Source organism: Lissotriton helveticus (assembly GCF_964261635.1).
Source record: "Lissotriton helveticus chromosome 1_1 unlocalized genomic scaffold, aLisHel1.1 SUPER_1_unloc_85, whole genome shotgun sequence".
In the NCBI taxonomy this organism is placed as follows: Eukaryota; Metazoa; Chordata; class Amphibia; order Caudata; family Salamandridae; genus Lissotriton; species Lissotriton helveticus.
This window is the reverse complement of record NW_027611731.1, coordinates 811,968-884,056: the sequence shown is the minus strand read 5'-3', so window position 1 is coordinate 884,056 and position 72,089 is coordinate 811,968. Positions and strand designations below refer to the sequence as shown.

General features: G+C 48.0%; 1 long non-coding RNA gene across 1 annotated transcript; it reads left to right on the top strand.

Moving 5' to 3' along the window:
• The first annotated feature begins 37,119 nt into the window (after positions 1-37,119).
• LOC144806553 (uncharacterized) lies at positions 37,120-61,562 on the top strand. Its single transcript, XR_013605831.1, has 3 exons — positions 37,120-37,267; positions 53,631-53,695; positions 61,498-61,562. It is a non-coding gene; the product is annotated as an uncharacterized LOC144806553 (long non-coding RNA).
• Positions 61,563-72,089: the final 10,527 nt, after the last annotated feature.

Sequence of the window (72,089 nt, the reverse complement as noted above, 5' to 3'; positions counted from 1 at the left end):
CCCATGCACCATACAGGTTCCGCGTAGGACCCTGTGGAGCATCAAAGACTACGGAAGTATCTCCCTTGGAGTGAAGGAGTCACTCCCATGCACCATACAGGTTCAGTGTAGGACCCTGTGGAGCATCAAAGACTACAGAAGTATCTCCCTTGGAGTGAAGGACTCACTCCCATACACCATACAGGTTCCGTGTAGGACCCTGTGGAGCATCAAAGACTACGGAAGTATCTCCCTTGGAGTGAAGGAGTCACTCCCCGGCACCATACAGGTTCCGTGTAGGACCCTGTGGAGCATCAAAGACTACAGAAGTATCTGCCTTGGAGTGAAGGAGTCACTCCCATGCACCATACAGGTTCCGTGTAGGACCCTGTGGAGCATCAAAGACTACGGAAGTATCTCCCTTGGAGTGAAGGAGTCACTCCCCTGCACCATACAGGTTCCGCGTAGGACCCTGTGGAGCATCAAAGACTACGGAAGTATCTCCCTTGGAGTGAAGGACTCACTCCCATGCACCATACAGGATCAGTGTAGGACCCTGTGGAGCATCAAAGACTACGGAAGTATCTCCCTTGGAGTGAAGGAGTCACTCCCATGCACCATACAGGTTCCGTGTAGGACCCTGTGGAGCATCAACGACTACAGAAGTATCTCCCTTGGAGTGAAGGAGTCACTCCCCGGCACCATACAGGTTCAGTGTAGGACCCTGTGGAGCATCAAAGACTACGGAAGTATCTCCCTTGGAGTGAAGGAGTCACTCCCCGGCACCATACAGGTTCAGTGTAGGACCCTGTGGAGCATCAAAGACTACGGAAGTATCTCCCTTGGAGTGAAGGAGTCACTACCATGCACCATACAGCTTCCGTGTAGGACCCTGTGGAGCATCAAAGACTACAGAAGTATCTCCCTTTGGAGTGTAGGAGTCACTCCCCGGCACCATACAGGTTCAGTGTAGGACCCTGTGGAGCATCAAAGACTACGGAAGTATCTCCCTTGGAGTTAAGGAGTCACTCCCATGCACCATACAGGTTCAGTGTAGGACCCTGTGGAGCGTCAAAGACTACGGAAGTATCTCCCTTGGAGTGAAGGAGTCACTCCCATGCACCATACAGGTTCCGTGTAGGACCCTGTGGAGCATCAAAGACTACGGAAGTATCTCTCTTGGAGTGAAGGAGTCACTCCCATGCACCATACAGGTTCCGTGTAGGACCCTGTGGAGCATCAAATACTACGGAAGTATCTCCCTTGGAGTGTAGGAGTCACTCCCATGCACCATACAGGTTCAGTGTAGGACCCTGTGGAGCATCAAAGACTACGGAAGTATCTCCCTTGGAGTGAAGGAGTCACTCCCCGGCACCATACAGGTTCAGTGTAGGACCCTGTGGAGCATCAAAGACTACGGAAGTATCTCCCTTGGAGTGAAGGAGTCACTCCCATGCACCATACAGGTTCCGTGTAGGAACCTGTGGAGCATCAAAGACTACGGAAGTATCTCCCTTGGAGTGAAGGAGTCACTCCCCTGCACCATACAGGTTCCGTGTAGGACCCTGTGGAGCATCAAAGACTACGGAGGTATCTCCCTTGGAGTGAAGGAGTCACTCCCATGCACCATACAGGTTCCGTGTAGGACCCTGTGGAGCATCAAATACTACGGAAGTATCTCCCTTGGAGTGTAGGAGTCCCTCCCATGCACCATACAGGTTCTGTGTAGGACCCTGTGGAGCATCAAATACTACGGAAATATCTCCCTTGGAGTGAAGGAGTCACTCCCATGCACCATACAGGTTCCGTGTAGGACCCTGTGGAGCATCAAATACTACGGAAGTATCTCCCTTGGAGTGTAGGAGTCACTCCCATGCACCATACAGGTTCAGTGTAGGACCCTGTGGAGCATCAAAGACTACGGAAGTATCTCCCTTGGAGTGAAGGAGTCACTCCCCGGCACCATACAGGATCAGTGTAGGACCCTGTGGAGCATCAAAGACTACGGAAGTATCTGCCTTGGAGTGAAGGAGTCACTCCCATGCACCATACAGGATAAGTGTAGGACCCTGTGGAGCATCAAAGACTACAGAAGTATCTCCCTTGGAGTGAAGGAGTCACTCCCATGCACCATACAGGGTCCGTGTAGGACCCTGTGGAGCATCAAAGACTACGGAAGTATCTCCCTTGGAGTGAAGGAGTCACTCCCATGCACCATACAGGTTCCGTGTAGGACCCTGTGGAGCATCAAAGACTTCGGAAGTATCTCCCTTGGAGTGAAGGAGTCACTCCCATGCACCATACAGGTTCCGTGTAGGACCCTGTGGAGCATCAAAGACTACGGAAGTATCTCCCTTGGAATGAAGGAGTCACTCCCCGGCACCATACAGGATCAGTGTAGGACCCTGTGGAGCATCAAAGACTACGGAAGTATCTCCCTTGGAGTGAAGGAGTCACTCCCATGCACCATACCGGTTCAGTGTAGGACCCTGTGGAGCATCAAAGACTACGGAAGTATCTCCCTTGGAGTGAAGGAGTCACTCCCGTGCACCATACAGGTTCAGTGTAGGACCCTGTGGAGCATCAAAGACTACGGAAGTATCTCCCTTGGAGTGAAGGAGTCACTCCCATGCACCATACAGGTTCCGTGTAGGACCCTGTGGAGCATCAAAGACTTCGGAAGTATCTCCCTTGGAGTGAAGGAGTCACTCCTATGCACCATACAGGTTCAGTGTAGGACCCTGTGGAGCATCAAAGACTACGGAAGTATCTCCCTTGGAGTGAAGGAGTCACTCCCATGCACCATACAGGTTCCATGTAGGACCCTGTGGAGCATCAAAGACTACGGAAGTATCTCCCTTGGAGTGAAGGAGTCACTCCCCGGCACCATACAGGTTCCGTGTAGGACACTGTGGAGCATCAAAGACTACAGAAGTATCTCCCTTGGAGTGAAGGAGTCACTCCCATGCACCATACATGTTCCGTGTAGGACCCTGTGGAGCATGAAAGACTACGGAAGTATCTCCCTTGGAGTGAAGGAGTCACACCCATGCACCATACAGGTTCCGTGTAGGACCCTGTGGAGCATCAAAGACTACGGAAGTATCTCCCTTGGAGTGAAGGAGTCACTCCCATGCACCATACAGGTTCCGTGTAGGACCCTGTGGAGCATCAAAGACTACGGAAGTATCTCCCTTGGAGTGAAGGAGTCACTTCCCTGCACCATACAGGATCAGTGTAGGACCCTGTGGAGCATCAAAGACTACGGAAGTATCTCCCTTGGAGTGAAGGAGTCACTCCCATGCACCATACAGGTTCAGTGTAGGACCCTGTGGAGCATCAAAGACTACAGAAGTATCTCCCTTGGAGTGAAGGAGTCACTCCCATGCACCATACAGGATCAGTGTAGGACCCTGTGGAGCATCAAAGACTACAGAAGTATCTCCCTTGGAGTGAAGGAGTCACTCCCATGCACCATACAGGTTCCGTGTAGGACCCTGTGGAGCATCAAAGACTACGGAAGTATCTCCCTTGGAATGAAGGAGTCACTCCCCGGCACCATACAGGATCAGTGTAGGACCCTGTGGAGCATCAAAGACTACGGAAGTATCTCCCTTGGAGTGAAGGAGTCACTCCCATGCACCATACCGGTTCAGTGTAGGACCCTGTGGAGCATCAAAGACTACGGAAGTATCTCCCTTGGAGTGAAGGAGTCACTCCCGTGCACCATACAGGTTCAGTGTAGGACCCTGTGGAGCATCAAAGACTACGGAAGTATCTCCCTTGGAGTGAAGGAGTCACTCCCATGCACCATACAGGTTCCGTGTAGGACCCTGTGGAGCATCAAAGACTTCGGAAGTATCTCCCTTGGAGTGAAGGAGTCACTCCTATGCACCATACAGGTTCAGTGTAGGACCCTGTGGAGCATCAAAGACTACGGAAGTATCTCCCTTGGAGTGAAGGAGTCACTCCCATGCACCATACAGGTTCCATGTAGGACCCTGTGGAGCATCAAAGACTACGGAAGTATCTCCCTTGGAGTGAAGGAGTCACTCCCCGGCACCATACAGGTTCCGTGTAGGACACTGTGGAGCATCAAAGACTACAGAAGTATCTCCCTTGGAGTGAAGGAGTCACTCCCATGCACCATACAGGTTCCGTGTAGGACCCTGTGGAGCATGAAAGACTACGGAAGTATCTCCCTTGGAGTGAAGGAGTCACACCCATGCACCATACAGGTTCCGTGTAGGACCCTGTGGAGCATCAAAGACTACGGAAGTATCTCCCTTGGAGTGAAGGAGTCACTCCCATGCACCATACAGGTTCCGTGTAGGACCCTGTGGAGCATCAAAGACTACGGAAGTATCTCCCTTGGAGTGAAGGAGTCACTTCCCTGCACCATACAGGATCAGTGTAGGACCCTGTGGAGCATCAAAGACTACGGAAGTATCTCCCTTGGAGTGAAGGAGTCACTCCCATGCACCATACAGGTTCAGTGTAGGACCCTGTGGAGCATCAAAGACTACAGAAGTATCTCCCTTGGAGTGAAGGAGTCACTCCCATGCACCATACAGGATCAGTGTAGGACCCTGTGGAGCATCAAAGACTACAGAAGTATCTCCCTTGGAGTGAAGGAGTCACTCCCATGCACCATACAGGATCAGTGTAGGACCCTGTGGAGCATCAAAGACTACGGAAGTATCTCCCTTGGAGTGAAGGAGTCACTCCCATGCACCATAAGGTTCCGTGTAGGGCCCTGTGGAGCATCAAAGACTACGGAAGTATCTCCCTTGGAGTGAAGGAGTCACTCCCATGCACCATACAGGTTCCGTGTAGGACCCTGTGGAGCATCAAAGACTACAGAAGTATCTCCCTTGGAGTGAATGAGTCACTCCCATGCACCATACAGGATCAGTGTAGGACCCTGTGGAGCATCAAAGACTACAGAAGTATCTCCCTTGGAGTGTAGGAGTCACTCCCATGCACCATACAGGTTCCGTGTAGGACCCTGTGGAGCATCAAAGACTACGGAAGTATCTCCCTTGGAGTGAAGGAGTCACTCCCATGCACCATACAGGATCAGTGTAGGACCCTGTGGAGCATCAAAGACTACGGAAGTATCTCCCTTGGAGTGAAGGAGTCACTCCCATGCACCATACAGGTTCAGTTTAGGACCCTGTGGAGCATCAAAGACTACAGAAGTATCTCCCTTGGAGTGTAGGAGTCACTCCCATGCACCATACAGGTTCCGTGTAGGACACTGTGGAGCATCAAAGACTACGGAAGTATCTCCCTTGGAGTGAAGGAGTCACTCCCATGCACCATACAGGTTCCGTGTAGGACCCTGTGGAGCATGAAAGACTACGGAAGTATCTCCCTTGGAGTGAAGGAGTCACTCCCATGCACCATACAGGTTCCGCGTAGGACCCTGTGGAGCATCAAAGACTACGGAAGTATCTCCCTTGGAGTGAAGGAGTCACTCCCATGCACCATACAGGTTCAGTGTAGGACCCTGTGGAGCATCAAAGACTACGGAAGTATCTCCCTTGGAGTGAAGGAGTCACTCCCATGCACCATACAGGTTCCGTGTAGGACCCTGTGGAGCATCAAAGTCTACGGAAGTATCTCCCTTGGAGTGAAGGAGTCACTCCCCTGCACCATACAGGTTCAGTGTAGGACCCTGTGGAGCATCAAAGACTACGGAAGTATCTCCCTTGGAGTGAAGGAGTCACTCCCATGCACCATACAGGATCAGTGTAGGACCCTGTGGAGCATCAAAGACTACGGAAGTATCTCCCTTGGAGTGAAGGAGTCACTCCCATGCACCATACAGGTTCCGTGTAGGACCCTGTGGAGCATCAAAGACTACGGAAGTATCTCCCATGGAGTGAAGGAGTCACTCCCATGCACCATACAGGATCAGTGTAGGACCCTGTGGAGCATCAAAGACTACAGAAGTATCTCCCTTGGAGTGTAGGAGTCACTCCCATGCACCATACAGGTTCCGTGAAGGACCCTGTGGAGCATCAAAGACTACGGAAGTATCTCCCTTGGAGTGAAGGAGTCACTCCCTTGCACCATACAGGTTCAGTGTAGGACCCTGTGGAGCATCAAAGACTACAGAAGTATCTCCCTTGGAGTGTAGGAGTCACTCCCATGCACCATACAGGTTCCGTGTAGGACACTGTGGAGCATCAAAGACTACGGAAGTATCTCCCTTGGAGTGAAGGAGTCACTCCCCGGCACCATACAGGTTCCGTGTAGGACCCTGTGGAGCATCAAAGACTACAGAAGTATCTGCCTTGGAGTGAAGGAGTCACTCCCATGCACCATACAGGTTCCGTGTAGGACCCTGTGGAGCATCAAAGACTACGGAAGTATCTCCCTTGGAGTGAAGGAGTCACTCCCCTGCACCATACATGTTCCGCGTAGGACCCTGTGGAGCATCAAAGACTACGGAAGTATCTCCCTTGGAGTGAAGGACTCACTCCCATGCACCATACAGGTTCCGTGTAGGACCCTGTGGAGCATCAAAGACTACGGAAGTATCTCCCTTGGAGTGTAGGAGTCACTCCCATGCACCATACAGGATCAGTGTAGGACCCTGTGGAGCATCAAAGACTACGGAAGTATCTCCCTTGGAGTGAAGGACTCACTCCCATGCACCATACAGGATCAGTGTAGGACCCTGTGGAGCATCAAAGACTACGGAAGTATCTCCCTTGGAGTGAAGGAGTCACTCCCATGCACCATACAGGTTCCGTGTAGGACCCTGTGGAGCATCAAAGACTACGGAAGTATCTCCCTTGGAGTGAAGGAGTCACTCCCATGCACCATACAGGTTCCGTGTAGGACCCTGTGGAGCATCAAAGACTACAGAAGTATCTCCCTTGGAGTGTAGGAGTCACTCCCATGCACCATACAGGTTCCGTGTAGGACCCTGTGGAGCATCAAAGACTACGGAAGTATCTCCCTTGGAGTGAAGGAGTCACTCCCATGCACCATACAGGTTCCGTGTAGGACCCTGTGGAGCATCAAAGACTACGGAAGTATCTCCCTTGGAGTGAAGGAGTCACTCCCATGCACCATACAGGTTCCGTGTAGGACCCTGTGGAGCATCAAAGACTACAGAAGTATCTCCCTTGGAGTGAAGGAGTCTCTCCCATGCACCATACAGGATCAGTGTAGGACCCTGTGGAGCATCAAAGACTACGGAAGTATCTCCCTTGGAGTGAAGGAGTCACTCCCATGCACCATACAGGTTCCGTGTAGGACCCTGTGGAGCATCAAAGACTACGGAAGTATCTCCCTTGGAGTGATGGAGTCACTCCCATGCACCATACAGGTTCAGTGTAGGACCCTGTGGAGCATCAAAGACTACGGAAGTATCTCCCTTGGAGTGTAGGAGTCACTCCCATGCACCATACAGGATCAGTGTAGGACCCTGTGGAGCATCAAAGACTACAGAAGTATCTCCCTTGGAGTGAAGGAGTCACTCCCCGGCACCATACAGGTTCAGTGTAGGACCCTGTGGAGCATCAAAGACTACGGAAGTATCTCCCTTGGAGTGAAGGAGTCACTCCCATGCACCATACAGGTTCCGTGTAGGACCCTGTGGAGCATCAAAGACTACAGAAGTATCTCTTTTGGAGTGAAGGAGTCACTCCCCTGCACCATACAGGTTTAGTGTAGGACCCTGTGGAGCATCAAAGACTACAGAAGTATCTCCCTTGGAGTGTAGGAGTCACTCCCATGCACCATACAGGTTCCGTGTAGGACCCTCTGGAGCATCAAAGACTACAGAAGTATCTCCCTTGGAGTGAATGAGTCACTCCCCTGCACCATACAGGTTCAGTGTAGGACCCTGTGGAGCATCAAAGACTAGGGAAGTATCTCCCTTGGAGTGAAGGAGTCACTCCCATGCACCATACAGGTTCCGTGTAGGACCCTGTGGAGCATCAAAGACTACGGAAGTATCTCCCTTGGAGTGAAGGAGTCACTCCCTGGCACCATACAGGTTCCGTGTAGGACCCTGTGGAGCATCAAAGACTACAGAAGTATCTCCCTTGGAGTGAAGGAGTCACTCCCATGCACCATACAGGTTCCGTGTAGGACCCTGTGGAGCATCAAAGACTACAGAAGTATCTCCCTTGGAGTGAAGGAGTCACTCCCATGCACCATACAGGATCCGTGTAGGACCCTGTGGAGCATCAAAGACTACGGAAGTATCTCCCTTGGAGTGAAGGAGTCACTCCCATGCACCATACAGTTTCAGTGTAGGACCCTGTGGAGCATCAAAGACTACAGAAGTTTCTCCCTTGGAGTGAAGGACTCACTCCCATGCACCATACAGGTTCCGTGTAGGACCCTGTGGAGCATCAAAGACTACAGAAGTATCTCCCTTGGAGTGTAGGAGTCACTCCCATGCACCATACAGGTTCAGTGTAGGACCCTGTGGAGCATCAAAGACTACGGAAGTATCTCCCTTGGAGTGAAGGAGTCACTCCCATGCACCATACAGGATCAGTGTAGGACCCTGTGGAGCATCAAAGACTACGGAAGTATCTCCCTTGGAGTGAAGGAGTCACTCCCTTGCACCATACAGGTTCAGTGTAGGACCCTGTGGAGCATCAAAGACTACAGAAGTATCTCCCTTGGAGTGTAGGAGTCGCTCCCATGCACCATACAGGTTCCGTGTAGGACACTGTGGAGCATCAAAGACTACGGAAGTATCTCCCTTGGAGTGAAGGAGTCACTCCCCGGCACCATACAGGTTCCGTGTAGGACCCTGTGGAGCATCAAAGACTACGGAAGTATCTCCCTTGGAGTGAAGGAGTCACTCCCCTGCACCATACAGGTTTAGTGTAGGACCCTGTGGAGCATCAAAGACTACAGAAGTATCTCCCTTGGAGTGTAGGAGTCACTCCCATGCACCATACAGGTTCCGTGTAGGACCCTCTGGAGCATCAAAGACTACAGAAGTATCTCCCTTGGAGTGAATGAGTCACTCCCCTGCACCATACAGGTTCAGTGTAGGACCCTGTGGAGCATCAAAGACTAGGGAAGTATCTCCCTTGGAGTGAAGGAGTCACTCCCATGCACCATACAGGTTCCGTGTAGGACCCTGTGGAGCATCAAAGACTACGGAAGTATCTCCCTTGGAGTGAAGGAGTCACTCCCCGGCACCATACAGGTTCCGTGTAGGACCCTGTGGAGCATCAAAGACTACAGAAGTATCTCCCTTGGAGTGAAGGAGTCACTCCCATGCACCATACAGGTTCCGTGTAGGACCCTGTGGAGCATCAAAGACTACAGAAGTATCTCCCTTGGAGTGAATGAGTCACTCCCATGCACCATACAGGATCCGTGTAGGACCCTGTGGAGCATCAAAGACTACGGAAGTATCTCCCTTGGAGTGAAGGAGTCACTCCCATGCACCATACAGGTTCAGTGTAGGACCCTGTGGAGCATCAAAGACTACAGAAGTATGTCCCTTGGAGTGAAGGATTCACTCCCATGCACCATACAGGTTCCGTGAAGGACCCTGTGGAGCATCAAAGACTACGGAAGTATCTCCCTTGGAGTGTAGGAGTCACTCCCATGCACCATACAGTTTCAGTGTAGGACCCTGTGGAGCATCAAAGACTACAGAAGTTTCTCCCTTGGAGTGAAGGACTCACTCCCATGCACCATACAGGTTCCGTGTAGGACCCTGTGGAGCATCAAAGACTACAGAAGTATCTCCCTTGGAGTGAAGGAGTCACTCCCATGCACCATACAGGTTCCGTGTAGGACCCTGTGGAGCATCAAAGACTACAGAAGTATCTCCCTTGGAGTGTAGGAGTCACTCCCATGCACCATACAGGATCAGTGTAGGACCCTGTGGAGCATCAAAGACTACAGAAGTATCTCCCTTGGAGTGAAGGAGTCACTCCCATGCACCATACAGGTTCTGTGTAGGACCCTGTGGAGCATCAAAGACTACGGAAGTATCTCCCTTGGAGTGAAGGAGTCACTCCCATGCACCATACAGGATCAGTGTAGGACCCTGTGGAGCATCAAAGACTACAAAAGTATCTCCCTTGGAGTGAAGGAGTCACTCCCATGCACCATACAGGATCAGTGTAGGACCCTGTGGAGCATCAAAGACTACGGAAGTATCTCCCTTGGAGTGAATGAGTCACTCCCCTGCACCATACAGGTTCCGTGTAGGACCCTGTGGAGCATCAAAGACTACGGAAGTATCTCCCTTGGAGTGAAAGAGTCACTCCCATGCACCATACAGGTTCCGTGTAGGACCCTGTGGAGCATCAAAGACTACAGAAGTATCTCCCTTGGAGTGAAGGAGTCACTCCCATGCACCAAACAGGTTCCGTGTAGGACCCTGTGGAGCATCAAAGACTACGGAAGTATCTCCCTTGGAGTGAAGGAGTCACTCCCATGCACCATACAGGTTCCGTGTAGGACCCTGTGGAGCATCAAAGACTACGGAAGTATCTCCATTGGAGTGAAGGAGTCACTCCCCTGCACCATACAGGTTCAGTGTAGGACCCTGTGGAGCATCAAAGACTACAGAAGTATCTCCCTTGGAGTGAAGGAGTCACTCCCCTGCACCATACAGGATCAGTGTAGGACCCTGTGGAGCATCAAAGACTACGGAAGTATCTCCCTTGGAGTGAAGGAGTCACTCCTCTGCATTCACAGGCATGTAACACAATTAACCATACTGCTGATCCTGAGCTCCTGCGGATTCCGAAGGCTCCAACAACACAGGAGGCGGGTTGCCAAGTTCCCTGAGGTCGAGCTGCCCTCTCACCGAGTTTGAGGCCAGTATCCCTCGTGGGGACCGCATAACCCATACCCCTGTTCACCGCGTTCATTTGCAAGTGCATATGCTTGTTGGCATTCCCCAAATTTGTGCATTGGGGTGTCAGCCCCAACCTGTGCGCACATTTCCTACGAAGGACTTCGGCCTCCTCACACTCTGTGCCCTAGGAACTGAGATTTTGTGAAATTGCCTGAGGTCCCCTCGCGACTCCTGTGCCTCCAGCATGTGGGTCAACACTGCTTTATTTGGGCTCCCCTGGTTGCTCCAGGCTTGCCCGGACTTCCTTTGCTGTGGTGAGTCTCCTGGTCCTTGTTGGGCCAGACCCTAACCAATCTTGACCATCTTCGTGGGTTGCCATTGCCAAGGCTTGTTGGTGTTCCCGCCGGGCACTGACCCCTCAGCACTCGACATCCGGGACAGCTCACATCTGGCTCCTGGTCGTCCTCGATGTCTCCTTGTCCCTGCAGCTGAAGAATCAAGTACCCCCTCATCTCACCAGAAGCACCCGACATCGGTGGGCATTCGTCTCCAGAGCCCCTGGTCACTCCTGAATGACCCAAACTCTGTCCCCTCTGCTTTCAGGTTCCTTCCATCAAGAATCCACTTGTGGATTCCACTGGACATTCTTCTTCCTTCCAGCAGTGGCATTTCCTTGAAGTCTCCCATTGAGAACGACATCGTTTTCCGACACCACTTCAGCCCTATGCACCCAGCTTCCCTGGGATAGGTAACTCTGGTACTACGGTATCCACGTCTCTCCAACATTCTAAGTTCCAAAGGGCTTCTTCGTAATCCACTGGGAAGAGTCCTTAATCTTTAAAACTTCAACCGCGACTCTCCCATAGAGTTGTACGGAGCACGCGTCCTCCGTGGGGTAACTACGTACTCACCTTGGGTGGTTCCTTGGGGTTGTGCGATTCTACACCTCCTAGACATGGTCTTGACTCAAGTCGTGGTTCTTATTCCACTATCTTAGTATATGGTTTGGTCTTCCCCTGGAGCCCACTGTGTATTGTGCTACTTATGATTGTTTAATTGCTAAAGTATTGCGTGCTGTGTGTTATATCCTCAAATAGAGGATTCTAGAGAGTGTTATATTAATAAATACATATTTTTATAACTACTGTGTGGTTTACCTTTCATTCAACCAATACTATAAGGTTGCATTCTGGTAAAACAAGCTGCTTAACATTCCTTCAAGACTAATCCTAACAGGTGCTCTCCACAGATACCACTTGGAAAGCTTTCTAAGGTTATCATTAACCTAATCACCATAAGGGTTGTTTGGACTGGAGCAAGGTGCCCACTTTAACTAGTGGACAGCATATACCAGGCCAACTTCTCATATTGGTGTGCAGCCGTTGGGATTCAACCCTGCATTATTTTACCACATAGATCTTTGTATTGATTAACTGGAAAACCACAAGTACTAGGTACATATAATGCTAGCTTGGATAAGTAAGTTCTACTGAACTTGGGGTTGAGTAGTCAAGGGTTTAGCACACCCTTCCCCAACCTAAGAGAGTTTAGTTTCCCATTAGGTTAGGTAGGTGCACACACCACACCACACTTAGTATGTTTACTAAAGGAGAAACCAGTGGCTCTCTGCCCTCTAGATACAGTGAGCTTTCATTCCAGGAATTGAAAGCCCCGTGTGTCTTTAGAAAGCTGAAGACAGGGCGAGCAGCCGAAACTCAACGCCTGACTGAGGTGTTACTCATAAATGACCGTAGGAAGACCCCTGGGTCAGATGAGCTGGAGAGAGTGGGTGGGTCAAGGAATGAGGACATGTCAGGAGGTGACACCTTTTATGACTTAGACTCAAACCCTGGCAGGAGGAACCTGAAGGTTCCCACCTGGATAATTCAGATATTCCAGAGGATCCGGGAGATCGCTCAGGGGAGCCAATCTTCACCCCTCCCGGAAGAGAGCAGAGTTTACCAAGGAGATCTAGATCCCCATCTGCAGAATGAGATCGCTCATGGCACTCAGTAGGGACCTCTGTATCCAGCTAAAGGGATCACTCTTTAGATAGAGAATAACAGTTACTTGAGCTTGAGAAAGCTAGGTTTAGAGTCAGGCAAGAGCAACTGCACTTGACAAAAAGTCCCTGGAAGTCTAGAGAGCTAGAAAAAAAGTTGGGACTAGAGTCCCATGGTGGCAGCAGCAGTATCCCTAGAGTTAAGAAACATTAATTTGACAACAGGAACCTGAGCAAGATTGTCCCTCTCTACCATGTTGGGGATGACATCCACAAATGGAGACCTGCTTTAGAGAGGGCATGTAAAGTACAGAGGGTCCCGCAAGAGCAGTGGGCAGCTATCTCGCGGCTCTCCTTTGCTGACAATAGAGATAAGCCCCTCACTGTTAGACAAGAAGATACTGACAATTATTCAGTTCTGAAGAGTGCTCTCATTGATGGGTTTAGCTTAACCACTGAGCAATACAAGATTAAGTTCAGAGACACCCAGAAGGCACAGACTCAGGCCTGGGTGGACTTTGTGAACAGTGCTATTAAGGCTCTGTAAGGCTGGTTGCTTGGCAGCATGATTTTGTAGGATTGTATAATAAATTATGAGGGAGAAGATACTTAATAATTGCCAAAGTTCGTTATTGCATCAGTACCTGGTTGACTCAGATTTGACTTCTCCCCAAGAATTGGGAAAGAAGGCATATAAGTGGGTCAGAACCAGGGTGAAGCAGAAAACCCAGAACACTGGTGGTGACCAAAAGAAGCAAGATTCCAAGACTCCGGATGGGGGTTTGGAGAAAGGTAAAGATCTGAAGTCTTCATTGGGGCCCCATAAACCTAACTCTAGGAGGGAGAGGTATCACAGTCTAACAAAGGTAAAGGCAAAAATAAACCTTGGTGCTATTTATGTAAAGAAAAGACCCATTGGACAAAAGATGTCAATTGTCCAAAAGCCAAGGATTCAACTCCACCTATTACCACTGCCCCTAAGGTAACTTCACCACCTAGCACAGGTACAAGTGGTGGTACAGGGAACAAGGCAATAGTAGGGTTAACCTTGGGCTCCGAGGTGGGTTCTGTCTTAGCCAGAACTCCAGCACGGGCTGTACTTGTCTGTGATGGTGGCAAGCCCGTCTGCGCCCATCCGCGCCTGACCGGGGCCAGGGGCCAGGACCCCTGCTACTCGCAGCACGGACCTGCGAGACTCGCAAACCTATTCCACAGATGTTCCTCACTGACCTCAACAGGCATGCCCCAAGCAACCACGAAGAATGCTTTAGAGCTTCTCCTGAAAACATCAAAGGACCATTCACATGCTTAAAATGCAAATGGTGCAGCCTAGCACACATAGAATCCACACCCAAAACGGTGAATAGCGGCCTAAGAACCAAATGCCTATAGTTCAGATCCCTCCACAAAAACTCCGAGGAGATCTGGAACATTATTAACGAAATGAACCCCAACTTAGTGTTTATAACTGAAACCTGGCTAGATGAGAACAACTGCCCTGATATAGCCAACGCATTCCCCCCTCCGAAATATAAAATCATATGTCAAGATAGGCAAGGGAAAAGAGGAGGGGGACTTGCAATAATATTTAGGAACAACATCAACTGCCTCCCACTCACAGTAGCCCAGCTTGATGAGCACGAATTACTAGCATTCCAAGTAGCTAAGGGTAATCACACCCTATTAGGAGGAGCAGTGATATATAATCCCCCCGGATATCATGCAGACTTCAGCGCGAAGCTGCTCACACAACTATTCCCTGTCTGTCTCAAATACAAAAACTTTCTGGGGATCGGAGATTTTAACATTCACTTCGACAAACCAGACAGCTTAGCTGCCACACATCTAAACAATGACATGCAAATTCTCCAATTTAAACAATGGATCCAAGGTCCCACTCATAATGCAGGCCACACATTGGACCTACTGTTCTCCAACATTGAAACTACCTCGATTGAGGAGATTCAACCCGTGACATGGACGGACCACTCCCTTATCTCCTTTTCATTTGCTCAGCCTGCGTTATCCGCTAGACCTTCTCTACCTGCACCCGACTTTTACAGACCTTGGAAACTGGTAACTCCAGAATCATTTAAACTCCACTGGCCAACAAACACCAACCTAGAACACCTAGGTACTCCCCTCACCAACAAAGGTGCTCTGAATCTAGACACGGAGATCACCCACACTTTGAACTTATGTGCCCCCTTAATCAAATCTAAATCCATAAAAAGAACCACCTCTGAAAAATGGTATACCCCAGAAATCAAAACACGTACAAAGAAATGCAAAATCAAGGCGGAGTAAGCAGAGCGGCTAGCGCCTTTCTAAACACTGCGAATATTTTAATTGTAAAATCGTGACTACAACGTTTTACATTGTTTTAAAATTTAACTCGCACATGTTGTCACTATTTTGATTGTAACCCGAACGCGCACAATTGATTGCAGAATTGTACGTTTGTCTTACCTGACACCCTAATCCCTGGTCCGCCGCGGGAAGTCCCGTTTGAAGCGGAGGGATAATAGGGTTGCTCAAGAATCCATCTGTCACTTAGCCGCCATCTTAGGTGTGGCGTGACGAGTAGGAAGCGATCTAGCTGTCGCGACTTCCGCCCCACGAGCCCTACGAGCCTATTTAGCCCTATGCTCTTCCGGAAGTGCAGCGGGCGCGCCGGCAGCGCGCCAAAGGCGCGCCGAAGACAAGCCCGTCTGCGCCCGTCCGCGCCGGGCCAGCGCCCAGGGCCCTAGCCCCTGCCCAAAACCCACTAGCTCATATGAAACATGTCTACTCCAAAGAAACGCTTATTAACCTAAGACGCAACGATTTTGAACATCTGGCTAAACCCTCTGACAGAGGCATGCCGTACACTCGCAAATGCGGACTGTGCGGCTACACAATACCTTATCTCGCATCCAGCGAACCCAATACTATACCCAGGGCAACTTCTCTCTACCCCCTGCTCCACCCCCGCACTGGCGTTTTAAACCGAATATCAAATCCTTAAAAAACATACTTCTAAATGTCAGGTCAATGCCAAAATACAAATATGAAATTGAATCCCTCATCTCAAACAACGAGATCGATCTGGCCTTCCTGACTGAAACGTGGGCCTCAGATTCATCTGGGCCAGACTGGAACATCGCAGTACCCACAGATTACTCTGTGGCACATGTGGACAGACAGGGAACCACTGGTGGAGGGGTAGCCATCATTCACCGGTCTATCTTTAAACTACACATTCTCCATCAGCCGGGACTAGAAGCAGAGGCTATATCTTTTTCGGTCAAATATAACAACCAACTTATATTTACCGGACTTCTGATATACCGACCCCCAGGACCCAGAGGTCCATTTACCAATGCCCTTCTAACCTTCCTGGAGTCCACATCAGACCATCCCACCTTTACTGTTCTGGGAGATTTTAATTTTCACCTCGAAGACAATAACTCCAATGAAACCACCACCCTTATAGATAACTTCCATAGCCACGGACTAACCCAACTAAGGGCTGGACCAACCCACACAGCTGGTCATACGCTAGATTCCATTTTTACCAATAACCACCACATCCAGATCACCTCCACTACGCCTCTCCCCTGGTCCGATCACGCTGTAATAAACTTCACCCTTGCATTTACGTTGACAAATGCAAGGAGAAAGGACCTTGTACTTCCGACTAAATCCCGTCCATGGAAAAAATTAGAAGCTACATCCCTAGCAAATACACTCAGCAGGGATCTATCCACTTTAGCTAGCATGGACAGTAACGATGGAGCCCGCAAATTTAACACCTGGCTCACACAGGCAATGGACAAGCTAGCCCCGGAAGAATCCAAAAAACCTAAGATTCGTTCAGCAACCTCACAATGGTACACCCCCGAGGTTAAATTGATAAAACTGAAATGCAGGAGGGCCGAGAGGCTGTGGCGAAATGACTACAGTTCCCAGTCTAGAAAGGAGTATACGGCCACTCTACATGATTATAAGCTCGCTATAGAGCAAGCTAAGGCTGCTTTCTATACAAAGAAAATCCAAGAGTCCGCAAACTCCTCAAAGGAATTATTTAAAACCATCACACACCTAGCTAAAAGCCGCAGAGAAACCATTTTTAAGCCTCACCGAGATTTTGTGGAAACTATAGCAAAATTCTTTCAGCAGAAAGTCCAGACAGTCTATGATGACCTTCGCTTGCTTCCCACGGGTGAAGAGGTCCCCCATGAAATAGACCAACAGCTATCAGTTCCAGAATTCCCCAAATTCTCCCAGCTTAGCTACGATCAGGTTGCCACCTTGCTCCTGCAGACTAAATCTGGCTCACCGCTAGACCCATGTCCCCCTCACATCCTACATTTGGTCCCTGAAACTATCAGCTTAGCCTTAACTCCCCTCCTTAACACTGCAATTAACTCCGGCCAATTTCCCAGCAGTTGGAGGAAGGCGTGTATCAGGCCCATCCTTAAAAAGGAGACCCTGGATCCTAAGGAAGCTAAACATTACCGTCCTATATCGTGTTTGCCCCTTCCTGCTAAAATTCTTGAAACTGCAATGAATCAAGAACTTACCAAACACCTTGAAGACAGCCACCTATTAGACCTCACACAACATGGTTTCAGGGCCTGTCACTCAACGGAAACTGCTCTGATTATAGCAACTGATGACATTCGTCAAACCATGGACAAGGGAGGCAGAGCCGCTCTGATCTTATTGGATCTGACAGCGGCGTTTGACACCGTTAATCATGACGTCCTTGTAAATAGACTAACAATGATGGGCATTACACATACCGCCCTAAAATTGCTTCATTCCTTTTTAGAGGCACGCATTCATCAAATTCACTGGGATGGTCTCCTTTCTAAGGAGTTCCTTCTACCATGTGGAGTCCCTCAGGGTTCGGCTTTGTCACCAACCCTTTTTAATCTCTATGTCACTCCCCTAGCTGCACTGATAAAAACCCATGGCCTGCATTTAGTCTCTTATGCCGACGACACCCAACTGGTGGTCTCACTGGCGCAGACAGTAGAAGCCACAGCCACCAGTTTCAGGAACAGTATATCGGATGTTAAGTTATGGATGAACGCTCACTTCCTCAAACTTAACACTGGAAAAACGGAGGTCATCGAGTTTGGCCAAAAACCCTCCATTTAGAACGATCTATGGTGGCCCTCTGAAGCTGGCACCTGCCCGACTCCGGCCGACAAGGTCAGAAACCTCGGTTTCATAATGGATAAGGACCTTTCCTGCACAGCCCAAATAAACCAGGTCACATCGGGTTGTTTCTTTACACTTAAGGTCCTTCGAAAAATCCTGCCCAACATCCCTTTCCCCCTGAGGAAGACAGTGGTGGCAGCTCTGATCATGTCCAGGGTAGATTACTGTAACGCCCTGTACATAGGGGCCGGAGAAAAACAACTTAACCGCCTCCAGTCAATTCAAAATGCTGCGGCCAGAGTACTGCTTAACCTCCCTAAACGACATCCCACTTCTAAAGCAATTAGTGAACTACATTGGCTTCCGGTCAGGAGAAGAATTCAATTCAAGGTCATGTGCCTGGCCCACAAATCCCTTTATGGGCAGACCTCCAAACAGCTCTCTAATCTCCTTTCCCCGTACATACCTGAGCGTTCACTCAGATCCAGTTCCCAAAATCTACTGTGCATTCCTAGGACTAGGAGAGTCCGTTGGGGCGGCAGATCTTTCTCCCATCAAGTCCCAAAGCTCTGGAACAGTTTACCATACTTGCTTCGTTCCGAAAAGAGCATAGCTAAGTTTAGAAAGGCACTGAAGACCTGGCTTTTTGTGCTTCCCTAATTCCAACTTCTCTCTCTCCGTCCCACAGCGCCAAGACGCCTCGGCATAAGAACGCTCTAAAAATAATTCAGTCTGTCAGTCAGTCAGTCAGTCAAGGAACACACCTGGAGAATGTCCCGACTCGATGCTGAAAAGTTAATCTACAAAACTGTTCTCAAAACTTACAATCATGCCATACAAAAAAGGCAAAAAGGACACACTATGCACAAAGAATCAACGAAAATAGCAACTCAACCAAAGAGCTATATAAAACCGTAAAAGAACTGTGTAAACCCGCCTGCATGTCCCAAACATTGCACCGTTCAACAGAAAACTGTGAAATTGATGAGTAATTTTTTCACAGATAAAGTAGAGAAAATCTACTCAACATTGGACCTAAACACCCCAGTGGCCCCCACTAGCAGGGGAAAATCAGACCCCCCCTTGAATAATCACGCCCAACTAAATAGCTTCACCCCAATTTCAGAAGCAGAAGTTGCCAGAACCATGAACGATATCAAATCTGGATCCCCCCTTGAATCCTGCCCACATTTTATTTTAACCGCATCGCTGCGGCGGCTATTCCGCCACAGCGCTAAGGGGGCGGGGCGGCCGCGCGGAGACCGCATGCTGGTGACGGAACCAATCCGTCACCAGCCGCGGTTGCGCTGTGCTCATGACGGAGCGGATCTGTCATGGCCCCGCCTGCTCAATAGAACGCCCAGCGCAGGCGCGGAATTCGCACCGCGCAGGCGCGGCGGCCGGGCCATGACGGAACCGCTCCGTCATCAGCACAGCGCCACCGCAGCTGATGACGGAGCGGTTCCGTCATCAGCATAGAAAGGGTTAAGACAGATCATACCCTCCCTCGCCCCAGCTATCAAGCAGCTTTTCAACAACTCCCTAGAAGCAGCAACTCTCCCAGAAACATGGAAACAAGCGATTGTGACCCCGCTGCTAAAAAAAGCAGGTACAGATGTGACAAACCCGGTCAACTACAGACCCATATCTCAACTCCTGTATCTCTCCAAAGTGTTGGTGGAGCTGATTAATAGACAGCTATCCAAATACCTAGAATACAACAACCTACTGGACCCCTACTGGAAAAAGGGATAAATGGAAAAGCACTTGAATGGCTCAGTTCTTTTCTGTGCAACAGAACCCAAACGGTCCAGCTAGGAGCCTTCTCATCTAAACAGAAACAACTGAAATGTGGTCTCCCGCAGGGAGCATCCCTCAGCCCCACGCTGTTCAACGCCTATGTCTCACCTCTGGCACAAATTGGGACAAAATTGGGCTTTGGGGTTTGCTCCTATGCGGATGATACACAACTTACAATCACCATAGGGAAGGGGCATGAAGATACCAAAACTAAACTTACTAGCTGCCTTACCGAAATGGCTGACTGGATGGTAGACCACTGCCTAAAGCTAAATGCAGACAAAACCGAAATCCTGCTTCTCGGAGAAGCCAAACACATCTGGGACTCTTCCTGATGGCCCTCCTCTTTAGGAGACGCCCCCACACCCAAGCACTGTGCCAAAAACCCATGTGTAACTATTGACGACACACTATCTATGCAGGCCCACGTACTAACTCTATTTGGGAAAAGCTTCACCACCCTGAAACTCCTAAAAAGGTTATTCCTGTGGATCCCCCTGGAAAGCAGGAAAACAGTCACACAGGCCCTGCTAGTCAGCAGGTTCGACTATGGCAATGTCCTTTTCGTGGGCATGCCAGACTACCTATTTAAACGTTTACAGGTGGTGCAGAATGCTGTAGAAAAACTAGTGTGCAACAAAGGCAAACACAGTTAAGCAAAGGACTGCCTAAAGCAACTCCACTGGCTGCCCATGCGTCAAAGAGCCTGCTTCAAGCTCCTTGGTCATGCTCACAGGACACTCCATGACACAGGCCCCATGATCCTTCAGAACAAAATACACTTTTATATTCCCACTAGACCACTAAGATAGCAACACCTTGCTCTGGCCGAAACAAAAAAGATAAATATGTCTAGAACAGGAGGCCGTACCTTTTCACATCTGGCAGCACGGCATTGGAACGAGCTCCCAGTCGAACTTAAGTTGACTAAACAGTACAACGCCTTCAGGAGAAAACTCAAAACACACGTATTCCCTAAAGACTGATATTTGGCCCTCACCCACCTACTCACTACCGTAACCCTTAGCGCTGTGACATACCCTGGGATAAATGTTGAGCTTTATAAATATATGAATAAATAAATAAATAAATAAATATAAATAAATATGGTCACCTTATTTGTCAGTCCAAGTAACTTCGGAAAATGCAGGCAGCAGCCTTTGATTAATGGTAAGGAGGCCATAGCATACAGGGACACAGGTGCCAGTGTCACTATGGTGGACCCTAATCAAATCAAACTTGGTGAGATGTAGGAAGTGATCAAAGTTAACAATGTCAGGGCTGATCATTACTTGCCAGTTGTTAATTTCAGCTGGGAAGGGTTCACAGGCGCTAAAGAAATTGTGGTTAGTTCAGACCTTCCGGTGGAATGCTTATTGGGCAATGATTTAGAATCTTCAGCATGGGCTGAAGTAGACCTAAGGACTCATGCAGCAATGCTGGGCATCTCTGCAGACGTGTTTGCTGCCGACTAGGTCACAGGCCAAACAGACATCCACTGAACAGACCCTGGATCCTGGAAGAATGGACCAGGAGGGGTAAGGCTGTGTCTTCCCCCCCAGGCTCAGAAGGAGGACCAGTGTCTACTGAGGGAGATGATCACGGTCCCTGTGAAGGTACTGTCTCAGAGGAACTTATATCTGATCAGGTTGAGTTCTTGGGGACAGGGGGCCCTTCAGGTCAGATCTGAGCCAGGAGCAGCAAACCTGCCCCTCTCTTGAACCCCTCAGCCAGCAAGTTGCTGCTGAGGCTGATGAGAGTGCCAGTGGGTCCCACAGGATCTACTGGGATGAAGGACTCCTTTACTCAGAGGATAGAGACCCCAAGCCTGGTGTCACCAGGAGGTTGGCCATTTCTACCTCTGAAGTTTAAGGGCTTCCTACTGACACTGGCACATGACATCCCTTTAGCAGGACACATAGGCCAAAGTAAGACTTGGGACAGGCTTGTCCCTCACTTTCATTGGCCTCACAAGTCAGAGGACACAAAAGAGTTTTGTCACTCCTGACCCACCTGCCACAGATGGCTCTTCCTGACCAGGGGGAGGTGAGAACACCTCCAACCAACAAAGGCATTATCGACCTCAAAGTGCGCAGGCACTCTCCCCATGAGGACAGAACACTGTCCGGTGGTAGCAGGCTGGCTCAGGCCAGTTGGTGACCACACTAAGGATTGGTAGATCTTAGGGGACCCCTCTAAGGTGCACTCTGTGTGCAATTTTTAATAAATCGGACACTGCATCAGTGCAGGTTTATTATGCTGAGATGTTTGGTACCAAATATCCCATATTTCAGTGCTTCCTTCATGGAGCTGTGGCACTTGTAATGACGAGTGTCCAGCCAATGTACTTACTATAGAGCTTCCCTGGTCACTTACAATATCCAGGAATCGACAAGGATATTGTAGGGGCATATCCAGGAATCGACAAGGATATTGTAGGGGCATATCTGCTCATGTAGATATGCCCTCACAGGAGAAATCCCTAAATCAGCGTGCACTATAAGGCCTGCTAGAGGGGTGTCTTGCCTACATCTCAGTAGAAAAAGGAAAATCCCTTGGTGGACAAAAACTTTCTTAAACTAATCTGTGTGCTCTTCACACAGATTGCAGCCCATGTATTAGAATGTACACCTAATACCAACACCATTGATTATAAGGTAAGTAAATACTATAATTTCTTTATTTTTTGTTAAAGTCAACATCCTAAACATTATAACAGTCAGTACTAAAAATTCATTGCCATTAAAAACATATGCAGTAATATTACATATACATCCAACAGTATCTCATCAACCAAGCAAAAAATATTATTCCATTAAAAAAAGTTTGAACCTAAACAATACTACACCTAAATTGCCCAAGCTAAATACTAATAGGCACTAGACCACAGGGAGAGACAAAAGACAGACACTATTTTTTGTCATGAAATCACACATCAGGGTTAACAATACTTCCTAGCTTTTCCTAAATATGCTCAATATTTCATATCTACAGGTTAGGCTATTTCCATTGATTGTGTACAATGAGGCGTTGATGGTTTATATACGATAGTCCATCTTTATCAAGACAGTTATATATGTCTCTCTTTTTATAGGCAGGGCTCGAAAAATCTGAACAATGGTACTAGTCCTGCAGGTCTAGTACCTTTAAAAGTCCCCTTGACCTAACAGTAACCTACTTCACCTCCGTCCCTGAAAGCAGAGCAAACGTGACAAGATAAAAAGATTTAAAGGCATCTTTATTGCTCATTTGGTTTGTGAGCAATAAAAAGGCCTTTAAATCTTGTTATCTTGTCACATTTGCTCCATTTTAAAAGAGGGAGAACAAGAGCTAGTATGTTTTCCTACTCGCCAGAAAAGGCGAGTAGGACCTAAAAAAAGCTCGACCTCATAAAATTTACCTCGAAATGCGAGTGGTCGTGTGGATTTGTCGAGCCCTGATAGGCACTGGTAGGTTGCCACTTTAGTTTGATTCCTGTAGAAAAACACAATTAAATAGTTGTTTTAGAAAACAAGGCAATCTCACATTGTCCCATTCTATACATTTCCTATTCAATATAGTTGTATGAATATATTCCAACTGCACATTATCTTGGGTGCACATTCCTCCTATACATTTCCTTTTTAGGTCTCGCCTGTCAATGCGCATGCGCATTGAGCAGAGCGAGACTATAGGGGCTTAAACAGAGCTTACCTACACTGGCGATTTGATGCAGTGCATGTGTAATTTTAACTCAATGCGCAAGCGCAATTAGTTAAAATGCGCGTGCACAGCATCAAATCGTCAGCTTGGTGCCGCCAGCAGCTCTTCCCGCCCCGCCCCCTGCTGCATCAAAGGCTTTGCGTTCTGCCTCAGCCCAGCCATTCTCCTCCCCTAATTACCCCCTGCTGCATCAAAGGCTTTTCACGGCCGGCCGGCCGTGCTTTCAGTTTCACGGCCGGCCGGCCGTGTCTTCTTTTCTTTTTTTCTATATATTTTCCCTTCTCTCCCATTCACTCATTACCTCTCTCGCCCTTTCACTCGTACTCTCGTTTTCCGTCTATATCTGTCTGTCAGCCCTCTTTCTTTCTATAGTTCACCCTCGTTCTTTCTCGCTCTCATATTTATACAACTTGCTCGCTCCTCTGATTCTTCCCCCACTCTGTCCCTTCTTTTTTCTCTCTCTCAAGATACCCCCTTCTCTCCTTGTATGTCGGTCTCTCTTCTTCTGTCCGTATCTCCCCCCACCACCACCTCTCTTGTCCTGCCCTCGGTTATGTAAGAAGCTCTCCTTCTGATACTTTTACTTGGACAGTACCGGCACTTCTTAGAAACAATCGGGTATTTATTTATTTATTTCATGCAATTGTATATTGTTCTATTTCAGAGGGGTGGGGTTTCTTATTTCCTCTCCCTCGCTCTTGACTTTGTTTGCCCCCTCGTTCTCCCTTCCTTGACCTCCGTCTTCAAGTGTATTGGTTGTAATTTATTCACGTTAATTAATGTTATTGTGGCTGCTATTTTCCACCTAACACTCCATCTAGGGAACAGCAGTAGTATTGCAGGCGTTACAGCAGCTTTCAAAAGGGGCATCTATCTTCGTACACTGAGCACACTTCGTCAGCTCCAGTATTTAAGGAATACTCCACTACAGTGCACCTCCCAATCGTCGCGACTCCAACTCTATTTCTACCCCTTTACATACAGTTTATGGTCCGATGGAGAAATTAATAAAGAACATTGCGGCTGCTATCAGAGAGTGGCAGCAGCAACTGGCAGCAAACCGCCTCACCACACTCCATCTAGGGACCAGCAGTAGTATTGCAGGCGTTACAGCAGCTTTCAAAAGGGGCATCTATCTTCGTACACTGAGCACACTTCGTCAGCTCCAGTATTTAAGGAATACTCCACTACAGTGCACCTCCCAATCGTCGCGACTCCAACTCTATTTCTACCCCTTTACATACAGTTTATGGTCCGATGGAAAAATTAATAAAGAACATTGCGGCTGCTATCAGAGAGTGGCAGCAGCAACTCGCAGAAAACCGCCTCACCCATAACTTGTTTTTTTGGGATTTACTTTAAGCTAGTGCCTTTATAAATTACAATTACTTTCATTTAAGTATTAATTATTAGAAAAAAATGTAAAAGCCATTGTTATATGTAAAATCAATTAATATTTCACCTCTGTTCTTGCATTTTCGTCATAATAAAATACACTGAACATATTCTTCACAAAAGTTATTTACAATAGTTTAAGCTATTGCTATTATAAATTACAAGAACTTTTATTTAAGTATTAATTATTTTAAAAAATTAAAAGCCATTTGTGTTTGTTATATGAATACATGTAAGTCACGTACATACAAAACATGTTGCATTACAAATGCTATAGGTGTAGCATTTGAAAAAGTTAAAAGTATTGGCATTGTAAATGACAAAGATATTAATTTTGCTATTTTCAAGACCAACCCCCAAAAAAACTTGTCATTTACAAAACCAATAGCTCCAACTTTTCTAATGCGAGACCTATTGCATTTCCAATGCTTGTTAAACATAGTTGTATGAACATATTCCAACTACGCATTTCTTGGGTACACATTCCTCACTAGCTAGAAAACCATTCTTAAGGGATCTTGTCTCCTATCCTTATTTATACAATATTGTCACAACCATATTTGATTCGATCGTTCTAATAAATGGGCTGTATCCCTTTTATCTATTGGTCACCCCCTGTTCCATCCCAAAGGTCCCCTCTACGTATATCTGCTCTTTCACTAGATCCAGGGTAGCAGGAAAATGGGTTTGGTAATGGGGGCGAAAAGACCTGCCTGTACCATTGGATACAATCTTGCAACTTATACTGGAAACATGCTTTGGAGGCACTACAGTAAAACAAATGTGGGTGACCTTATCTCATGTTAGTCATTCCTCTCATCAATATCCACAATGTCTTGGATTTTGGGACCATGACCTACGGGTTTCCGAAGGGTAAGTTATACTTCATTATTATTCTTTCCTTCCTTTTTAAAGTGGGCTAAACGCTGTTCTTTAAACAGACAGAAAATCATTACCTTAGCTTTCACGACACCTTGTGTATGTGTTTCTGATGTATTCGCTTCTTTAAGTACAGTACTATTAATATGTTCGATCCATTAAAAATCATTTAAAATCCGGCTCTCATCTAAAGAGAAATAGATGTTTTAGTGCTAATTCTTAACAAACTACCAGATAGACCGAGTGTCTTTTGTCTATTGTTATCAACTCTATACCTACTTTAACCCCTTCAGTGCTGCCGTCGGCCATTGGGAGCTCTACCTCCGTAGTGCTGCGCGCGTCCAACGGCACTGGCGCTGAACGTTCAAAGCAAGAAACGGGTTAAAGCCACATTTGCGTGATGTCTTCTCAGTCTTTTAACCGCATGCGTGCGGCGGTTTTTTTTGCGCTGTGCGGCTTTTTGCGAAAAGCCGCGTTACATGACGAGCTGAGCTCGTCATGAGCATGCGAGCGGCGCAACTCATGACGAGCTCAGCTCGTCATGCGCATGGAAGGGGTTAAATTTGCACAGCGGGGATAATCCTTTATCAGACAGATTCACTGCCTCCTCGAGGCTATTTCTGTTAAAAAAAAGGGGGCTCATTTCAGTTTGCTGTTTTGTTTGCACATCTCCACACTTGTTGGTCACCACTTGGGGGAGCCATGCCTCACCTGTACACAAAGCCTGGGCCGGCCGTGGAGTCCCTGCCTTTTTGAGTGATATTTATCTCTCTTGCCCTCCGGGTGTTTTTGGTGCTTGCTCTAAGGAGAAGGAAGACAAGAGGAAATACTGGTGTTAGGGCGTTTAATTCCAATTGGCATTATCTGACTAATATTGCTCTCCTTCCACAACGCTTCCCCTCCTCACCGGGAGTGCTGTCCTTTTCCAAACCGCCACAATGCTGGAGCCTGACCCTCTATGTTTACATCTATTCTTCTGTCCCCTCGGTGGCCCTTCGTGGAATAACTTCCGGGGTACCTCCTCTGTGCCCCTTAGTTCTGCCTATCGCGGCATTTCGCATTCATTTAGCAGCTTCCTAGGTTTACCCGGAAGTGTTTCGCACTGCGAGCGAGTTCCAAGCCTCGCTTTTGCGCTAGTATAGCGAATCCCAAGACTCGCTTTCATGTCAGTGTGGCGCGTTCCAAACCTCGTTTTCACGCCTCTATGCCTCCTCCCGAATCTTTGGACAAAAATCATGTTGTTTATTTATTCTGGGAATGCTTCTGAGCTTTATCTAGTTAAAGTGAAACGAAGTGGCTATACTACATTTTGTGCAGCCTAAATACAGTTTTGAAAATGATTATTTTTCTAGGAACAGCATTTGGTGTTACATTTACTTACCACCTCTGTCTCGGGTGATTGCAAAAAGAACAAAATGAAACAAAATATGCTTATGAGGGAAAGGGCCAGGGATCAGCATAGGCGGCTACACCCCCTCCTCATGAAGCTATGGCTCTGTGAAATAGGTCGCAGCTGAAGAGAGTTATGCAGAGCTGGGACAGCGCCCACTCACACCTGCTCTTCAGCCACAGGCGCTACAATAGAAACTCCCACCTCACCATTGCAAGGGATGGGGCCTGCTACAGAAGATGGGGCACTAAAAGGGGCCTTCCCTTTTTAAGAAGGAAAAGCTTTTGCAAAGGTACATGTACTAAATAGTGTTCTCTGCTAAGCAAAAGACAGGAGAAGGGAATGCTTGTAAATGGGCATTTGGACACCTTTATGCGTCGGGTTGGAAACGTAGGGGCATTTACAATGCAGCGCACCATGGGGCAAAAACGGCACAGATGCGTGACCCATCTGTGCCGTAAAGGTAGCGCATTGCTGGAGCTGCGTCGCAAGCGCAACGCAGCTCCAGCAAGGCTCGGGGGTGCCCCATCTCCACAATGCTGCGTCAAGACCTACGCCTGCTTCAAGCAGGCGCAGGGTTTTGACGCAGCATTATCCTGAAAGTGACTGAGTGAAATCTCATAGATTTCACTCAGCCACTTTTAGGAGGCGTTCCTGCGCCGGAACGCCCCCCCTGCGCAGGAACGCCTCCTTATGGCGCAGGGCTTTACAACGTGACGCATCTCACGTTGTAAATAGGGCGCATTGTTTGCGCCGCCGTAGCGTCAAATAAAGTGACGCACCGGCTCCGCAAGGCCATCATAAATCTGCCCCGTAGTGTACAAATCAACTAGCAATTGTAATCCGCTTTTAGGAAAATTATTAAGTGCACATGAAAGGTAAAATGTTTTTATTCTCTGTAAATGTTTTCTTTGAATAATATCTTCTTTAAATCATGTAGTAGCAAAAGCGTTTTTCTTTGAATTCTGCCAATTACAGATTTCTTTTGCTATTACAAATACAGGATTGCAAGCCGTAAAATGCAAAGAAAAAAACCGGAAGGGATGAGAGGCTAATATTGTTAACTTGATCTATGAAAATGAAAGTGCTTGATGGGTTAATTAAGTGATTCTCAATCTAGTATTCCAAAAAAACACATAGAAAATGTGCTCCTGTATTTGCTCAAATCAACCGCAGATACCTGGGATTAAGCCAGTTTTCACATATCACGTTGTATGCTCCTGTGTTATCCTGGATCAGATGTTGAAGGTGCCGCCGAGCTCTTTGCCAGGGCTGGTTTTTGGCCGATTTTGTTACTGGGCCGATTTTGCAGCTATGCTGCAAAAACGGCCCCCAGGGCCCCCAAACTGGCCCCCCACACGTGTGGCGCACTGGGGGATTGCCCAGTGCCCGCTACGGCCAGTTCGGCCCTGAGTTTGGATGCTGACATCATACAAGTGTCTACTGTGCAAGTAGTGGGAAGCATATGGTTTTGGCCCTCACATGTATCAGGGATTTGGAAAAACTAATGAAAAACAGTCAAATTTAGGGAAGAATATCACAATTTCTTGTGCTATTTAATACTTTTACCACTACTTAGTGACTAAGAAAGTGAAGACCGAAAGCACTAGACTTTTACAGGCCATTTTTCAGAATGCGTTTTACTACTACCTTCTACTACTGAATTTATGATGGAACAATGTATTCCGTTGCAACGTATGCCTTTACCGTGCATGTGTTACAACGCAAATGCCTTTATCACACATAACCATTACCACACATTTTTTTATAATGATTATGCCTTTACCACACGTGCCTTTACAACAAATTTCGTTATAAAGGCATGCATGTTAAAGGCCTATGCATGGTACAGGTTATTCCTGACCCCTGCCCTCAAACCGGCCCTAGCACAAACCCCCCACCCCTAGCCCTTGTTAAAATCTCCAATCCCCAGGCCCAGGGCCCCAAAAGTATACCCCAAACACACCCCCAGACTCTTTTAGATATACTTGACCACTGCCCTGAGAACTAAAACTTGACCCCAACGCGACCCCTATGGCCCCCATCCATTTTTTAAAATTTCAAGACTCCGGCCCTAAGCCCTAAAACTGGACCCCAGCATGACCCCTCCCAGGTCCTAAGCCTTTTTTTAAATTACTCGAACCCTGCCCTGAGCCATAAAACCAGACTCCACACCCTCCAGGATAAAAAAAAAATCAGCACCAGTCTAAATCCCTAATCCGTACCCCCCTGCCCCAGGCCCACTCCCCTTTACCTCCACAGGATGACAAGGCAGTTCTTCTGAGGCGAGGTGCAGCAGAGGTTGTAAGTGGCTCTCCATTTCCTCTAATGAAGCCTATAGCCTTGACCACGCAGGTGCCTTTACCACCATTACCAACATATGCCCTTACCACCAGTGCAAAATACATGCCATTACCATTCATACCTTTACAACGTTAATTTGTTTGTAAGGGCATGTGTGGTAAAGGCATATGCGCTGTAAAAAACGTGTGGTATTGGCTATGTGTGGTAACAGTGCATGACCTGTAATGCATGTTTGGTAAAGGTACTGCGTGGTTACAGCCACGTTGTAATGGCTGATTCCCACTACTACCGCCCAACCGCCATTAGTCTATTATCATGATGCATTGAGGTCTTACAAATTGGATGCCATTTCCACCGCAGCCACCTCACTTTGGCATGGCACATGGATTCCCCAGGTAATGCAGCATAATTGCGATTATCAAGAAGAACCTCACTAGAATGTCTACCATCATAGATATATAGTATACCAATCACATTAAATCTTATGAAAAGGTCACTAAACACTTTTCTATGCCATTCTTTACTATCTTCAGGTAAGACCTGCATTAACTCATCAGGCGTCGCAACCCGGGAGAGTTTCATTTCATCAAGGCTAAAGTGACCTAAGGTGTACTAGAGCAGAAAGCTAATTCTAATCAGCATCGAGTGTTAGTGAATAATGCCCCAGACCCATTGATGACATAAGGAGGATATGGGAAGCCGACCTGGGTGAGATGGATGACTTCCCAGACTGCCATGTCCTCGTGCCTGCATTTAATCCAGTTCAAATATCTCCATTGTTTTTATTACACACCTGCTAGACTGTGGCACATGGGGAAATCAGATATTACCAAGCAGGGGCTGGCTTCATATGTTTTGGTTGAGCCCTTTTGAGGCCAGCTACTGGAACACTGTATGCTTTATCTTTGTGTCCACCATTGGGCGAGAAATATAACTCGCCTAAAAATGATCCTATTGGGGCCGATAAACACCTGGTTTCAAATTTACTAAGCCCTTGCATTGCCACTGCATCACACAAGGTGATGCCAAGCAACGCAAGGGTTGAAGTGATATTTACTAAGCCACTCAAAACCATCTTGCGTGGCTTAGTAAATGCGGAGTAACTCAAGGCAGCACAAATCGTCCCCTTCAGTACGCTGTGTTGGGAAGGCATTCAATGGGTGGAGTGTGGGCGTTCCCAAGCATCCACCCATGGATTTTAGTGTATTCCCAGATTTACTAAGGGTAGTAAACCTGGCAATGCGTCAAAATGCTGTCATCTGAACAGAGATGTACCAAGGAGAAATATGTTTATTTATCCTCGTTATTCTTCTATCTATGTATGCTTTATTTTGCAGCACACATAGAAAGAAGAAAATGCCTCTTTTGCAGCAAGTTGTCTTTCTGAATTGCATTAAATGTTAGGAAATCTGGGCCCAGGTGGGTCCTCACCATATCCATGCCTTCGTTGCAATTGACCTGCAGGTCACCAAGAGAGATGTGGCCCATCACTGATGATGTGTAGAGGCCTCTGAACTGTGTAAATGGACCAGAGACATGGATTTTTGTGCAAAATCAGAGGAACTGCTTTACAAACCCCAAAGCGCAGCACAGAAACGTGGGGCCGATGGTGGAGCCACCCTGATGATGTAATGTCTGTGTAAACTCTTACTTGCCATCATTTTGTCTTGTGTCCCCCAACCCTGTAGTCCTTAGATCTGATTACTTTTATATTATTTTACATTGCATCTGTCACAAATAATTCATGATTGAAATACTGAGAGTACTTAGTGCTGCCTGGTTGTTTAAGTTGTTAATGTATTAAAATCTTAATGAAAAACATTCAAACATCTGTTGCCGTAGAAGAGTTCACTAACAGTGCTCTTTGAGTAATGTTTCTATAGTCTAAGCCAGTGATACTCCTCACCATTCAACTTTATTTCGCACTTCATTAAATGCATGAAAGTTCACATATAAAAAGACATCATAGAATACATTAAAATTAGATATGCAATATATTCGAAATTTAAAAACAATACTGAGCCCACAATAATATCCTTCACTTAAAATAGGTTAGATCTAAAAGTACATTCTGAAGATTTAAAAAGGCCGAATATGATGGTAAGAGAATTAATTTGATGGTGCTACAAGAGAAGTGCTAAAGGCCTTGTGAGTTCTTAAGCAGCCAGTAAAAAGGAGGCTAGTGCAAAACAGAGCAATGGGGTATCTAATGAGTAAAATAAAAAGAGAGCTGAGGCTACAGTTCACGTTGATAGTTTTCTTAAAAGCGGGACAATAAAAACCTTCCTCTCTTTTAGATATAATGGGCAGGCAAGGAGGAGGTGTAAAGTCGATTGGGCTGTCTTTTTGTCATAAGGACAAGGCAGTAAGTTCTTAAGAACAAATTGATTATTTGGATAACCAAGCATTAATGGAATAAGGTTCAGTCTGAATCTAGTCAGAATGAATCGATGCTAGTTATTCTGAACTATCCGTAGATATGAGTGCGAATGATTTAATATCTGCGGTATAGATGCATACAACTTTACGGTTTGTTTCCCTTTGTGGGTATTCCACCTATCCTGTGTGACTTGATTTGGAAAGATCACCTTTAGTATTGATTTGGGGAAATGTTTGCAAAGATGTGGGGTATCATACAAAAACCCAAGACCCAAAGAAATAAGGGTTTTTCTGACATATGATATCCAGGGGATTCTGTGGGCATAGTCCAAATTCAGGACATCTTTGAAGAATTTTTGGTTAAAACCCACCGATTCCCTTTTCCAAACTGATAGCCAGAGAAAAAGTGGTGCTAATATTATGGCATCTGTCATAAAAGGCATACCAGCTTCTTTATGGGTTATAACATTATTGCTTGATTGTGAAATTGACAACAATCTTTTTATGAATTTATCTTCTTGTACTTGGGGTGGTATTACATCAGTGATACCCCATATTGCTGCTCTGAACATGGCCATTGGGAGTGTTTTTGCCATACAGATAGTAGACATTTCAAGTATCAACTTATGGCCTTGTTTTTTGGAAAATCAAATAAGGCTTCGATACTTTGAATCATTAAATTAACTTGATTTTGCATCATCTCCTTCCAAAGGTTTTTTTGCTATCAAAAACAACCCCTAAATAATTAAAACAATGTTCCTGCTTCATTATTTCCCCATCTAATTTATTTCTCATTTTCTTCTTTTTGTCACTGTCTATTGCCATGAGGTAGGATTTAGTTTTATTAACGTGCAGATCTAGGTTATGCATAAAATCTGTTTAGTGTGTGATTAGTTTTTGTAATGCCATGCGTGTCCTTGCCAGCAGGACAGCATCGTCTGCGTAGAGGATAGGAAGAGCAGAAGATGGAACTAGCGGGGTATCTTTCGCACTCTTGATCAGGACGTCATTTTGTTTATTTTTATAGAGAGCAAACAGAAAGGGGGCCAGGATACAGCCTTGCCTGACACCCCTTTCAATTTTAAACGGTTTGGTGCATTCACCGTTTTCCTGTATCGTACCACAGCGGTAGCATCCAGATATAGCCCCCTAATGAAGTTAATATTAGCTTCCTCCACACCCATCTCCTTTAACATTTCCCATAGCTTGCTGTGAACCACACAGTCGAAGGCCTTACATAAATCCATGAATGCCAGATAAATTTGTGCATTTTTTGCTCTCGTGTATTTACCAATTGTGAGTCAAGTTGAGATTTTGGAGAGGTGTTCCCCTACCCTGCCTAAACCCATACTGAACGTCTGTGAGGATGTCCCTTGCCTCTGCCCATATTTCTAGTTTATTTAAAAATAACTGACCCATTAGTTTGGCTGAGCTTTTGAGCAAATAAATGTGACAATAATTGCAGTGACCGAAGCATTCCTTTTTTTGTGTATCAGGATGATTACTGATTTTTTTCAGGAGAGGGGGAGGACCACTCTCAGCTATGGTGTTAAAAGCCACAGTTAATAGAGGATACCAAAAAGGGATATTAGCTGGAAAAACATGTATAGGTACCCCACCGGGCCCCTGCGTTTTGCCAGAAGGAGATTGGGTCAGGGCAAGTTTGATTTCGTCAAATAAGAGGCGCATAGGGGAATCAATAGTAAGGCTAACATTTGCGCCTGTAGATTCCTATATCCCATGAAAAATACCCTGAAAGCGTTTTGCCCAAGAATCTTCTTCAATATTGGTATCTAAGGATGGACCATTATTGTCATTCAGGAAGGGAGTATTGAGAACTTATCAGAAGGCCGTGCTAACTCGAAGGGAAGAAGATTTCTTTAGATTGTCCCATTGCTCTAGTTTCAGCTGACTCAGCCTGTTTGTCCTAGATAGCTTATAGGTTTTCCTCAGCACGTGAATCTGATCTGCATTCCTAGGTGATGACTTGAGTGCCTAGTGCAGATTTGAGGAAGCAATCGTGCAATTCTTAACAAACTATCGATGAGATATGGAATCTCTAGTAGAGGGCGGGCGTATCAATTATTATTTTAGATACATTAGTAACTTGTTAAACGCCTCAGCTATACAGATCTGGTCTAGTGATGGATCCTGACAGGTTTTTATGCCCTCCGGGTTAGCCAAAACAAAAGTAATGAAAAGAGTGACCACATCGACCTTCTCCCATTTCAAAGTGATGCCATTGGATCTACTTATAATTGGTTTGGAAAATTTGGGGCCGTTTTGGGACTAAGGCACCAGCCATAACAGACCACTGGACAGTGTGGCAGGATCACTAAATTCAGTGAAGTTAGTTTTTGGTTTTGAAAGCCTTGAATTTAGGATCTCAGATTAGATGATATAATCTAGAGTAGATATATATTCCCTCTATGAAAAGTTGGAAAGAAAGTCCCCGTGTGTGTATCTATAGTGTTATGGATCAAAGGTTACCATTTCACTAGTGTGGTATTGAGGCCGTTCCCCTGAGTGTCGTGATGAAAATAGGGGATACAGACATTTTTGTGATCCAAAATTCCGCATAGCTCTGCAGAATTTCGAGAGCAAGGTTTCAAATTAAAATCTCTCAACCAAATTACATATAGGGGTTTCAGATGAGACTCCACTAAATCCTCTAACAAATTATCCAGAGATTGGGGTACCACTACTGGGTCCAAAAAGTTGTTATTATAATAGTTTACCAATAATAGATCCCAGGTGTCAGCGCCTTTAATAACCAGAAAATGAAAATTTGGAGAATTATTTATATATGTCCAGACTTTAAGTGCCACCACGTTGGAAATCAGTGTTAATAAGACATCCCTGGGCCTAATCCCTGTAGATGGTAAGACCAAAGTTTGAAAAGACCTATATCCATCGATGTATATTGGGTCTGTCTCCCAGGTTTCTTGGATAAGGATAATCTGGTAATTGGACAGAACAGAAAGCCATTCCTCATTGTTACGCTTGCTGCTGTATCCAGCTATTTTCCAGGATGCAAAAGAGTATGTTAGGTCTGTGTGTCCCTAATAAGAGATAAATTAGTGCATTGGTCGGGAGCTGATATGTGTGAGACAGCACAACTCTGATGTTCCTTTCCCCGGGGTAAGAGCTGACAAACATCCATTTGCTTCTCCCCTTCAAGCTGTATTCTGTTAGACAACTGGTTTTCACCCGTATGTCAATCAGAAGAATCTAGACCTGATAAAGGGGCAAATCTATTGGAGGTGGAATAATGTACAGGATTAATCATTGGAATCCTGTTCACATGTGGATGGCGATCTGAAACTGTATGCTGGACCCCTCCCAGAATGGCAACGTGCTTATGTTTATTTACACTATATATGTAAATAACGAATGTGAACACTTAATACTTACAAAATGTGCTGTATTACTCTGCTATAATAAATTGTGTCTAAACTGAACAATGGGCCATTGTATGCCGTTTTTCGTCGACATCAGCAGTTCCTCAAGTGTGTTCAAGATAGTTTAAACAGGATGTAGTTATCATCAAATTAAGTATTTGTGAAGTCTTTACATTTCATATTTATTAATCACTTACTGTTGTAAAAAGGCTTTTCACCAAAATAGGTAATCAATATTACTAAACTAACAAAAGTGGCTTGTATTATATATTTTGGTTGTGTACAATCAAAGAAAGTTCAGACAGGATAAAAGTAGTTATTCTGCAACGTCAGCTGTCCAAATTATTACATTCATGTGCTACCCTGAATTCATAACGTATTTATCTATTTAACAAGATTAATTACAACTGCGTAATTTGTAATTTTCAGCTCTGTGTTGATCGTATTATATTGTTAGTCGATCTATATAGCACTGACTATCCTGAAGCGGTATCAAGGCACTTTCACAGGTTCTTAACTCGAAATTGACCCAAATTGCTTTTAGAAATGTTTATAAAACAACTAACAATTTTAGACACAAATGCTCTGAATTCAAAAGCTTCATGTAAATAAAGGTTTACTTTAATAAAGAGGGAAAATGTTACTTTGCAGGAAAAATATTTTTAACACTGTGCTATGCAGCTTTTCCCTTCAAATGTCTGTGCTTTCTGCTGCTAGCATGTGTTCCTGGTGAAGAAAGTGTGTTTAAATGCAAAGTGTGTTTAAGCCTGCAGTACCTTCTCCTTTCTACAGGGGCAGAGCGAGCAAAAAAATAAACACACTTCATGAAACACAGGTCCCCACAAGGCAATTGCTTTTAAAGTTGTAAAAATTGACACAAATGTTCCTGAAGTCATTTTTTGTTATTTAAAGGGCATTGCCTTGTGGGGACCTGCGTTCAGGTCCCCACAGTGCAATCAAGTCCCCACAGCGTGAGTGTGTTATCACACCCAAGTCCCCACAAGTATAGTAACACAAACCCACACACAGATACACGCACACACACACACAGGTGTGCAGCTCTGGTCCCTGCTCTGGCTCAGAGAAGCCAGTCTCATGCACAGACCTCAATGCACAAGAAACAAAACAGAAACAAAAACTAAAATTTTAAAGAGCTAAGGATGCGTGAGATTACACTGAATTAAATCCCCCGAGTGACATTTCTCAAAAGTAGTCGAAGATGGACCCTGCTTGGTGTTTGCTTAAGAAACCAGGAAGTAGAAGTGTCCCGACTGTGAGTGTCTTAGCACCCACGTCTGTGTCTTTGCCAGCGCCAATGCTTGTTTCTCATACGAGACCCTGTCATGGACTCAAACACCCATGTCTGTGTCTTTGCAGGCGCCAATGCTTGTTTCCTATAGTACCCATGTCTGTGTGGTTATAGGAGCCAATGCTTGTTTCCCATAACACCCATGTCTTTGTGTTTGCCCGCGCCAATGCTTGTTTCCAATAACACCCATGTTTGTGTGTTTACAGGCAGCAATGCTTGTTTCCCATAACACCCATGTCTGTGTATTTACAGGTGCCAATGCTTGCTTCCCATAACACCCATGTTTGTGTGTTTACAGGCGGCAATGCTTGTTTCCCATAACATCCATGTCTGTGTGTTTACAGGAGCCAATGCTTGTTTCCCATAACACCCATGTCTGTGTCTTTACAGGAGCCAATGCTTGTTTCCCATAACACCCATGTCTGTGTGTTTACAGGCGCCAATGCTTGTTTCCCTGCTGGAGGCGGCGGTTCCGTCAGCGGCCACCAGAGGGCCTGCTGATGAATCCGCTGAGCTGCACATTGGATGAAAGGAGAAGGGTTTCCTCTTCCGGGTCAGCGGCGGCAGAGACAGCACCAGCAGCAAATGCTGACATCACTTCTTACCTCTCTCTCAGGAGGAAGGAGCCCTGTCTGGTGAGCAGCTACCTTCATCTGCAGATCCCCCCTCAGACCCCTGATCTGCCCTCCTCAGACCCCAGATCTGCCCCTCCCCCCGGCCCCCAGGAGGAGGAGAGAGCCTGGACACGTCTGCACAGGTCTCTGCTCAGGTAGGAGATTGTCAGCACCTTCTGCTGTGTTTGTAGAAATAGACTGAATAATCCTGGAGGGAATCTCTGCAGGAGCCGGGCTGAGTTGGACTCTTCTATCCGGGGGTCCTGGGGCTGAGCTGGGCTCTTCTATCCGGGGCCCCTGGGGCTGAGCTGGGCTCTTCTATCTGGGGCCCCAGGGGCTGAGCTGGGCTCTTCTATCCGGAGGCCCCTGGGGCTGAGCTGGGCTCTTCTATCCGGGGGCCCCTGGAGCTGAGCTAGGCTCTTATATCTGGGGACCCCGGGGCTGAGGTGGGCTCTTCTATCCAGGGGCCCCTGGGGCTGACCTGGGCTCTTCTATCCGGGGGCCTGGGGCTGAGCTGGGCTCTTCTATCCGGGGGGCCCCTGGGGCTGAGCTAGGCTCTTTTATCCGGGGGCCCCTGGGGCTGAGCTGGGCTCTTCTATCCGGGGGCCCCTGGGGCTGAGCTGGGCTCTTCTATCTGGGGGCCCTGGGGCTGAGCTCGGCTCTTATATCTGGGGACCCCGGGGCTGAGGTGGGCTCTTCTATCCGGGGCCCCTGGGGTTAAGCTGGGCTTATCTATCTGGGGGCCTCTGGGGCTGTGCTAGGCTCCTCTATCCAGGGGCCCTGGTGGGCTGAGCTGGGCTCTTCTATCCGGGGGCCCTGGGGCTGAGCTGGGCTCTTCTATTCAGGGGTCCTGGGGCTGAGCTGGGCTCTTCTATCCGGGGGCCCCTGGGGCTGAGATGGGCTCGTCTATCCGGACGCCTCTGGGGCTGAGCTAGGCTCTTCTATCCGGGGCCCTGGGGATGAGATGGGCTCTTCTATCCGGAGCCCCTGGGGCTGAGCTGGGCTCTTCTATCCAGGTCCCTGAGGTGGAGCTGGGCTCTTCTATCCGGGGCCCCTGGGGTTGAGCTGGGCTCTTGTATCCAGGGGCCCCTGGTGCTGAGCTTGGCTCTTCTATCCCGAGGCCCCTGGGGCTGAGCTGGGCTCTTCTATCTGGGGGCCCCTGGGGCTGAGCTGGGTTCTTCTATCCGGGGGCCTTGGGGCTGAGCTGCGCTCTTTTATCCGGGGCCCCTGGGGCGGAGGTGAGCTCTTCTATCTCGGGCCCCTGGGGCTGAGTTGGACTCTTCTATCCGGGGGCCCCTGGGGCTGAGCTCGGTTCTTCTATCTGGGGGCCCTGGGGCTGAGCTGGGCTCTTCTATCTGGGGGGCCCCTGGGGCTGAGCTGGGCTCTTCTATCCGGGGCCCCTGGGGCTGAGCAGGGCCCTTCTATCCGGGGGCCCCTGGGGCTGAGCTGGGCTCTTTTATCTGGGGGCTGAGCTGGGCACTTCTATCAGGGGGGGGGCCCTGGGGCTGAGCTGAGCTGGGCTCTTCTATCCGGGGGCCCCTCGGGCTGATCTGGGCCCTTCTATCCGGAGGCCCCTGGGGCTGAGCTGGACTCTTCTATCTGGGGGCCCTGGGGCTGAGCTGAGCTGGGCTTTTCTATCCGGGGGCCACTGGGGCTGATCTGGGCCCTTCTATTCAGAGGCCCCTGGGGCTGAGCTGGACTCTTCTATCTGGGGGCCCTGGGGCTGAGCTGGGCTCTTCTATCCGGGGGGCCCCTGGGGCTGAGCTAGGCTTTTCTATCCCGGGGCCCCTGGGGCTGAGCTGGGCTCTTCTATCCGAGGGTCCTGGGGCTGAGCTGGGCTCTTCTATCCGGGGGGCAACTGGGGCTGAGCTGGGCTCTTCTATCCGGGGGGGCCCTGGGGCTGAGCTAGGCTTTTCTATCCCGGGGCCCCTGGGGCTGAGCTGGGCTCTTCTATCCGGGGCCCCTGGGGCTGAGCTCGGCTCTTATATCTGGGGGCCCTGGGGCTGAGCTTGGCTCTTCTATCCGGGGACCTCGGGTCTGAGATGTGGTCTTTTTTTCCGGGCTGTTCTTGCCTTAGTACAGAGGTCTTCAAACTTTGCTGCGCTGAGCCCCCTAAGCAAACTATTTTGAACTTGGGCCCCCCCTTTCAAAAATTTATGAAAAGAACTGCAGGAGCTGGAACCACAGGGAGAAGCACAGAGGTTTGAGACAGTTTATGGGGTACTTTTTCTGTAGCTCCTAATGTACAGTAATATGAGACTTATAAGAGAGTAAATGCTTGAACCAAAAACAGAATATGATCAACAAACACTGCTCCCCAAAATTGGGAGAGTTGTGAGCTTCACACACTCATCAGCCCCAATGCAACACCACTTGCTTCACTAATGATAGCTTCTTTCCTGTAGTAGTAGTCTGTCTTGTGTGCCTCTTTCACCCCTTCCCCACCATGCCTGGCCATCACTCCAATCTTAACATAGGCCCTCTATCCCTTTCACACAAAAAATTGTTCCCTCACATTGTCCCCTCTGCAGCAATGGTTCCATTTGCTATCAAGGAATATGAGCCCAAGTGTCTTTTTTGTAAAGACACCCATGCGCTAACAATGGAACACCCCTTTGATGCAAACTATCCAATGTCATTCCTGACTTGCTTTGGATAGTAAATCCCAGTGTAACACTCTGCATCAGGTTTACATTACAAAAGTAAAGCAAACCTGTTGCAAAGCATGAGTAAATCTGGGTCCAAGAGCGTTGCTGCACAGACCTGCATAATGTTTAGGTACAATCCAAGCCAAATCGGGATTAACGCTGGATTGTAAATACCAACACACTTTGCGTCAAGTTTCTGTTAAAAAAAGTAACACAAACCTGATACAAAGTCTTTGTAAATCTGGGCCTAAATCTTTTGCTGCAGCCTGTCTCATGCTGTGTGTAATTAAATTATACAACATTGACACATTCACAGTACTTTCTGGCAAAGACAGGTAGCTTGTAGCACTATAAAAACAAAAGTCACTATTCCCCACTGCACCAAGCTGAAGTGATTGCACTAACCAGCTTAGATTTCATCCTTTCCCACAGAATAATTAGCATTTGTTTTTCATCCAAAGTGTGTGCATTATTTTATACGCAGTTAACATGGTTACACCACATCAAACTAGCTACAGAAAAATGTTGTTCCTGGCATGCTAGTAACGGACCTCTTCGCCATTACACTTGTAATCACAGTCCTCATGCTTTTTTATGGCCTTTGGCTGCATGCAAATGATAGCGTAGAAACAGGACAAATAAACAAGTTCGCGCTTCCAGGCCATCTCTATTTACAAGATTTACAAGTCTTTACGGAGACATTGGCGCCCCCCTGGGAATGCATCCACGGACCCCCAGGGGGGCGAGCCCCCCAGTTTGAAGACCTCTGCCTTAGTACATCAGGTAGAACCGCCCATGACGGCGTGCCATGGGTCGTACGGTTGAAACTACATCTCATTCATAGATCTAGGGAGGGTGCAGCCTAGTACTCATTTGTTCTTGCCTTAGTACATCGGGTAGTACCGCCCATGATGGCGTGCCATGGGTAGTACGGTTGATACTTCATCTCATTCCTAGATCTAGGGAGGGTACAGCCTTGTACTCATTTGTTCTTGCCTTAGTACATCGGGTAGTACCGCCCATGACGGCGTGCCATGGGTAGTACGGTTGATACTTCATCTCATTCCTAGATCTAGGGCTGGTGCAGCCTTGTACTCATTTGTTCTTGCCTTAGTACATCGGGTGTACCACCAATGATGGCGTGCCATGAGCAGCACGGTTGATACTTCATCTCATTCTAGATCGAGGGAGGGTGCAGCCTAGTACTCATTTGTTCTTGCCTTAGTACATCGGGTAGTACCGCCCATGATGGCGTGCCATGGGTAGTACGGTTGATACTTCATCTCATTCCTAGATCTAGGGAGGGTACAGCCTTGTACTCATTTGTTCTTGCCTTAGTACATCGGGTAGTACCGCCCATGACGGCGTGCCATGGGTAGTACGGTTGATACTTCATCTCATTCCTAGATCTAGGGCTGGTGCAGCCTTGTACTCATTTGTTCTTGCCTTAGTACATCAGGTAGTACCACCAATGACGGCGTGCCATGGGTAGTACGGTTGATACCTCATCTCATTCCTAGATCTACAGAGGGTGCAGCCTTGTACTCATTTGTTCTTGCATTAGTACATCAGGTAGTACCGCCAATGACGGCGTGCCATGGGTAGTACGGTTGATACTTCATCTCATTCCTAGATCTAGGGAGGGTGCAGCCTTGTGCTCATTTATACTTTCCTTAGTACATCAGATAGTACCACCAATGACGGCGTGCCATGGGTAGTACGGTTGATACTTCATCTCATTCCTAGATCTAGGGAGGGTGCAGCCTTGTACTCATTTGTACTTTCCTTAGTACATCAGGTAGTACCACCAATGAGGGTATGCCTTGCGTAGCAGTGTAGATACTTTCCCAGGTGTTGTACGCCTCTGAAGATGGCACCATTCCAAGGGGACGTCTCATCGCCACAATGCTGCTCCTCTGGTTGGTGTTGCAAGCGATCCAGAAGGCAGTTTTGTTGCTTTTTACGGGCACTTTGCCCGTAGTGGCGCTTATAGTCCATGGACAGATTGCTTGTATGGAACCCTGTGTCTGTGGTACAGGTCCCACTCGACCCGCTCTGCCTGCTTTGTTCTGCAATACATACTGTCTGAGCCACCTATACAGGATACTGTGTGTACCGAGCCAGGACGGTATCAGGTGATCCCACTTTAGGGAACCCTGTCTGACATTCTGAGGTATGTGGGGGCTAAGTGACCAACAAACCAATCTTATGAACTGGAAGGGTGAAAGGGTCCTCCGGGCCATCATATCCTTGGGGCTGAGTAGGAACGGCTGCATCTCTGTAGGAGTGGAAAGCGTAGTACCGGCATCTATAGGACCAAAGTTCACCCATGAATAAAACATTTCAAAGGCATACACTGCATGTGCATGTACAACACATGTTACTGCCCCCCTGTGCTCAGGGTTGCCTCTGTCTTCACAATGTTGTGTAACTTCTGCCCTGTAATTGACTCCGATCAAACCAGGAGCTTCATGTTTAAAGAACCATTTCAACTAACGAAAGATCCAATGTGCAAATACCACAGATTTGTTTGGATTAGTAGTTTTGTGCTGAAAAATTCCCCTAATTGTTCGCTCTGGAAAAAAAATCTACCTGAAATGTTTGTTAACTGCTCACATTGACCCCTTAAATGCTGGCCCTTCTCTCTCCCCTCCCCCACGTGCTGAGCACTTTCTTTTAACGTATTTTGGGTAGTTTGTGCTTAGGGTACATAACTTTTTTTCACAAAAGGTACCCATGGCAAATTTGGCACCCTCTTATGTCTAACATCCAGGGGATTGTAAAGGTACCCAGGGTTTTTGGATTCCCCTGGAGGGGACCCAGAAAATAGGCAAAATAGGGAAAAAGTGCTCCAGAGAAAGTTTTTTTCCTATAAATGTCATCATCGAACATTTTCTGTGCTAAGGTCACCATCTTCCCAGCTTGTAGGGACAAAAACAATTTTTTTTACAACAGTTGTAGCCCATTTTGCCTATTTTTTGTGCTCTCAACTTTCTTCCAGTTTTTGGTGGAATCCACTATGAAACCCAGGGGGGATCCAGGAAAGCTGCAGATTTATGAAAGTAGACAAAATCCAGAATTCAGAAAGGGGTTATATGTGTACATCCCTCAAGATTTTCCCAAAGATGTTGAGTGTTGAAATAACAAAATATTGAAAATGAGTAGGACAAAAATGCTGTTTGTTACAACATTTTCATCTGTGAATTTCTGTCACACTGGCCAATTTACAAAACTGTTATTTGTACATCTCTAAATTTGAGGGTGCCCATACTAGAATATGATTCAGAGGACGAGTCTGACTGAGGTGTTCTGGTTGGTCTGGAGTTTGTGTAGCAGGGTTTTGTTGATTCCGGCATCGAGGGCGTTGCCGTATGCCGGTCTGCGCGTTATGAGTGCATGGGTGACGGTCTTTTTGCATTCTGTGAGGATCCACGTTAAGGTCTTGCAGAGGATGTGGAGGGAGTTGAAGCATGTTGAGGTGATTGCGTTGATCTGGCGGGTCAAGGTTTGCTGTCTAATACGATCCTGACATTCTTGGCATGGGTGGTGAGGGTAGATGTTCGTCCTATCTTTAGTAGCCACCAGGTGGAGTCCCACGCTGATGTGCTTTTCCCGAAGATCACGGTTTAAGTCTGTCAGTGTTTTAGACAGTTGATCTTCATCCAGTGGGCAATTCCAGTCACACAGGAATAAAACTTCATCCGGGTACTGGGCGTATTGGCCATGAGAGACAGTTGTGTGTCAGGATAGGAGAGGGCGTTGATGTTATGAGAGTGGATGATTCTAGCTAAAGGGAACATGAATGCATTGAAGAGGGTCGGGCTCCAGGAAGATCTGCGTGGAACTCAGCAGACAAGGCCACCGGCATGCAACGTGTACGGTGACAAGATGACTGACTTGGTTCTTCCAGTCAGGAAGAAGCAGATCCATTGGAGTGCGTCTCGTTGGATTCTGATCTGGAGGCGTTGGATAAGGATGCTCGACAAGGGGGAAACAGTGGCCCTCATCCTCCTGGACCTCTCCGCTGCGTTCGACACGGTCTGCCACCGCACCCTAGTCCAGCGCCTCAGCAACATCGGTATCCAAGAGAAGGCACTGGAGTGGATCATCTCGTTCCTCGCCGAAAGAACACAAAGAGTCCGCCTCCCCCCGTTTCGCTCCGAGGCCACCAAATTCATCTGCGGCGTCCCGCAAGGATCTTCACTCAGCCCCACCCTCTTCAACATCTACATGAAACCTCTCGCAGCCATCGACCGCCAGCACAACCTCAACATCATCTCTTACGCCGACGACACCCAGCTGATCCTCTCCCTCACCAGAGACCCCGACACCGCCAGAACCTGCCTACACGAAGGGATGAAAGACGTCGCCGAGTGGATGAAGGACAGCCGCCTGAAACTGAACTCGGACAAGACGGAAGTCCTCATCCTGGGATCTTCGCCCTCCGCCTGGGACGACTCCTGGTGGCCCCCAGCCCTGGGCACCGCACCCAAGCCAACCGACCACGCACGCAACCTGGGCTTCATCCTGGACCCCTCCCTCTCGATGACCAGACAAGTCAACGCCGTCTCCTCATCGTGCTTCAACACCCTGCGTATGCTTCGCAAGATCTTCCGCTGGATCCCGACCGAGACCAGGAAGACTGTCACCCAGGCACTCGTCACCAGCCGACTGGACTACGGAAACGCCCTCTACGCCGGAACCACAGCCAAGCTACAGAAAAGACTCCAGCGCATCCAGAGCGCCTCCGCCCGACTCATCCTGGATGTCCCCCGACGCAGCCACATCTCCAGCCACCTGAGGAACCTGCACTGGCTCCCCGTCGACAAGAGGATCACGTTCCGGCTCCTCACCCACGCACACAAGTCTCTCCACGACCTGGGCCCCAAGTACCTCAACGACCGCCTGACCTTCTACACGCCCACCCGCCAGCTACGGTCCACCAGCCTCGCCCTCGCAGCCGTACCACGCATCCGAAGAGCCACCGCCGGAGGAAGATCCTTCTCTTACCTGGCTGCCAAGACTTGGAACTCCCTCCCCATCCACCTTCGGCTGACCCAGGACCATCTCGCCTTCAGGAAACAACTCAAGACCTGGCTGTTCGAGCAGTAGCATACCCCTCCCCCAAGCGCCTTGAGACCCTCCCGGGTGAGTAGTGCGCTATACAAATGGCATGATTGATTGATTGATTGATTGATGGGGTGGGAGACTGTCTCAAACTCTACAGAGAGGACCAGGAGAATGAGATCACCATGTCTCTTGTGTCCAGAGTCATGCGGATGTCATCCATGGCGGGGATGTGGACAGTTTCCCAGCTGTGGTTGGGGCTCAAACCAGACTGAGTAGTTTTGAGGAGCTCGTGGTCCTTGAGGTATTCTACAAAGTGTCTGTTGACCATTTTCTCCAGGACGTAAACCGAGAATGGTAGCAGGGGGATCGGCCTGTGGTTGGTGAGCGTTTACGGGTTTGAGGGGGTTTCTTCAGCAGTGGGAGGACAGTGGTGTCTTTCTCTCAATCAGTTCTTCCTCGGGGTCTGTAGTAAGATCGAGAGATCCACCCCTAGGCACCACCAACTCTGAATGCTGTATTAGCGCAGAGTATTGGAGTGGCCAGGCAAGGGAAAGGGGTTTAGGAGATAGGAACTGCGAGGAGCGAGATTTCAAAAAGAGAACACACATAATATTCAGATGGAACTTGAGTTTTGAGTTCCCCATAAAACTTCCCCCGCTTTTGAAGGATTAGGTTTTTTACCCTGTTTGGTGAACTTAGAACAACTCTCTCTCTCTCTCTATTCTGCTTTTTCAAGGGTTTCTGCTCTATACTGGCTCTCTTAAACTTAGGCTGTAAGATAAAGGTGATAAGGTGAAGTCACTTGTTCAACGCTAACCTTTTAACACCTTAGCTGCACCCGATTCTAGACACTGCTACAAGGATACATTCCGCAAAGAGTTTCATTAAACATTTCTCTCCCTCTTCTTCAATATTTCAATGCCCCAGGTTAAGTCATCTGGCTGCGAAAGATAGTTATATGAACTGAACAATAATATTCATGAATCATGTTCTTTACTCCTCAGTCAAACGGATTTGTCTCTATGGAGCTGCCTTCCCTGGAATTGTTTCGACTAATAATGATCTTTAGTGGTAGCACAAGAAATTAGGTTACATTTAGTCTCTTACTTCGAGTAAGAACCAAAACTATGACGAGGCTTGAAACGCCAAGGAATCAGCTCTCTCTGACTCTCTCAGCCCTCACTAGGGGGGCATCCTCTCTGTCCCAAGTGAAGGCTGGATCACTCACAGTGTGAGCGTACTCACCACCAAAGAGCTCAGCTGAAGAAACGTTGGCCAACAAACTCCGTCAACAAAACTGAGTAATCCTGTTTATCGCGGGAGCTCAGGAAAGAAGGGGTTACTCCGATCATTTCCTGGAGTAGTAATTGTAAGTGGGAGCACTGTTCCAATCCTTGTCAGTGAGGCTGTTCTTGTTTTTGCGGGCTGGTCCGGTGGGGTTGTGTGTGTTGGACCAGGATGCTGAACTTGATGAGGGCTTGGTCTGTCCGTTATGGAACCAGTGAAGTTTGTGTGCGGTCCTGGTGGTCTGCAGATGAAAATGCCGCTTAGGGTGAAGTTGGCTGTGATGTTGTGTCTGGAATGGAGTTCTTGTGGATGATGGTGATTCCGCCTCTGAGCTTGTGAAGTCTGTCTTGCCTGGTGATCTTACACCTGGGGGGGTGTGGCTGTGGAGATGCCAGGTGCTGATGCAGGGTTAGCCAGGGTTCTGTGAGGAAAAGTAGGTCAGTGTTTTGTTGTGCAGTAGGTCCCAGATCTTTGTGGCTTGGTTGGTGAGTGAGCGGATGTTGATTAACTTGCATTCGAGTGCGGAGTGTTGTGTGACTAGTTGCGAGACTGTGTGTGTGAGAGAGTGGGGTGTTGGTTGCTGCTGGTGCGGAGGCGGTGAATGTTGGGTGTGGGTGAAAACTTGCAGGAAGTGCAAAAGAAGGCTCCCTCGATGTTATGTGGGGAGGTGAGGCACCAGCATGTGGAAGGGTGGCGGAGGGTCGCAGTAGGTAGTAGTGGGAATGGACAAGACCAGGGTTCCTGTCACTGGGCATCGTCCATGCAGACTGACTTGCCTTTGGCATGCCTTCAGGGCATATGGCCATGTCTGAACTGGGGTGGCGGAGTGAGCTAAAGAATGATGTTGGATTAAACCCAGATCAGTTGACTGGGGGTGAGTGCTTGCAATGTTCAACACTCCGTCCATCTTCCCCTTTAGTATCGTTTTGTTGGCCCTAAGTTGGCAGAGTATGTCCAGACGTGGGTCCCGTGCTCACTTTGCCACTGAATTCAAGCTAGCCTGGCTGATGACGGATCATTAACCAGAAACTGGTCCTAGGATGCTTGCTTCCGGTCCAGGGAACACATGGCTTGGCAGTTCGGGCTGGACTGTTCCCATGAGGCACAAGGTCAGACTGATTTGCATATGGCCATGTCTGCACTGGGGTGATGGAGTGAGCTAAAGAATGATGATGGACAATGGGCAGATGGATAAGATCCCCTCCCCCTTTAAACTTATATTAAGGAAAGAAACCAGTGGCTGTCTGTGGCATCAGTTGCATGACAGCTACTGCAAGACAGTCCGGCTCAAAACCATCTTTAGTGTTTTTAAAGCATGGAGTGCTTCACGGAGAGCATGTGGCATTGGTAGATTATCATTCCACACAGCCTTAAATAATAATTTTACACTCCAAGAAGTATTGTATGGGAAAATGGAAGAGAGCAGGAGTAAAAAGAATTGGCTGTTTCTTTTCCCAAACTGGTCTTCGATCCTTCGAAGAACTGAAAGAAGATTTTACTTTGAATTGGTGGGAATTTTAAAAATTTCTTCAAATTAGAGATCTTCTTGAACAGAAAGCAGGGGGACAGGTTACATTTGGGAAAGTTTAAATTATTGAAAGGATAATCCAAAATAAAGTAAGCAGCCCTCCCAGATGATATGGAAAAACCTCCAAAAAATGAAAGGTGAAGGTAGGAGTGTCCGACGAGACATTTTTTATGCTCATGAGTTATTGCATACGGTTTTGATATCAGCTAGGTCACAGGCACAGTTTTATAGAAAGTGTTTCTTTTTGTATGATACACCTGACAAAATCTCGAAATGGGGTTGAGGGAAGGGAACATGTTGTCCTCGCTGTGCAGTCTGTAATGCAGAGAGTGTTCATATTTTTGCATCATGTCAGGTTTTGCAGAAATGTTATAAAGATATCACAAAGTGTTTATCAGAGGTGTTAAAAACTGAAATAACACATAGGGGCTGATTCTGATGCGGGTTGGAAAGCATTCCCACCCAGGGCCTGATTCTGATGCGGTTAGGAAGGCCTCCTAATGACATTTGCTCCTTCCAAAAAGTATCGGGAGTGACCCAGTGCCCAATTATAATGCGGTTAGGAACATGTGCTCCCAGTCCAACCAAATCGTATCTGGAGGCATCCGGATGCATCGTACTTGGTCGGTCGGACTCTCCCGATCCGAGTGGGTCAGAAACCATTTCCAACCCGATTCGGTCGGGAAGCATTTCCAACCCGCATCAGAATCAGACCCTGAGTGTGTAATCCTGCTCGGGACTTTTGAGACTAATCGGCGTAGGGCAAGGCATGAACTGATTTTTATTTCTATGGCGGTTTTACGAATGTGTATTGCCGCTGCCTGGGTGGATGCTAATGCACCGACTTATCAACAATGACTTGGTAGGTAGTTAGCAATGTCTAGAAACAGCCATATATAGGCGAAAAGGGAGGATTCAGTGTAATAAAGGTATGAAAATCTGGGACCCTCTACGTGTCTGGATTCAAAGTCAAAGTGGAGAATGAAGATGAAGTAAGAATTTGCACTTTATTGAATCTGCACAAATCACATTAGGATAAATCTTCTTTTCCAGGATTATTTTAGTCTTTTGTAGTAAATTCTATTGTCATTCGAAATTTGAGATGGAAGCAGTTTATTGCCTTACATGAAATAATGTAAAGAACTTTGGGAAGTAGGTGATGTATTAACTCTTACTCCTGTCTGAGTGGGGGAGGGGTGGGGTGAAAAATGCAAAATGATTATAGGTTCACCTTGTCAAGTGACGCTATTCGATACATTAAAGGGGCTGAAAGATGCGAAATGGATCAGGACATTTCCCTCATTTCTCTCATTCTGAGGTCGGAAAAAACACATGCCTCGTGTGTAGCGCCTCGATTCTGGGGAGTGGGATTAAAGCGCCTCGGTCCAAGCCACAGTCCTGCCCCCAGAGGGCGCCTCTGGGCAGGTCCAGGGGAGCAGTGTCTCTCTTCGGGGCCTGTGCATAGTGCCCTGAGGCTCAGGGCTGAGTCAGAGGCTCTGTCCTTAATGAGAATCCTTCACCGAGAGGCCTGTCCAGAGGAGGGGCAGAGGAGGAGAGGCCTGTCCAGGGGAGCAGTGTCTCTCTTCAGGGCCTGTGCATAGCGCACCGAGGCTCAGGGCGGAGTCAGAGGCGCTGGATGGGGTGGAATGAACTCTGGGCTCCTCTGTCCTGAATGAGAATCCTTCACCGAGAGGCCTGTCCAGAGGAGGGGCAGAGGAGGAGAGGCCAGTCCAGAGGAGGGGCAGAGGAGGAGAGGCCTGTCCAGAGGAGGGGCAGAGGAGGAGAGGCCTGTCCAGTGGTACAGAGGAGGTGAGGCCTGTCCAGTGGTGCAGAGGAGGTGAGGCCTGTCCAGGGTGCAGAGGAGGTGAGGCCTGTCCAGGGGTGAAGAGGAGGAGAGGCCTGTCCAGGGGTGCGGAGGAGGAGAGGCCTGTCCAGAGGGTGCAGAGGAGGAGAGGCCGGTCCACAGGGGGCAGAGGGGGTGAGGCCTGTCCAGAGGAGCAGAGGAGGTGAGGCCTGTCCAGAGGAGGGGCAGAGGGGGAGAGGCCTGTCCAGGGGAGCAGTGTCTCTCTTCGGGGCCTGTGCATAGCGCACCAAGGCTCAGGGCGGAGTCAGAGGCGCTGGATGGGGTGGAATGAACTCTGGGCTCCTCTGTCATTACTGAGAATCCTTCACCAAGAGGCCTGTCCAGAGGAGGGGCAGAGGGGGAGATGCCTGTCCAGAGGAGGAGAGGAGGTGAGGCCTGTCCAGAGGAGGAGCAGAGGAATTGAGGCATGTCCAGAGGAGGGGTGCAGAGGAGGAGAGGCCTGTCCAGAGGTACAGAGGAGGTGAGGCCTGTCCAGAGGAGCGGCAGAGGAGGAGAGACCTGTCCAGGGGTGCAGAGGTGGTGAGGCCTGTTCAGGGGTGCAGAGGAGTAGAGGCCTGTCCAGGGGTGCAGAGGAGGTGATGCCTGTCCAGGGGTGCAGAGGAGGAGAGGCCTGTCCAGGAGTGCAGAGGAGGCGAGGCCTATCCAGGGGGTCAGAGGAGGTGAGGCCTGTCCAGGGGAGCAGTGTCTCTCTTCGGGCCATGTGCAGGTGTGCACAGGAGGTGAGGCCTGTCGAGGGGGCAGAGGAGGTGAGGCATGTCCAGGAGTGCAGAGGAGGAGAGGCCTGTCCAGAGGAGGAGAGGAGGAGAGGCCTGTCCAGGGGGCAGAGGAGGAGAGGCCTGTCCAGGGGGCAGAGGAGGAGAGGCCTGTCCAGGGGGGCAGAGGAGGAGAGGCCTGTCCAGGGGGCAGAGAAGGAGAGGCCTGTCCAGGGGTGCAGTGGAGGTGAGGCCTGTCCAGAGGTGCAGAGGAGGAAATGCCTGTCCAGGGATAAGAGGAGGTGAGGACTGTCCAGGGGTCAGAGGAGGCGAGGCCTGTCCAGGGTGGCAGAGGAGGAGAGGCCTGTCCAGGGGGCAGAGGAGGTGAGGCCTGTCCAGGGGTGCAGAGGAGGGGAGGCCTGTCCAGGGGTGCAGAGGAGGAGAGGCCTGTCCAGAGGAGGAGAGGAGTAGAGGCCTGTCCATTACTGAGAATCCTTCACCAAGAGGCCTGTCCAGAGGAGGGGCAGAGGGGGAGATGCCTGTCCAGAGGAGGAGAGGAGGTGAGGCCTGTCCAGAGGAGGAGCAGAGGAATTGAGGCATGTCCAGAGGAGGGGTGCAGAGGAGGAGAGGCCTGTCCAGAGGTACAGAGGAGGTGAGGCCTGTCCAGAGGAGCGGCAGAGGAGGAGAGACCTGTCCAGGGGTGCAGAGGTGGTGAGGCCTGTTCAGGGGTGCAGAGGAGTAGAGGATGAATTCCTGTCCAGGAGTGCAGAGGAGGTGAGGCCTGTCCAGGGGGCAGAGGAGGTGAGGCCTGTCCAGGGGTGCAGAGGAGGAGATGCCTGTCCAGAGGGCAGAGGAGGGGATGCCTGTCCAGGGGGGCAGAGGAGGAGAGACCTGTCCAGCGGTGCAGATGAGGTGAGACCTGTCCTTGGGTACAGAGCAGCTGAGGCCTGCCCAGGGTAGCAGAGGAGGAGAGGCCTGTCCAGGGTGCAGAGGAGGAGAGGCCGGTCCAGGGGGTCAGACGAGGAGAGGCCCGTCTAAGGGTGCAGAAGAGGAGAGGCCTGTCCAGTGGGTCAGACGAGGAGAGGTTTGTCCAGAGGAGCAGAGGCCTGTCCAGGGGTGCTGAGGAGGAGGGGCCTGCCCAGGGCTGCATGAGAGGTTAGGCCTGTCCAGGGGTGCAGAGGAGGCGAGATCTGTCTAGGGGGTCAGGCAAGGAAAGACCTGTCTAGCGGAGCTGAGGCCTGTCCAGTGGTGCATAAGAGGTGAGGCCTGTCCAGGGGTGCAGCAGAGGAGGAGAGGCCTGTCCAGGGGAGCAGTGTCTTTCTTCGGGGCCTGTGCATAGCGCGCCGAGACTCAGGGCGGAGTCAGAGGCGCTGGATGGGGTGGATTGAACTCTGGGCTCCTCTGTCCTTAATGGGAATCCTTCACCAAGAAGCCTGTCCAGGGGTGCAGTGGAGGTGAGACCTGTCCATGGGGCAGAGGAGGCGAGGCCTGTCCAAGCATGCAGAAGAGGTGAGGCCTGTCCAGGGGGCATAGGATGCGAGGCCTGTCCATGGGTGCAGAGGAGGAGAGGCCTGTCCAGGGGTGCAGAGGAGATGAGGCCTGTCTAGGGGTGCAGAGGAGGAGAGGCCTGTCCAGGGGTGCAGAGGAGATGAGGCCTGTCCAGGGGTGCAGAGGAGATGAGGCCTGTCTAGGGGTGCAGAGGAGATGAGGCCTGTCAAGGGGTACAGAGGAGGTGAGCCTGTCCAAGGTGTTGCAGAGGAGGTGAGTCCTGTCCAAAGGGGTGCAGAGGAGATGAGGCCTGTCTAGGGGTGCAGAGGAGGAGAGGCCTGTCTAGGGGTGCAGAGGAGGTGAGTCCTGTCCAGGGGTGCAGAGGAGGTGAAGCCAGTCCAGGGGTTGCAAAGGAGGTGAGGCCTGTCCAGGGGGTACAGAGGAGTTGAGGCCTGTTGTCAAGGGTTGTGTTTGCTGACAGTGTAGACACTCCTAGGAGCAGAACGATGAGATTTTTCAAATTCCACCCCTGGTTTTCCCACAGCCACCAACTGAAGAGTTAACTAGTGGCCATGCGAACCCAGCCGGGGGAAAGGGTAATGAGACAGAGAAGAGACTGCCTGACCTTCTATGCTAACGACACGCAGCTGGTGGTCTCACTGGCGCAGGAGGCAAACCGACCTCCGCCAGGAGGGCTTAGAGAATGCCTGGAGGAAGTGAAGACCTGGATGTCTTCATCATCCCTTAAGTTGAATGGGGACAAAACAGAGCTGATGCTCCTTGGCCTTTTTGATTGTGGCCTCCCTCCCACCCTGTGCCCCCCCCTGTCTAGGCCCCCCACCACCCCCCAAAAATAACATTAAGAGCCTCGGAGTGTGGCTGGACAGATCTCTGTCCTTCAATGTTCAAGCCACAAAACTTTCAGCTACCTGTTTCGGCATCATGAGGATGCTAAATAAAATATCCCCCCTCCTTCCTATGGAAGCAAAACAGGTGGCTATACAAGGTCTCATACACTCACGCCTTGATTTCAATAATGTACTCTACCTCGGCGCCCCAGAGTACACCCTTCGTAGGCTGCAGATTGTGCAGAATTGCGCAGCGCGCCTACTGCTCAAAATCCCCCGTAGACACTCAGTGAGGGCTGGACTGGCTAGCCTTCATTGGCTACCGGTTCGGCAGAGAGTTCTGTTTAAAGCACTATGCATAGCCCGTCAAGCCTTCTGGGACACAGGCCCCAGCATCACCCGAGATCTGGTCACTCATTATACCCCTAACCGCAGTCTCCGTTCCGGTCAGACCTTCTTGGCAGTGGTACCAAGAATAAAAAGATCCAGATCTGGCGGAAGGACGTTTGCATACAATGCCTCCAAGATCTGGAATACTCTGCCACTCCATCTCAGAGCCAACCCGAACCTCAACGTGTTTCGTAAACAACTAAAGACCTTTTTGTTTACAGCCCCCCACTAACTGCCGCTCTTCCTCCCTCTGCTCAACAGTAGGTCCTGGTTATCGTAGCGCTTGGACGCCTCCGTGCAGCAATTGCGCTATATAAATCTGCAAGTTTACAAGTTTACCTTCTGGCTCTTCCACTCTACTTCTTCTTTTCTGCCTTACTCCGTTTTATTCCTTTCTTACTCCCTCTCCATCTTTAAGCATGAGTGGAAATTGCTGTGAAAGAAAAGCACACCATTACTAATTTCCTTCAATTCCTTCTCCACTTTCTTTCTCTCTCTCTTTATTTCCTTACCCGGAGTGCCTATGGCTTTTGCTCCTCTTCTATTCTACAATATAAGTATTTTATTCTTTGGTAACCTGCATTATAAACAACATTTTAGCATCCTTTCACCCTGTGAGTTAATTTATTGTTTTTCACTCCTTCATTCTTTCCCTCTTTGCCTTACTTTCTTATCTTCTGAATTCTTCTTACTTCTCTCTTAGAAACCTTCTGGAGCTTCCGCAGTCAACCAAGCTACGAAGAAATCAGGAACTGAAGTATTCAATGGGTAAGTATTAATTCTTCTCCTTATATATTTTTTTCTATTTACTTTAAATTGGTATTTCTCTCTAGTTCTAAATTACCTAACTAACCGACACACCGAAGCGCTCTAACCTGCACCTAAGCCTGGCACAAAACTGCACTTTTTCTATCTAACTAGGCTACAGAAAATCCGTTGATGAGTGTATGGTTCTAAAATCAACCGGCGCACTTCACAGCTTGTCTAGAACTCGTGCCTGTGTCCAGTACAACAGGACTAAACCGGCAACTTCCACCTCGGTCCTCCCTGTTGGTAGTACAGGGGAGAATGCCCGGTTCCGCAGTATAATCACCCGCGACCTTTTGCGAGCGGGTGATCTTTGCAAAGCCGGTTCAATTGCAGATACTACGGGACAAAGAAGAGCTTTGATTCCTTTTTCCTGAACCCTGACTGTACCCCCTCGCATGGTTAAGCCTCCGGGCTGAGGTTTGTGAGGAGTTTACGAGTGAAAAATCTTAGTTAATCAGGGAGCATGAACATATGATTGTTCCACCCACAACCTATCCTCTGGGCCAAAACCCTTCGAGTCTACAAGATAGAACATTTTCCCTCTAATGGGCTTTGAAACTAGGATTCTTTTAACTTCAAATTCTTCTCGTCTTTCCACTAAAATAGGTTCTCAGTTTCTCAATTCTTTCAGATGAGGTGAAACCTTTTTAAGGTGAGAAACATGAAACACTGGGTGTATTTTTAGATGTGGTGGTAGTTTTAGTCTGAAAGTCATTGGATTCACTACTTGCTCCACAAGAAATGGACCTATAAATCGGGTTTGAAACTTTCTATTTCCTTTAAGCTTTAGGTTCTTGTGCTTAACCAAACCCTGTCCCCTGTACTCAAATCTAGTTCAGGTCTTCTTTTTTTATCTGCACTTTGCTTGTAGCGTTCCTTAGCTTTCATTAAGTTCTTGGTGGCAGACTTGTGTACCTTGATAAGATGTTGTACAAAGTTTTGTGCTGCAGGCACCGACACTTCTTTAGAGGAAACCACAGAATTTGGATGCCTTCCATAATTCAAGTAGAAAGGGGAAAAAACAGTAAAGGCATTCTTAGCATTATTATGTGCAAACTCTGCGGTCCAAAGGAGATCAAGCCACTCTCCCTCTTGATCCAAGAGAAACAGTATGAGATACTTTTCTAACTCTTGATTGGCCCTTTCAGTTTGACCATCTGTTTGTGGATGAAAACTCATTGAATAACGTGTCTCAATTCCCAAACCCCTTGTGTAAGCCTTCCAAAAATAGGATAGAAATTGAGATCCAGATCTGTGATCAATACCTTTGGAATGCCATGTATCTTAATAACACTTTGATTGAATTGTGTGGCTATTTGTTTTGCAGTTGACTTCCCTTTCTGGGCAACACAATGCTCCATTTTTTAGAAGGCTTCTTCTATGACTAATACTGAACTGAATCCCTGACTAGAAGGCAATTCAACAATCAAATCCATAGTCACAGTGTGCCAGGAAAATGGAGGGGTAGGCAAAGGTCTCAATAAACCCCGAGGAGCCAACTTATCTGTCTTCCCCATTGCACAAATCTCACAGACTTCCACATAAACTCAAACATCTTTGGACAACCCTGGCCACCAAAACTGTCTCCTTAACAACTCCTCTGTGTGATGGATTCCAGGGTGACAAGCCAATGGACTGTCATGACAGTCGATCAATGCTTGTTGTTGAAGTTCTTTGATTGGTAAGTACAAGGCCTTGGAATGAAACGGTAATCCATCGACAATTTCTTGAGTTGACTCCTTCTCTGCCCAGGTCCGCATTTCTTCAGAAGTTAAGGCTTCATTGACCCTGTCTACGACAGTTTTCTCACTAGTGGCTCCAACGATCTAAGTTTCAAGAATTATCTTTTGATCTTTGTTAGATCTGGAGGTCTCTGGTTGGCACAGGTAGGTACTTGTGAGGGACCCTCTCCTCTAGTCAGTACAAGGGGATTACACTCCTAAAATAACCCCTGATCACCCTCTAGGTAGCTTGGCACAAGCAGTAAAGGCTTATTTCTGAGGCATTGGAAGTTAAGCAGTTGTGACCACATACAGTAACCCAGTGACAACACTACAAATGGACACCACACATGGTTTATATAAAAAAAGTAGACTTTATATAGTGTTACCACAAGAACATAAACAAAAAAATACACACTATGATTACTTTAAGATGGTAGATTTAAGCTTAGTTCAGTTCAGTTCTTAGATGAGAAACTCTGCGTCAATGTACCTTAGGTTGCGTTGCGCTTCCACGAAAAGCAATGTCGCAGCGATGGGAAATGCGGCAAAGTTCAGGTGCAAAGAAATAAAGACATGAAGATCTTCCAGATGCGGCATGCTTCTTGGGGATGCGAGAAGATCTCGGTTCGATGCGTGGACTACAGCGGCAACATCCAAGAAGCGACGGCAGCAGCTCCAGCGGTGACGCTCTTCACCCACGATGCGTGGAGCTTCCAGACGATGCGACAAGTACAGCGGCAACATCCAAGATGCGCAGGCAGCAGCTCCAACCGTGGCACGCTTCTCGGGGGATGCGAGGTGCTCTTGGTCGATGCGGTGCAATATGACAGTTCCAGCGGCGACACCCTCTTTCGGAGTTGCGACGGCAGGCACAGCGACGGCGACATGCTCCGACCTTGTTGCGAGATTCTTCTCCTGATGCGGTTCAAAGCGACAACTACAGTGGTGACACCCTCCTTCGGAGTTGAGACGGTAGCAGCAGCGACGGCGACACGCTTCCTCTTTGTTGCCACACGCTTCTCTCCGATGCGGTGCAGTGCGACAGTTCCAGCGCTGACACCCTCCTTCGGAGTTGCGACGGCAGGCACAGCGACTGCGACACGCCTCTTCTCATTGAGAGTTGCTTCCAGCTCCTTGCGACACGCAGTTCCTCAGAAGGCCCAAAACAGCAGCAGGTACTTCCACAAGAACTCTGGGGAGCTGGGGGTGAAGTCTGTTGTCCCTGAGACTTCAGCAGGAGGCAAGCTCTTTTCCAAGCCCTTGGAGATCCTTCACAAGTTGAAAGCAAAGTACACAGAGTTTATTTCTCCTTCCTCTGGCAGTAAGGCCACCACTGCAGGCCAATCCCCCAAGCAGCACTTCAGCTTGGGAATAGTCTCTTGTCAGTTTCTTCAGGTTCCTCTCCTCAGTAAAAGTTTTTTTTGTAGTCCAAAGTGATCTAATTTCATGGGATCAGGGTCTCAATATTTATACCCCAAAATCCTTTGTTCTCTGAGGGGAGAGAGGTCTCTGCCCAGTCCAAACCAGTTCTGAAGCACTCTGTTTACCAGACTTCTCCTTTCCTTTCACAGTACAGGGCATGCACATCAGACGCCCCACAGGAAGGGGAGCCAGCATTGTGGAAGGCAAGTACAGTCCTGGAGCACTTTGTTTACAGGACTCCTACTCTTCTTTCAGTGTGCAGGGCAGGGACATCAGCCGCTTCCCAGGAGGTGGAGTCAGCATTGTGGAAGGCAGGCACCGCCCTATTCAGAGTTGAGGTGCAATTCCTCCCTCCCATCTAGATGCAGATCTCTCTATTCACCACTCGGTTACTCATCCTGTCTCTCAGAATCCCCCAGCACTGTCACTCACAAAATCAGACAAAGGAATACACAACCTAGGAGAGGCAGGCTTGAAACGTTAGGCAAGCAAATACCTACTTTCTAAAAGTGGTATTTGCAAGCACAGAAGATTAAAACCAACTTCACAAAAGATGTATTTTTATTATTCTGAGTTCAGGCATACTAAACTCGAATTTCTACCATGTTCTCTGAGTCAGTTAGGATTATAAAATGTAACAATTCTAACAGCCCATTCTGGCCTATGGAAAACAGGTAGCCTTGCAATAGTGATAAAACGAAAATGGCTGTAATTCACTATTAGGACATGCCACACACATCAGGGCTTGTCCTACCTTATACTGACAATGCACCCTGCCTACCCTAGGGCTGTCTGATATGAAGAAAGGGGAAGGTTTAGGGACTGGCAAGTGGGTGCACTTTCCCAGTCAACATGAGAGTACCACACTGCACACAGGCTCTGCAATGGCAGACCTTATACACATTTTACAAGGCCGCTTCTGTGGGTGGCACAACCAGTGCTGCAAGCCCAACAGCAGCATTTGGAATTACACGCCCTGGGCACACTTAGTACACTAGACTAGGGTCTGATAAATACACCAAATAGCCAAACATGGAACCACTGATTAATACATTAATTTATAATAGGGAGAGCATATGCACTTTAGCACTAATCAGCAGTGGTAAAGTGCCCAGAGTCATTAAACCAATAAAAACAGGTCAGACAAAATACAGGAGGAAGGCAAAAAGTTCATGGATGACCCTGCATAAAGGGCTAAGTCCAACAATCTCTAATGGGACTCTTTCTTCCATCTGTGTCAATGCGAGACAAGGCATCTACCTTCCCATTATTTCTTCCCAGCCGATAATTATTACAAAGTCATAATTGGCCAAACTCAGGGACCCCCTAAGTTGGCATGGTGTGAGCATTCTGGTACACTTCAGAAACTGAAGATTCCAGTGATTGGTGAATACCGTCACCACGTTTTGCTCTGAGAAGGTAATGTCGCCATTCTTGGAAGGCATCTCTGAAAGTGAGGAGTTCTTTATCCGAAATAGTATCAGTTATTTCCGCTGGTTGCAATTCTCTAGAGTAATATGCCACCGGATGCAACTGTTCGGTCTCATAATGTCTCTGTGAAAGTACCTCTCCGATGGCCTGTTTAGAAGGATCAGTCTCCAGGTAAAACGGTTGCGTAGGATCCGCATGCAGCAGAATTGGCGCAGTGGACAAAACTCTTCTTCAGGAACTGGAAAGCATCTTCTGCCTCGGCAGACCATTAAAAAGGTACTCCTTTCTGTAGCAATTTAGTAATTGGAGGTACCGGCAGGGAAAATTCTTGAATGAATCTGCGATAGAAATTTCCAAACCCGATTAACCTCTGAATTTCATTCACAGAGGTTGGAGGAGGCCGATTTAAGGATGCCTTATTCATTTTAGCATCCATGGTAAGACCTTCTGGAGCAATTACAAATCCCAAGAAATCCACAGGTTTCACTCCAAAAGCGCACTTTTTAAGTTTTACGTAAAGCTCGCTTTCCTTCAGGCAATGCAATACTCTTTTGACCTGTTGCTGATCTTCTTCTGATGAGAAATAAATGAAAATGTTTTCGATGTAAACAATCGTGCATTGATCAATGAACTCCTTCAGGACATAATTAATTAAGTACTGGAACGCTGTAGGAGCGTTGCTCAAACTGTAGGGCATCACTTGGTACTCATATAAACCATACTTTTTTATGAATGCTGTTTTCCATTCGTCTCCACTTCTCATTCAAATTAAATGGCACACCCCCTGTAAATCTAACTTCATGAAGATTTTGGCATCTTTTAGTTGATCTAGAAGGACTGAAATCAGGGGAAGAGCATAACGATTCTTTATTGTAATCTTGTTCAAGGCACAATAATCCATACACGTTTTCAGATCTCCATCACGTTTCGGAACGAAAAATAATAGTGAAGTAACGGGGGACTGTGATTGTCGTATGAACCCGTTTTCTAAGTATTTCTGAATGCAATCTTTAAGATGCTGGTTTTCAGCTTCAGTAAGCGCATACATTTGGCTGCAAGGAAGGTTAGATCAAGGTTCCAAATCGAATTTTGCAGTCATACGACCGATGTGAGGGCAACTTCTTTGATTCCAATTCACTGAAAACTTCAGCAAACTCTTGATATTCTACCGGAAGACTCACAGTTTGCACCTCACACACCATCATCTTTTGCTCGCATAATAAAGCTGCTGGATTTCCATCTTACTCTTTCTGCTTTTCTCCGAAGCAATTCTTCTAACAATAACTTGAGTTAAACTTCACGGTTTGTTCACTCCAGTTAATTGTTGGGTTGTGTTCAGTTAACCAAGGCAAATCCAGGATGATTCCAAACTGCGGAGCATAGATCAAGGTAAATTGAATCTATTCCTTTTTACCTTCGACAGAGACAAGTTCCACAACTTGTGCGTGACTGGTTATTGGGCCAGAAGATGCATTTGTACCCTCATACCCTCAACAGCACTAACTGCCTTACTTCTATTTTTAGGTAATGCCTCAGACCAATTTTCGAGGCATATTTGAGGTGACAAAAGTTCCCTGTAGCACCGGAGTCCAGCATCACGGCCACTCCTGAAAGAACTCTGTCTCAAGATCTTAGGGTCATCGTCAGAATGAGGTGCGGATCGGAAGATTGTAGAGTATTGGCCACTTGATGAGAAATTGGAGTTGTATCCTTGTTAGCAACCACCAGCCCAACTCCTTCTACTGGTGGTGCAGAGAGTTTTCCTTCTTGAAGGTTTTTGGCTTCTTGGGACATTCCTTTTTTACAAAATGTCCACTGATACCACAATAAAGCCATAGATTATTCTGTCAATGCTTTTCTTTCTCTTCTTTGGAAAGGGGGCCTCTAATAGTTCCAATTTGCATAGGTTCGACTCCATGTTAATTATCACCAGATTTTACAACCTCTGCTCTGACCCGGTCTAAGTGTGGTACACTGGGCCAAAATTCATGTAATCTTTCACCCCCTCTTTCCGTTTGTCGATAGTCTATCTCTAAAACGAGATCAATCAAAGCTGAAACTTCTGTAGGGCAATTTGGGATCTGTGACAAAGCATCCTTTAAGTCATCTTTCAAACACCGATAGAACAAGGTTGCCCTTTTGGCCTCCAGCCATTCAGTTTCGACAACAAGTTTGTTAAATTGGGCCAGGTAAGTGACAAGCTCTCGATTCCCTTGCCTCAACTCCAGTAATTCATTATCCGTAGCCTGTGCCTCCTTCCGATGATGAAAAATTGGCAAAAACTCTTTCTTGAATTCCTCAAAGTTATATAAAATTGGTGAGTCTTGGGTGACCAGGGGCATTGACCACGAAGCTGCGTCTCCATTGAGCTACAACAAGATGAAAGCTATACAAGATTGTGCATCTGGGAACACAGTGGGCCGCCACAAGAAGTACAACGAGCACTGAGTTAAGAAAATTTGGGCCTTCATTTCAAATTTGATTACCTAATTTTTCTCCCTGACTCCTATGAACTCTTGTTGAATCTCCTTAAGAATATTTCCTACATTATTTTAATTGAACCCTTTAGCCATTCTGCTCGGGTGAGTATTGACGTGGGCACTTCACTCTGTCAAGGGTCGTGGTTACTCACAGTGCCAACAGTCCCAGGAGCAGAATGATGAGAGTTTCCAAATTCCACCATTGGTTTTCCCACAGCCCAGCCACCAACTGAACAGTTAATTAGTTGTCGTGCGAACCCAGCCGGAGGAAAGGGGAATAGGACAGAGAAGAGACTGCCTGACCTTCTGGCTCTTCCACTCTGTTTCTTCCTTTCTTCCGTACTCCATTTTATGCCTTTCTTATTCCCTCTCTCTCTTCAAACATGAGTGGAAATCGCAGTAACATAAAAGCACACCATTACTAATTTCCTTCAATTCCTTCTCCACTTTCTAACCCTCTCTCTCTCTCTCTCTCTCTCTCTCTCTCTCTCTCTCTCTCTCTCTTTCCTTACCCAGAGTTCCTATGGGTTTTGCTCCTCATCTATTCTCCGATATAACTATTTTTTTCTTTGGTAACCTGCATTATAAACAACATTTTAGCACTCTTTAACTCTGTGGCTTCATTTATCCTTTTTCACTCATTTGTTCGTTCACTCTCTGCCTTACTTTCTTATCTTCTGAATTCTTCTTACTTCTCCCTTAGAAACTTTCTGGAGCCTCCGCTGTCAACCAAGCAACGAAGAAATCAGGAACTGAAGTATTCAATGGGTAAGTATTAATTCTTCTCTTTATATTTCTTTTTTCCTATTTACTTTAAATTAATTGACGCACCGAAGTGCTCTAACCTGCGCCTAAGCCTGGCAGAAAATTGCACTATTTCTATCTAGCTAGACTACAGAAAGAACGTGACTAATCTCTGAAAATCCGTTGGTGAAGTGCCTCGGTTCTAAAATCAACCGGCGCACTTCACAGCTGGTCTATACCTCACGCCTGTGTCCAGGAGCTCAGGACTAGACAAGCAACTTGCACCACGGCCCTCTGTCACTGCACAACAATGATAATAAATTTCTGCCTGAGGTGATGCGACTCGGCTATCCCTCCTACTAGAGAAAATAGTCTCCCCTGTAGAGCTGCGATTTATCCCACATAAATCCACAGCGGTTCATCTACGGACGGTATTCGCAGTATTCGCAGTGCTGCATTACGTAAACCCAAACATGAAGTCAGCTGATGCCGATAAGGCGTTTGACTCCCTGGAGTAGCCTTTTATGATCGAGATGTTTAGGCGGCTTTAGGCTGCTTGGTATGTCAGGGAGTTTGAGATCACGTATGAAGCTGCTGAGCACCCAGCCTATGGCCTGCGTTTACGTAAATGGGCTCAACTCAGACGCCATTCAGATCGCCTGGGGCACTGGGCTTAGTGGTATAATTTCTGATGTCTTCATCTCAAACTGGAGGGTTGCTAATTTGAATCCTGGTTGGTGCACTAGGGAATAGTGACTTGTATATTTTTACAGTGCTAGGACGTCTCTGCCTGTGAGAGACAGCAAATTTGAATAGGAAAGCCAATAGTTTAAAGAAAGAATTAAACAAAATATAAAATAGGCTACACAAATTATAGGATGTGCTGTACAGAGTATAAGATCAGTCGAGCATAATTTGCAAAAAGAGAGAACGTGATATTTCTTACTGTGCTATCAGATGTTACTTTTTTAGTACCCGCAATCATACTGTAGCAAGTGTTAACCTTTTTTTAAGGTTTCCATGAAAATACTGCATTAAAGAAGTACTGGTAACACCCTCACAGTAATCTTAAAAAGAATTACTCTTTGTCACCATGAACCTCCAGGTTTGTTGCTCCCTCGGGTGGTCTGCTCCATTGTCTGCACTCATCTAGTGCAGCTCGGTGATGCCAGCACAACTGGAACAGCCTGGCAGGGCGCACACATCTCAGCTATAAAAGACCTGCTCGTTGGGTGGCAGGAGCTGCCAGGCAGCAAGGATCCCGAAGTGAGTGTCCACATGCCAGTTTGTGGATCGTGTTCGCAACCCAACCCAACCATATCAGCATACTACAATTCTTTGCCGCAACCACACAAGCAAACTGACCCAGGAGTTACAAGTTAGCCATGGCGGCTCCGGGCCATTGCTTACATTTGTGGTCCCACCCAGATCTCTGGCCCTCTGGACAGCTATCGAAACAGAGGACATGCCCTTTTGGGAAGCTGGTAACCCCAGTGCTTCTTCAAACAGTTCTTTTATCATGGCGCTCCATTTTACGCGGCCAACTCTCACCCCAATGGCCTCCTCAAATGGTGCGATGTTTGGGTGACATTCGTTCCGCGAAGTCCTGAAGCGTGTATAAAGCACAAGCCCGAAACCCATCAGCCTATATCTTTCAGGATCAAGACCTAACGAGAAGAGCAAATGCAGAATTCAAATGTTTCGATAGCTTAATGTCACAGTCACAGTTTGATGCGCTGTAGTCGTTCACCGTATTTGCAGGTCTTTTGTAATTAGGCACTCCTACCTGGAGACTGTTGTTATGTGGTCACTATTAATAAGGGGTTATTGTCCGCCTTTGCGGATACACTGTCTACCTTTATACTTCTGCTTCTCCTTAACCTTTGTGTTGTTCTAAAAGTACCAGTAACCTTTATAAGGCAAGTTGGTAAGCTTTATAATGTTGTCTATCAGTTGTCGCTTTATACCTTTGTTGTAAAATATGCAAACCAAACTTGAAATAAGTACACTTTGTTGTGAGAATAGCTATTGTTGCTGCTGATTTCTTTTATTGCAGCACAGCAATGCCTCTATTATAAATCAAACATTGATTATTCGAATAGTATTGATTCCATTCCAGAGTGACTTTTGCACCATTAAGGCGATAAATAATACGTTGACCTCATATTTGAGTTGGATCGGTTTATTCTGTTAGAGTCCTGTACTTCGTCGTTGTTTTCTAGTGAGCGGCCTAGGCTCTAGAGGATCATAGGGCTCTCCCCCTCCCTTTGCTTCGACAGTGTTTGCCTTTAGAGATGCTGATATGCAGTGCGGAGACCTGCAGTTAAGCAGCTCTGAACGAGTGATTGAAATCCATGCTGGTGGTTTGTGCTGGGAACGTTCCTTTGCTGTTTATTTCTTCCATCCAGGCTCCTTTGAGGTGCACACAATGTCAGATCAGGGGACAGAGGCACAGACAGAGTAGGATTTGTCTACTACTAAACAGTTTAAGTCTGATGAACGCAGAACTACTTTTTCCAAAGGTTATTATTTGGCCACATTACATTCTGGTGAATAGTCCATGAGAGTGGGTGTTGTGTAACCCCACCCCCCAAAGGGCAATGTCTATGTGGTATTCAAACTTTCGTGTCATCGGTGGTCTAAGGGTAAGATTTATTCACTACTCACCCAACTGCACCAGGAATGTACCTGCTGGGAACACTCCTGGCAACGCATCAACAACACTCCTGGGAAAGTTCTTTTCTTCCACTCTCATGAGATGGTTTTGAAAGGCAACTCTGAGCTCACTGAGGGTGGCGCTTCCATGAATCTCAGAGATGGGCCGTTCCAAGGACAGTAACAGAGAAGGTTGAAAGATCTGAGTCTTGATCCTGGCAGATGGACGGGTGATCGCTGAGGGGGTGTAGTTGGTCTGTGTGTTGCCACGGCTGTCCAGGGGGTGTAAGAAAATGTCAGCAATTTGTGAAGGGCCCTCTTTTGGGTGAGAACCTCCCAGCTTCATGCAATACGGACTTGAGGGTTTGTGTCTGCGCAGGATGAGTTACATACTGATAGCAAAATGGAGGACCTTGTCCAAAGGGGATTGATGTTGCCAAGGTTTAACATCTTCATTTATGACAGATAGAGAAAGTCCATGTACCTTGAGGTTTTGAAAAGCTGTCTGCGCTCTGCTGGTGCAGGCAGGATGTTTATTCTCTAGTTAGCATTTGTCAGGGGATGTTCAGATACAGTGGTTGAATTAAACCTTGGAGCAGCACTTGTAGCGATGACTCTTGGAGTCTTGTAGTGTGTGGTGGATGCGGTAGAACTGTCTTAATGTTCTACGGAGCTTGGAATATCCAGACTCTCCTTCATCTCAGAGCTCCAGCTCTGTGGCTTGACCAGTTTAACTGCAATAAAGAAGATGCTCTAGACCAGTTCTACCTCTCCTGACCTTTGAACTGATCATTGAGGAAAGAAGCCCTTGTCTGGAAGAAAGATCCGCACAAGGCACAGCTGACAGAAGTCCAGCCTGGAAGGAAGATCTGCTCAAGGCACAGCTGACAGAAGTCCTGCCTGGAAGGAAGATCCGCACAAGGCGCAGCTGACAGAAGTCCAGCCTGGAAGGAAGATACGCACAAGGCACAGCTGACAGAAGTCCTGCCTGGAAGGAAGATACGCACAAGGCACAGCTGACAGAAGTCCAGCCTGGAAGGAAGATCCGCACAAGGCACAGCTGACAGAAGTCCAGCCTGGAAGGAAGATCCGCACAAGGCGCAGCTGACAGAAGTCCTGCCTGGAAGGAAGATCTGCACAAGGCACTGCTGACAGAAGTCCAGCCTGGAAGGAAGATCCGCACAAGGCGCAGCTGACAGAAGTCCAGCCTGGAAGGAAGATCCGCACAAGGCACAGCTGACAGAAGTCCAGCCTGGAAGGAAGATCCGCACAAGGCGCAGCTGACAGAAGTCCTGCCTGGAAGGAAGATCTGCACAAGGCACTGCTGACAGAAGTCCTGCCTGGAAGGAAGATCTGCACAAGGCACAGCTGACAGAAGTCGTGCCTGGTCTGCCCGAATGGCCTGCTTGTAGGGATCTCATCACAGGGATCATAGTGGATGCGCCGTTTCCTTTCTAGCCTTCTGCAGCTTGTTTGTGAGCTCTAAGGTTCTCGTCAAACCAAGGTTCGGAGAGAAAAAGTCTTTTATTTTTCTGATTTTTAAATGGAGCAAACGAATGGAGACTGGAATCAATCCACTGATGATATACATCCGTGGCTGCATCTAAATCTGCAGTAATCTCAGGCAAAGATTGAGTGAGCTGTGCCATCAATAGTTCAGGGGTCAATTTATCCCAGGAGCGGCATCAGGACCTCAGCAGCTGCGGATGAACACTGAGAACATCCGCTTCCAAATTCGGTTGAAGCATAACTGCACGATGGTCTGACCAGAGAAGTGGACGAGCAGTAGTGACTTGAAGAGAGGGATTGTCTGAGAAAATACCATCTACTAAGTGGCCGGCTGAGTGTGTCGGAGCCGTCACTAACGGGGTGAGACCGAGACTTGCCCCAGGGTCTGAGAGATAAATCCTATCTTTATCCCCAGAATTTTCAAGATGGAAATTGAAGTCACCGAGTAGAGTGAAATCGAGGGAATTTGATTTAATGTCCTAGAGCTGATTGTTACTATTTAAGAAGGCTGTCCTAGCTTTTGGGGGGCAGTAAATAAGTACACCATTTAAGGAGTAACGATTAGAAAGAGGAATTTTATATGCACGTGCTTCATAATCAGAGGCGGCCGGTAATGTCTCAAAGGAGGCATTGAGGTTGTCCCTGTAAATGATTGTTAACCCACTGCCCCTTTCCCCAAATGATCAAGCCTGAAATTGGAAAAACCGGGGGTGTTGCAACAATTAGATCTGGGTCAGATGAAGCATCTGCTCAGGTCTCAGTGATGAAAGCAAAATCCAGTGCACAAGATTCTAGAAAGTCCGCAAAATAGGATGCACTCTCTGTTAGAGACCATGCATTAATAAACATGCCTCTGATTTCCATCTGAGGAGTGGGCAACCTAAAGACATGCGGTGTAGGAGAGCTAAGTTTGACAATTCTGTAGGTTCTCAGAGTGAGCTTACAATCTAGGCAACTATTCTTGCTGATAGTATTAGACGGAATCAAAGTAGGGTCTAAACAAGTCTTACCTAAAGGTTTAAAAGCGAGCAGCTCATCCCATGAGTAGCGGATATGAACAGCCGGATGGGGGGTGAAACCAACAGAAGCTTGCCTTAGGCACAACTTCGGTGCACCCTAGATCTGTCTTTGTAGCACAACCTCCGGGGGGTGCCGGAGAGGCATGTACGAAACTAAAGTACTACTCAGCACAATATTAGCAAATTTAAAAGATAATGTAAAGGCAAAATATAAACCTAATTAGGGTCCAGCAACCCATGCGACCTTCACACGCTCCCTGGTGAAGTATCAGCTACTAGTAACAGAGACAAAGAAAAGAAATGGTGTCAAACGCTAACAACACATAAAACAAAAGTCATAACAATCCACCATTTCCGTGTCGCGGCAGGGGAGCCAGATACATCCCAAAACTACATGCTTGTGTAATACAGGGAAATCAAACAATTGCACAAGGTGCTGCTGACAGAAGTCCTGCCTGGAAGGAAGATCTGTACAAGGCACGACTGACAGAAGGCCTGCCTGGAATGAAGATCTGCACAAGACGCAGCTGACAGAAGCCCTGCCTGGAAGGAAGATCTGCACGAGGCACCACTGACAGAAGCCTCTGTCTGGAAGGAAGATCTGCACAGAGCACAGTTGACAGAAGCCCCTGCATCAAAGGAAGATCTGCACAAGGCACAGCTGACAGAAGTCCTGCCTGGAAGGAAGATCTGCACAAGGCGCAGCTGACAGAAGTCCTGCCTGGAAGGAAGATCTGCACAAGGCGCAGCTGACAGAAGCCCCTGCCTGGAAGGAAGATCTACACAACGCGCAGCTGACGGAAGTCCTGCCTGGAAGGAAGATCTGCACAAGGCGCAGCTGACAGAAGCCCCTGCCTGGAAGGAAGATCTACACAACGCGCAGCTGACGGAAGTCCTGCCTGGAAGGAAGATCTGCACAACGCGCAGCTGACGGAAGTCCTGCCTGGAAGAAAGATCGATACAGAAAAGGGGGTGGTGATGAACAGAGTGTCTGAATCAAGCAGACCACTCTTACCCAGTCCAAAGATCAGGGCTTGATCCATCACCGTTATTTAGCTCACTGCCCCATCCCAGCTCAGAACCTGGCTATATGCAAATTAGTCTGTCCCTGGCCCAGTGCATCATGGGAACAGGGCAGACCAAACTACCAAGCCAATTCTTCACCAGAAAGGAGACAAGCTACCGGGGACCGGTTTCTGGCATTTCAGCCTCTTCGGCCCGGCTTGCTTGAATCCTGATGGAGCAGTGAGAAAGGGACTCATGTCTGAGTATACCCTGCCACACCTATAGTGGCCAAAAACGATACAGAAAAGGGGGTGGTGATGAACAGAGTGTCTGAATTAAGCAGACCACTCTTACCCAGTCCAAAGATCAGGGCTTGATCCATCACCGTTATTTATCTCACTGCCCCATCCCAGCTCAGAACCTGGCTATATGCAAATTAGTCTGTCCCTGGCCCAGTGCATCATGGGAACAGGGCAGACCAAACTACCAAGCCAATTCTTCACCAGAAAGGAGACAAGCTACCGGGGACCGGTTTCTGGCATTTCAGCCTCTTCGGCCCGGCTTGCTTGAATCCTGATGGAGCAGTGAGAAAGGGACTCATGTCTGAGTATACCCTGCCACACCTATAGTGGCCAAAAACGATACAGAAAAGGGGGTGGTGATGAACAGAGTGTCTGAATTAAGCAGACCACTCTTACCCAGTCCAAAGATCAGGGCTTGATCCATCACCGTTATTTATCTCACTGCCCCATCCCAGCTCAGAACCTGGCTATATGCAAATTAGTCTGTCCCTGGCCCAGTGCATCATGGGAACAGGGCAGACCAAACTACCAAGCCAATTCTTCACCAGAAAGGAGACAAGCTACCGGGGACCGGTTTCTGGCATTTCAGCCTCTTCGGCCCGGCTTGCTTGAATCCTGATGGAGCAGTGAGAAAGGGACTCATGTCTGAGTATACCCTGCCACACCTATAGTGGCCAAAAACGATACAGAAAAGGGGGTGGTGATGAACAGAGTGTCTGAATTAAGCAGACCACTCTTACCCAGTCCAAAGATCAGGGCTAGATCCATCACCGTTATTTATCTCACTGCCCCATCCCAGCTCAGAACCTGGCTATATGCAAATTAGTCTGTCCCTGGCCCAGTGCATCATGGGAACAGGGCAGACAAAACTACCAAGCCAATTCTTCACCAGAAAGGAGACAAGCTACCGGGGACCGGTTTCTGGCATTTCAGCCTCTTCGGCCCGGCTTGCTTGAATCCTGATGGAGCAGTGAGAAAGGGACTCATGTCTGAGTATACCCTGCCACACCTATAGTGGCCAAAAACGATACCGAAAAGGGGGTGGTGATTAACAGAGTGTCTGAATTAAGCAGACCACTCTTACCCAGTCCAAAGATCAGGGCTTGATCCATCACCGTTGTGAGAAGTTGGCCTGATAGGTGATGTTTCCAATTCTGGAACCACCTGATATCAGACCCAACAATCCCTTATGGTGTCTGGTTGTAAGTCAACCTTATTAGACAAGCTATCCTAGGGGTAGCATGGACTAAACAGCCTAAAGGCTTAACTTAAGAGGTCGTGTTAAGCGAGCTGTTTTACCACATACAATCCTGTAATATCAAATGAAAGGACACCTCACAAGTATATATTATAAAAATATATGTATTTATTACTAAAAACAATCCCCAGTATTCTTTATGAATAAAGGGGCACAAGCGTTAAATCAAAAGCACTGTTTAAACATACAAGTTGCACAATTATGGATGAGGGCAGGGGGCCACTCAAACCATATACTAAACAAGTGGTATAAGAGATGCCACTCGAGCAGTGGTTAGGCCTAGGGCCTAGGGAATCGCTGGGAGCAGTCAGGACAAGCAATGCTGAAGTCGGGAATGGCCCTCGGGATTCGGGAGCTGTGCGGAAAGCGCACGCATGCACCAATGTTAACCAATGGTGCGTAAAAAGTGTAAAGTTAGAGTTTAAGGACACTTCCGCTTAACCTAAATGAACAAAACTTAAGACACAGACCCTAGAGATGTGCACCAGTGTGGGAACACCGGCGGAGCAAAGTTACCTCACCCACAGGAAGTGGGTGCACAGGGTCGAAGTGGCGTCGGGTTTTGACACGCAGGCTCTTGGTGCTTGAAGCTGAAAGGGCTGCAGGCGGGTTGAAGATCAAGTGTCCGGTGGAGTCCAAGGGTGGACTCAAGTCGAAGGGTACCTGAAAGCAGAGGGGACAGAGTCTGGGTCACTCAGCAGTGACCAGGGTGGAACCAGGACGGAACCAGGCAATGTCGGGCGCAATCAGGTGGTCATCGAGGAGCTTCTCTCCGCTGTCACGTGGGCTCTGGGGCATCTGCGACATCCAGGAGCAGGTCACGATCTGTCCCACGCAGGCTCTCACCGTCGGCGCTGTCGGCTTCAAGTTTGGAGCAAACAACACTTGGCAAGAGCAATCCACGCGGAACCGGGAGATTGCTTCTCACTCGAACCAGGAAGGTCAGAGTGGGGGCTCCTTTTCAGGGGAGCTGGTGTGGATCTGGAGCAACCAGATTCATGAGTCTTCTTCGTAGTTTCGTCGGCACAGGGACCACTAGCCGGCTGGCAAGTGACCGGGCCAACGCATTGAGCCAAATGGAGCAGAAGGGCCCCACGCAGCACTCGTCGAGTGTGGAGGGCTGAACTTCGGCTCAAGAGTAGCTCAGGGTGGGGGCTTCTCAAACCCCGGTGCACAGCTTCGAGGGTCACTCGTGGGCTGCACGGTCAGCGTCTCGTGGTCAATTCAAGATGGCGTGCCCCACGCTTCCGGTCGCCTCCACGGGTCTCAGCTCTGCAGGGACTGTGGATCGGGCTGTTGGAAGGCAGGCAAGCTTGATCTCGTCGATCTCAGTCGCTCGAGTTCCGGCAGGAACTGCAACCAAGTAGACGTCGAGGGCTGGATGGTGCCTGCTGCTGCAGGGTGGTCACTCCTTGACCACAAGGGAGATTCTTCGGGCTTCCACGTTGAGATGGAGGTCCAAGGGTCCAGAGTTTAGTTTCTAATGTTTCTTCCAGGAAATCTGATGTGCATTGGCACTGCTCCCACTCTTATTCGAATCTGGGGGGCGTGATTACCTGCTAGGTCCCCCCCCTATGGGTGGGACCCAGGAAGTGGGTGGATACACCCCCTTCCTTTGATCCAGGCCGCCCTGGCACGAGGGCTGGAGTGCCCCAGAACCGGTTTGGCCGGATTATGCAAGGGGCAGCCTTGTGCGCCCCAAGCAGTGTCTGGTTTCTTTCAAACCTCCCTGCTACAATCCACTATCTCCTGTCTGGAGGGCGGTGACACCCTCCTGTGACAGGAAACCCTTTGTCCAGGCCCCATTTGGCTGAGTTTCGGTCAGCTGCAGGGGTCCAGACATTTGTCTGTGGCAGAGGCATCCATTTTGTGGATCTAAGGTCTTTGGAGAAATTAACCGCATTTAAGTAAAGCAACATGTCCTACCCCTCTAGAGGGGTGGAATGCTATCCCCGTCGCCAGAACTGGCGAGGGGATAGTATTCCAAATCGTATGACACCTTACACGACATGTTTTGATAAAGCCAAACCAAAGTTGCTATTTAACCGCGAGGATTATAAGGCACTTAAGAGTATATGGTATGGCATTATCCTGAAACAGCTTAGGGAGTTGTTCCCGACAGCTGCAGACAGGCTCAGCTCATGCTAGAGCTCCATCTCACATAAAACCACGCACTCTGCCTCCAGGATTGATGAGGCCTTCCATAGGAGTGGCTCACAGGTTTACATGTGTCCAGATATAGGTTTAGATATAGGTATACTATATCTAAGCAAGGGGTGATTACACCACCTTACCCCAGCTGAGTGATCAGCCAGTTGTGTCAATTTAAGAACCAGCCAGGGGTGGCAAAAGATATGCTGCAGCCCCTGGTAGGCCTTGGTGGCCCCTATGCCCTGGGCACCTATAGTGCATTATACAGGGGCTGACAAGGAGTCCATTTCCAATTGTGGTATGTGGCTATAGCACATGTGTCAGTAATTTAGTGAGAGAACAGCAGGCTGGGGGTCTGATCAGCAGGCCCACAGCCTCAGTAGTCGAAAACCAGTGAAGCAAAAAGCAAAAATTTGGGGTGACCATAGGATAGCAGACCCTACTCTCCTACACAACCCCCCCCCCAAACGCAGGGACATTAAACTAACCTTGACCAGATAAGTCTTCATGTTCTAAGAGGAAGTACCGGGAGAGACCATCTGCATTACCATGGTCAGTCCCTGGGCGGTGCTCCACTGTAAAGTCCATCCCCTGTGGGGAAATGGACCACCTGAGCAGTTTGGGATTTTCACCCTTCATCTGATTAAGCCAT